This window comes from Ursus maritimus, unplaced genomic scaffold (assembly GCF_017311325.1).
Source record: "Ursus maritimus isolate PB19 unplaced genomic scaffold, ASM1731132v1 scaffold_3, whole genome shotgun sequence".
Taxonomy (NCBI): Eukaryota; Metazoa; Chordata; class Mammalia; order Carnivora; family Ursidae; genus Ursus; species Ursus maritimus.
In genome coordinates, this window is record NW_024425563.1 from 93,803,773 (window position 1) to 93,869,527 (window position 65,755).

Consider the following 65,755-nt stretch of genomic DNA (forward strand, 5'->3'; position numbering starts at 1 on the left):
TCCAAGTTTATGGCCCAGCTCAAGGGTACCCCTATCTCAGAGAATGGAGTGCTAGCCAGGCTGGGGGGCGACACTGGGTGAGACGCAGACCATGGGCCCAGCTGAACTTGCAGAAAGCAGTCCAGCCTGGAATGTGGTTTTATTACCTTGGAAGTCACCAGAATCTAGCCTCGGGGAGGGATGCCTTAGCGGAGACGTCTGCCTTCCTGTTGGATGCAGGATTGGCCAAGACAGCCCTATTCATGTGGACTTATCCTAACTCAGAACTGCCGATGTTTTGCATTTTGTAAACCTCTGCTAAATCCGGTACTTCTTCGTACTCCTGGTAATTCATTTTCTCCTAATGACCAACCATTCACCAAAGAAGAATCCCAGAGGCTCTCAGCTCTATTCCGGGAACTAAGCCAAACCACCAATGATGTCCAGTTAAAAACAGAGTCTTGAATTGTCCTCTTGTTTTTGCACAGGTAGCCAGAGGGGCATGTCCCCCACCCTGTGCTGAGGCAAGAAGGGGGAAGTTCAGTGGGTTAATGATGCTTCTGTGTAGGGCCACTGAGGAAAGAGGCCCTGTCCCCCATAGTGGAGCTATCCAGGGCATGGAAAGGATGGACAGCAGACTGGGCCTCTTGTGTGCAGGCGCCTGGAGCTTTCCTTCCTGGTTCTCACACCCCGTTTGAGATGTGGCCACAAAAATGGGCACGAGGCTCTGCCTTCCCCAGGAAGCCCAGAAGGGGAGGGCAGAGAAGCAGACAAGTGAAAGGCAGTAGGACACAGACAAGGACGGGAGTCCCTTCCCAGGGTGGGCTAGAGGTGGGGCTGCCACCAGAGGCCCTCCTGAGAGAGGTGACTGCCACAGTTGGCCACGACAAGGGATGGGTCGGAGCCCCAGGCGGACAACAGCGTGAGTGAGGCCACCTCCATAGGGTGGGTGCTGTGGGGTGAGGGGCGGAAGGAAGGTTGCCAAAACCAGGGTCAACATCAGCTGGCTCACTTCTGTGGTCCTGACTCATCCGTGCCTGTAAAGCCACACTCTGATGTAATGTGGTTGAAGTCTTAGGAACTCAGGATAGGTTTATAGCCAAAATCATTTTTTTTATTACTGACTCGGAAAAAATATATAGTTTTTTTTTTTTTTTTTTTAATTGGGCGAGTTACATCTGAGGAGCTAGGGAGAGAGCAGCCCTATCAGGCTGACACTGGTACAGAATCTCAACACCGGCCTCCCTGTGTTTCAATAAATCTAAGGTAACGTTGATTAGAAGACATGGCTTTGGGTACCGTTAAGAGAAAGGGCTGCCAATTAATTTTAAGATACCACTGATTACGAGAAGGCTGCTGTTTGGCATGTTGAAATGTTTGAGACTGATACAGCAGGCAGGCCCTTCCTTCGCTCGAGCCTCGTGGGTGTGCAGACAGATGCAGACACAGCGCCTTGCGTGTGCGCACAGACCGCTCCCACAAACCGGGCTGGTGAGCCCACCACCACCGAGCAGGTGTGCGCGGGGGCGGGGCAAGGCACAGGGAAGTCAGTGACTTTGCTTAAGGGCGACATCATTAGCAGGAAGCAATGCCGGAGCCGGGTGTCCTGGGCCAGGGGCAGACGCTCTCGTGCCTGGTCTCAGACTCGCAGGCACATTTACTCCATCACTGACAGGGTTCACGCTCACCAAAGTACCAGGGTCCCCCGTGTCCACCTTCAGTCTCTGGGAGGCCCTCCGCCTCACTAAGCTTGGCCCCATGGACATGAGTGCCCAGGAGCCCTAGGGCTCCTGGGCCCCTGATGTCTTCAGGCCCAAGGCAGGGCCCTCAAGCTGTGGCCAGCCCAGGACCAGGCAGAGCAAACTCATGCTTAGTGTTTGGAGCCCCGGGGTCTGGCCCTGGGCAAGACCCAGGTTTCTGGAAATTGGAATCACAGGAGCAGCACTGACTTCAGGGTCTGAAGGAGAACCTCTCGTGGGACTGAACATCACCTAAAACAGGGTGAGGGGAACGCCATGACTGACGCTTTCCAAGGCTCCAGCGCAACCTTTCCGGTCCCTGCACCTGCGTGGCGGTGGTCCTCTCACACTGCCCAGACAGCTCGGGGCTCTGTTGGACGGCGAGTCCCCCACCACCACGGGGTCCTGCCCAGGGCACCCTCGTGCTCAGATTCTGTTACACCCAGTCTTTAGACTGGTCTGTTTTCAAAAGTTGCGCTTTAGGCAAATATTGGATGCAATTTCACAAACAGTGATTTTCCTGATTACTAAGCAGTTAATTTATTTTGGGTCCTGCATCCTTTTAAAAGTCTGTCAAACTCTTTCCCCAGGAAGAATAAAACAAAACACACACGTAATTTTCTCGAATTCAATGATTAAACCTTATCTTTGGGCGATGGACAGAGCCACTGGGGATAACTTCCCTGGTTCAGATTCAAGAAGAGCTCGAATCCAGTTTGTAAGGGAACTGATATTCACAATTCTAAGGGAGCTTTCCCTGAACTCTGGACCCATGATTATCCCGGTGATATTGCTACAGTGCAAGAGAAGCAGTGAACCAGCATCTTAATGATACCGAAGAGATGAGTTTCTAGTGCCAAGGGTTAGAGATTCTTTCTGCATCTCAGAAGGGAAAAGGTTTTCCTAAATGTATCAGCAAGAGGTCAGGTTTTCCGAGTTCCAGTACTGTTTCAGCCCCCAGCTTGGGCGTCCAGGGCCAGGCTCCCAGGACTCGGGAGCAACACTGAATGAATATCAGGGGAGCAGCAGCTGTGGCGACCTGGGGCTCCAGGAAAGGGGCCCAGGGGCTTGCAGTTCAAGAAAGGGTTCCCATCCAGACGGCTGCCTTGCTGAGTCCAGCAAAAGGGGGACAAGGAACACTGAGGGGGTTTCTAGTCACCACAGCGGGGGGAGGGGGGCGGTCTCCTCAAAGTCACGACAGACAGAGGGAAGGAGCCCGCAAGGCCTAAACAGCAGGTTCCCAGAGCTCACAGAGCTGGGGTTGGGTTCCAGGGATCATGGGGTGCCCCCGGCCCTGGTAAGGGCCAGCGCAGGTCAGGATTCAGTCACAGCATCCAGAGTGGGGGAGCTCACACGTGGCCAGCGGCCACGGATGCCGTCACGGAGGGAGCCTGGCCCCACAGGCATGAAGCAAGATGAAGGGCATGCTGGGGGCCGGCTGGGGTTGGCGTGGCAGCTGTGGGGGCCTGGGGATGAGCCGTGGGCCAGACAGAGGCAGGGCTGAGGGCCACAGCCTGTCCATCAGCCCCCCGACCCACACAGCTGTGTGCGCAAGGGCTTCACTGCTCTAGGCCTCCCTTATTGTCTGCAAGAGGGGATGGCCACCGCCATGCCCTGCATTACTGTGAAGACGCGGATCCCACTCCCAGGAACAGCATGCAGGGCAGAGCTCTGCTTAAAGACTGGGGACAGCGCGGCATCCGTGAGACACTTCTCTCGGGCATCCCCCATTCCCGACCTTCTGTCCCACACCCCTCCTCGGACACCGTGATCCCCTCTGAGGAAACAGGAGAGTCAAGGCAGAGAGGAACCTGTCCGTCACCACCATCTGCACATGCAATCATTCCGTTCTTTTAACAAACATTTATTAAGTGCCTACAGTGTGCCAGGCCCCGTGCCAGGCCCCGGGGGACAGAGTCAGGTCACACACAGCCCTCCCCTCAAGGAGCTCACAGTCTGGGGTGGGTCAGGGCAGACGCGGGAGCAGGGCAGGAGGGACTCACTGGGCTGAGTGTGGCAGGGGTGTAAACAGCTGGCTGTGGGGGGACAGGGCAGCGAGGGAGCTTCACAGGGCATCGAACCGGCAGGATGGAATCGCCAAAGATCTGCCCCTGCTTCCACCGGGCAGCGAACGGCTGCGCTCCAGGGGCCCAGAGAGGGAGCCCGGACACAGAGCGAATCGCTGAGTCCCCGCGCCCCACCCCAGGGCCGCTCTGCTCCTGAGAGCACCTCCCACCGGTCTTCGAGGTCACCTCCTTTCTCCACACTGTGTAGGGAACCCCAGACCCCCTGGCTTTCGCTTTTCTCCCTTCTCACGCAGGTCGGCCGCCAGCCCCCGCTCAGGCGCCGGGCCCGGCCCCGTGAGGACACCGCCTCTGGAACAGACCACCCGCCGGACACTCAGAGCCGTCGGACCAGCTCAATGAGCTGCTGGATGCTTTTGTTCTGGTTGGACAGGCCGTTCCTGATGTTTTCCAGCAAGCATCTCTTTAACTCAAAAATGGCCTCGCTGTACCCTAAGCTCACCGCGGCCATGGGAGGCACCCCGTGCCACAGGCCAGGGATGTGCCAAACATGCTGCTTCTCGGGGTCACAGAAGGCCAGGTCCGCCAGCGTCCGGATGCCGCCGCCGCCCTGTTTCTCCATTTGCGCCCCAGCTCTGATCGCGTCACCGGGCGGGTCCAGGAGCTGCCTCCTCTCTCTTGGCCTGGGGCCGGGGGCACACGTGTCGTGAAGGTTCTGGTACACAAACTGATAGTTGGGCATGTGCCCTGTTTTTTCCAACCTCAGAAACGCGTGCAGAATGGCCGGGGGTATGTCCCTGGTCTCGGCTAAGCTGACCACGGTGACGTTGCTCAGCCCCACGAGCAACGTGGCCAGAGAGGCCTCCAGCTCGAACCTCTCCCCGGCCGTGGCCAGGGCCCCGCCTATCAGGCCCCCAGAATCTATCACCAGGATGTGGTCGCAGCCCAGGTCCTGGCTGAAGCTCTCGGCCACGGTGACCAGCTGCATGAAGGCCCCTCGAGGCCCACAGCCCCGCCCGGTGGCAAAGCGCAGCCCAAACATGGTGTTGAGGAGCGTGGACTTGCCCGTGCCCGGCACGCCCAGCGCGGACAGGACCACCAGTCTCGACCTCCGCTCCAGGCGCGCGTGCAGCTCCTTGAGGAGCCCCGTGACCCAGCGCAGGGGGGTGCTCAGGGTGCTCCCATCGACCAGCTCCAAGGGGAGCCCCTTCAGCAGCAGCTCCAGGGCCAAGCCTGGGAAGTGGGCAAAGCGCCTCTGGCTGGCCGGCAGCTTCCCTGCCTCCACCAGGCAGCTCTCTGCCTCGTAAAACTGTCCCATCTCCCGCAGGAAGTGCTCCACCCCCAGGGGCTCAGGCCAGAGCAGCTCGCTCAAGTCCACGACCCCACAGTGTTTCGGTCTCAACGTGAGAATGGTCTCCGGAGGCTGCCTCGGCCGTGGCGAGGCCACGCGGGCCAGCCCCCACTCCATCCACCTCAGGAAGTACTGCTTCTCGCCCAGCGAGGGGCCGCTGATGGCCGTGATGAACTCCTGCACCCCCCCGGCGGGCTCGTGGCCGTTCTGCTGCGCCCGCAGTTCCAGCAGCCGGTGCCTCAGCTCGGCCCGGCCCTTGTCCGGAGGGTCCCCGGCCCACTGGGCCTGGCACAGCTCCTTCTCCACCTGGGCCGCCTTCCTCCACGGGTCCCCCTGCAGCCTCAGCTCGTCCCGGCGGTAGGCGTCCGAGTCTTTGATTTTCCTGGTGATGCGCTCCATGCGCTCCTTCGCCCGCTGACACTCCTCGCAGTCCTCGTCCACCCGCAGCCCCAGCTTGCGTGCCGCGTGGGCCATCTCCTCCACGGACAGCCTCCTGCAGGGGGAGCGGGCCACGTGAGCCACAATGGAGCGGACCCTGCGCACGAAGCCCGCGCTGTCCGTGCTGCTGACCTTGACCAGGACGTGCGAGTGGTCCATCTTCAGCACCGGGATGAGCCTGTTCAGGAACCGCAGGTTGGCGTTCCGCTTCCCGCGGTAGGGGCTCAGGATGAAGTAGTACTTCGTGGCCGACCCCTTCATGGAGTACAGCAGCTTGTACTCCTTCTTGCTGATGTTGTCCGTCAGGATGAACACGGCTGACGACACTTCAGTCAGCAGCTTGAACTGCAGCCAGTGAGACCCGATGTCGCCCCGTAGGTTCAGAAAGGCCACGGGCTCCGGGAAAATGTCCAGGTCCTCCCTGCCACTGGGAAGAAACCAGGACACTTCCACCAGCCCGTCTGCGATCTCCCGAGGGTTGGTGCCCACATTCAGATCCCGGTGCCAGAAGCAGTCCCGCGGCCTGTGGCCTGGGCTGAGCACGGCGTTGAGGAGCTGGGACTTGGAGTTGCTGCTGACCTCCATGCGCACGAAGGCGAAGGCGGGCGCCCGCGACAGGACCGCGCTGTCTTCTCGGAGGCTGCCCACCCCCCGTGGGGGCTGCGCCCACCACGTCCGCACGACGCCCCTCAGGGCCCACAGCAGAAACGTGTGGTAGTGGTTCTCGGAGTCGGGCAGGACGAGGGGGAGTGCAAACTGGCAGAGGGACATTTTGTGCACGATTTCTTGTTGTAGGAAACTGTCCGAGGACAGCAGAAGGGCACAGAGAAGGTCCAAGGGGTTCACGGGTGTGTCGGGCGTCGGCAGCTCAGAGAAGGAATAGATGTCCGCAGAGACGTCGTCGGCCGCGTCCCAGTAGATGATCTCCTCTTCCATCTGGCTCTCCTTCTCCGCGGGCCTGGCATCCGGGGGCACGTCCAGCACCATGGTGGTGTTCCTGGCTTCGGCGTTGAGGGCCTGCAGCTTCCTGAGGAAATTCCACGGCAAGTCCTTGGGAGCCTGAGGGGCCCAGTTCTTCATGCTGTCGCTGCTGATCTGCAGGGAGTCCTGGAGGCTGAGCTTCTGGGCCTGGTAGGTCTCCAGCCCCAAAAGCGACAGCATTTCCTGCAGCCTGCTCCTCTCCACTGCGGGGAGAAAAGAAGACGTCAGTGCTCACCCTGCCTGTCAGGGGCCCCAGTTAGAGGTGGGGAGGGAGACGGCCTCCTTCAGAAAGCGGGGTGTGCCCCCCGCCTGCCTGCAACCAACAGGGGCCAACGCAGCAGACACGTGAGACGTTAGAACGGAGAGAGAAGAGGACACCCAGGGGCCACGTTTAAGGATTGCGAGATGCCGTGAAAAGGTCTACACGTCAGTTTCTCTTGAAATCCGCGAGACACAGCTATGCTGGGCCCACTGTAACCCTGTAGAGTCCACAGCCGTGCACCCGCACTGGGGATGCCCACCCCTCCACGTGACCCCGTCCGTGGCCTGTCCCCACATCCTGGGCCCAGCAGCAGGTGCCCTCATGCCATCACCAGGTATGTCCCACAGGGGACACAATCCCCGAGGTCAGTCGGATTTTCTAGGTAACGTTCTTTTCAACAAGTTGGGAGAATTTTTAAAAGGAACAGGACGTTACTACTGAATACAGTCACACAACCATTTTGCAAATCTGAAGCCAATCACGTGGTTTTCAGTGTCACCGTGGCGACATACTTGGTAAAGATGATCAGAGGTCTGTACTTGTTCAGACCTTCCAGCATCGCCCAACGCAATATGAATTTTTACGAGCGCTAGGTTTCGCCCGCTAACCCTGTTTTCGGCCGTGGCGTCTCACCAACTGTCATACTGCATACAATTAGCATGCTTTCAGTGTGAGCTACATGAACAAAATTTTAAAATGCAAATCCCACTGAGTTCCAGGATATTCTCCATCATGAAGCTGCATACGCGTTCACATAAACCAGAGAGCAGTCAGAGGAGGGCCCCCCCAGCAGGGCTCGGCCCTGGGGCACAGGCGTCTCCTCCCCCGAGGGCCCTGCAGGCAGCGGACACGCAGGGCACAGGGTGGGGCTTCGGAACTTGCTGCAGAAACAAAAGAGCTACAGGGGGGCACGCAGGGCCGGCTCCTCGGGTTTCCGGGTGTTGCCTGAATGAACAGGGACGTGGATTCTCTTACCTAGACGTGAACAACTGGTTTTGTCCTTTAAACAGCAGACAGTGAGAGGCGCTGGGGAAGAGCCCGACCAAGAAACCTCACCTGCACTCCCGCCTGGTGTGTGGCCCGTGGCGGGAGCGACAGGGGGAACAGCGGAGGGCTTCCCAATCCCACCTGAGCTTTCAGAACCACTTTGGGAACGGGTCGCAAATAAGAGTCCTGCGCTTGCCCCTGCGCAGATGCTAGTCTCCATCTCCTCCCGGAGGGGGGGGGTCAGTGGGGGTGCGCAGGGCCAGGGGCAAGAGGGACCTCTCACACACTCGGGTCCTCCTGCGACGGGATAGGGAGCGGAGAAAATGCGTACCTGCTGGGAAGTCACTGTCCTGAGCCTCATTTGTACCATCTAAAAAAAGCAAAGGAAAATGACGTGTCAATCAAATCAGCGCCTTAGATAGACGCAAGTTAATTAGGCTAAACTCGGAACCTCCTTCTTCTCGCTAAGACAGTAACTTCTACCTGCTCACAATATAACATCCCAGCCACGCCCCACTGTAGGCGCCCAACCCCTGGCTGGTCCCAACCCTGCCGTCTCCACCTCCACGACAAAACTCACAGTCATCTGCGTCCATGTCTCTCCATTCCAAATCTGGAAGAAAGCACACACATGATGACTTTCATCAGCAAGTTAGGACCTTTCTACCCAAAGTCTCGTGTTTACTTTTGGTGCTAGGATTGGCTTCAGTTCTTCCCACGTAAATTTCTGTTGTCCAGCCCCAAACATGACACAGAGTAGTGACAGCCGCATACAAGATAGTAATTTGCTCTAGAGTATATTCCTGTAAGAATTTACTGAAGTTTCTGAGAATAAAATATAAGCTCATGAAACTTATATAGATTAATCTTTGATTTTAGAAACTATTTAAAACATAAGTCATTGTAAATTCCTTGGCTCCATTTCAAGATTACCTCCGACAAACATCATTCTTATTTTTTTTTTAAAGATGACTTGTTTATTTATTTGAGGGACAGAGAGAGAGAGAGAGAGAGCATGGGGAGGGGCAGAGGGAGAGGGACAAGCAAGGCTCCGTGCTGAGCGTGGAGCCTGATGCGGGGCTCGATCCCAGCACCCTGAGATCATGACCTGAGCTGAAACCAAGAGTTGGATGCTCAACTGACTGAGCCACCCAGGTGCTCTGTTGTGTACTTTTTTATTGTTCTGACTTCAGATCCAAGTAAAACTATCCGATCGCTAATCCAATCCAAAATTAAAATTACATTTTTTAAAGCTTATGAATCGGAAAAAGATTCTGATATTTTCAGATTAACTCCTCTCATGCTTTCCATAAAGTCAGGTAGATAAATGTGACGTTTCAAACAGTCTTCTCTGATGCTGTCTCTGGAGACAGACATGAAGAGCAGGGAAGAGAAACAGGAAATCATGAGAGTATGAAAGACAGATGATTCACACACATCAAACCGCAACGTTGAGCAATCAAAAGATTATTTTATCCAAAGTGGAGAAAAGACATCAGAAGGATTTTTCCAAGGAATTCAAAATGCCCTCTGAGAAAATACAGCAGTTAAAGGAGGGGACAAGACACAGAAAAAAGCCCATAACGGGTGGAGGTGAGTTTGAGAAGCAGCTGTGAGCAGGGATCAAGGAGTAAACCTCAGACCCACCCTCGCTTTATTAGGGATGGGACACAGCTCTGATTGGACTGGACAGATTACAGATGATGGCAAGGAGGCACAACGTGGCCAGAGGGTCAGCCTCTCGAACTGCGGGAACCACCCAGGGGCAGGAGAGCCTGGTGGTCCACAGGCGGAGACGGCTGGGAGCCCAGGTCAGCACCGGTCGGGAAGACTTTCAGGCGGGGACACGGCAGAAGCGTCCTTGCCAGCACCTGCTCTCGGTCTCTCTCTCTGTGACAGTGGCCGTGCGGTGGGGGTGAGTGGTGGTGGGCCTGTGGTTTGTATTTGCACGTCTCTAGTGACCACCTTTGCAAGTGCTCACCACCCATTCATACACTTGCTTTGGAGAAATGTCCATTCAAGACCTTTGCCCATTTGTAAATTCTGTTGGTTTGGTTGTGGAGTTTTTGGAGCTCTCCAGATATTCTGGATATTAATCCCTCGCCAGACACATGGTTTGCAAGTACTGTCTCCCATTGTGTGGGTGCCCTTATGCCCCGTGGAGAGTGTCCTCTGAGGCACAAAATGTTTAACTTTTCACATGGTCCCATTTGTCTCGTTTTGTTCTTGTCCACTTTGTCCACCGTGTCTCCTCTAGGAAATCGCTGCCACATCCAAATGTGTGAAGCTTTGGTTCGATGTTTTCTTCCAAGTGTTCTACTGTTTTAAGTTTTACATTTAGGATTACACTGATCCATTTTGAGTTAACTTTTGATTACAGCGTTGGGTAAGGGTCTGACTTCACTGTTTCGCATGTGAACGTTCAGCTTTCCCAACACTATGTGTTGAAAAGACTGTCCTGTATCCAGTAAATGTTCTTGGCACCCTTGTCAAAAACCACTTGACCATACATGAGGGTTTATTTCTGGGCTATTTCACTGGTCTAGACGTGTGTCTTGATGCCAGTACCACACTGTTTTGACTGTTGTAGCTCTGTAGTAGGTTTTGACATCAGGAACAGTGAGTCCTCCAGTTCTGTTCTTCTTTTTCAAGACTGTCTTGGCTATTCACTGGCCCTTAAGATTCCATATGAAAGATGGGTTTTTCCTTTTCTGCAAAATGTCACTGGCTTTTTGATAGGGACTGTCACCAATCTGCACATCCCTTTGGGTGATATTGACATTTTAACGATACTAAGTCTTCCCATCCATGAACATGGGATGTGTTTCCATTTATTTATGTCTTCTTTATTTTCTGCAGCAATGTTTTATAGTTTTCTTGTACAATTCTTTCACCTCCTTGATTAATTCCTAATTCCTAAGTACTTTATTCTTTTTGATGCTCCTGCACATGGAACAACTTTTGTGATTTCCCCTTCAGTGTGCTCACTACTTGTGAACAGAAATGTAACTGATTTTTGTGTGTTAGCTTTGCATCCTCCTGCTTGGCTGAATTTATTTTAGTTCTAACAGTTTTTTGTGAAATCTTTAGGATTTTCTACACATAAGATGACATCAACTGCAAACAGAGATCATTTTACGTCTTCCTTTCCAGTTTAGATGCCTTTTATGTCTTCCTCTCCCCCAGCTGCTCTGCCTGGGACTTCTAGTACGAGGCTGGAAGGGAGCGGGGACGTGGGCCTCCCCCTCTTGCTTCTTATCTTAGAGGAGAAGCTCAGTCTCACACCACTGAGTACGACATTGACTGTGGATTGTCCGTGTATGGCTTTTATCATGTGGAGCTGGTTTCCATCTACTACTTTGTAGAGCATTTTTATCAAAAAATGGTAGGGAATTTCATCAAATGCTTTTTCTGCATCAGTTGAAGCATCATTTTCCCCTTCATTTTGTTGACACCACTGAAGATTTTTGCATCAATGATCCTAAAGGATACTGGTCTATAGCTTCCTTTTCTTTGTCTGACTGGTTATCAGGGTTGTGCTGGCCTCAAGAATGAGTTAGGAAGTTATCCCTCCCTTCAATTGTTTGAAAAAATTTGAAAAGTAGTTCTTGAAATATTTGTTGAATTCACCAGTGAAGCCTTCAGGACCAGGGTTCTTCCTTGTCGGGAGACTTTATTACAAATTCAGTCTCCTTACTAGTTACAGGTTTATTCAGATTGCTCGTTTCTTTGTGATTCAGTCTTGGTAGGCTTTGTGTTCCTAGGAATTTGTCCTTTTCATCCAGGCTAAGCAATTTTTTGGCATCACAGTACTCTGTTATAATCCCTTTTATTTCTGCAGAATCAACAGTAATGTCCCATGCCCATGTCTGATTTCAGTGATTTGAGTCTTCTCTCCTTTTTTCTCAATGTAGCTAAAAGTTTGTCAGTGGTGTTGATCTTGTCCAAGAACCCACTTCTCGTTGCACTGATGTTCTGTACCGCTTTTCTACTCTGTCTCATTGATTTCTGCTCCCATCTTTATCATTTCCTTCTGTTTGCTACCTGTGGGTTTCATTTGTTCTTCTTCTAATTCCTTTCGTTGTTAAAATTGTGTTGTTGTTTTCATTTGTCTCTAAGTATTTTCTAACTTCCTTGAGATTTCTTCTTTGATATACTAGTTAGTAGTGTGTGTTCAGTGTCCAAAATTTTTTTTAAAGATTTTATTTATTTGACAGAGAGAGAGAGAGAGCCAGTGAGAGAGGGAACACAAGCAGGGGGAGTGGGAGAGGAAGAAGCAGGCTCCGAGCGGAGGAGCCTGATGTGGGGCTCAATCCCAGAACGCTGGGATCACGCCCTGAGATGAAGGCAGACGCTTAATGACTGAGCCACCCAGGCGCCCCTAGTGTCCACAATTTTAAAAAATTTTCAGTTTTCTTTTACTGATTTATAATTATATCCCATTGTGTTCAGACACTTTGTACGATATTGATCTTGTAAAATCCATGTAGACTTCATTTGTGGACGTGCATATATCTATGCTGGAAAATGTCCTGTGTACACTTGAGAAGAAAGTGTGTGCCTGGGTGAAGTGTTGTGCGTCTCTGTTAGAAGAGGACGGTTCACTGTGTTGTTTAAATCCTCTACTTCCTTTCTTGTCTTCTGTCTGGTTGTTCTATCCATCATTGGGAGTGGGGTACAGTTGTCTATTTCTCCCTTCAATTCTATCAGTTTTGGTTTCAAATATTTTGATGGTCTGTCATCGGATGTGTGAGTGTTTAATTGTATCTTCTCACTGTACTGAGACCTCTACTAATATATAATGTCCTTGTCTGTCTCTCATACCCTTTTTTATGTGGACCCTATTCTGTCGGATATTAGTACAGTCACTCCTACTATCCACTGGTTACTGTCTGCGTAGAGGATCTTTCTCCATCCTTACATTCTCAGCTTGTTCGTATCTTTGGATCTCAAGTGAGTCTCCTGTAGACAACATATACTTAGGTCCTGTTTTTATCCATTCTGCCAATCTCTGTCTTTTCACTGGAGACTTTAATCCCTTTACATTTAAAGTAATCACTGATAAGGAGGCACGCACTTCTGTCATTGTGCTATTTGTTTTCTGTATGCCCTATTTACATACAAAATTCTATCCCCACCTCTTTGGGTGTTGATATCACATCTTCATACGCTGAGTGCCCCAGCACATAAACTAATAATTCTTTCAAATGCATTAGTCTCAGAAGTTACAGAAAACAAGATTTGAAGTTACAAACCAAACTTACAGTGATACTAGATTTACATTTTTTGTTTTTTCTTTAAATGTATTAGTCTCTTCCACCCTAAGATACCACCTTACGCCAGTTAGAATGGCAAAAATTGACAAGGCAAGAAACAACAATTGTTGGAGAGGATGTGGAGAAAGGGGATCCCTCCTAGATTGTTGGTGGGAATGCAAGCTGGTACAGGCACTCTGGAAGACAGTGTGGAGGTCCCTTAAAAAGTTAAAAATTGAGCTACCCTATGACCCAGCCATTGCACTACGGGGTATTTACCCCAAAGATACAGACATAGTGAAGAGAAGGGCCATATGCACCCCAATGTTCATAGCAGCATTGTCCACAATAGCTAAATCGTGGAAGGAGCCAAGATGCCCTTCAACAGATGACTGGATTAAGAAGTTGTGGTCCATATATATAATGGAATATTACTCAGCTATCAAAAAGAATGATTTCTCAACATTTGCTGCAACATGGACAGCACTGGAGGAGATAATGCTAAGTGAAATAAGTCAAGCAGAGAAAGACAATTATACGGTTTCTCTCATCTATGGAACATAAGAACTAGGAAGATCGGTAGGAGAAGAAAGGGATAAAGAAAGGGGGGGTAATCAGAAGGGGAAATGAAGCATGAGAGACTATGGACTCTGAGAAACAAACTGAGGGCTTCAAAGGGGAGGGGGATGGGGGAATGGGATAGGCTGGTGATGGGTAGTAAGGAGGGCACGTATTGCATGGTGCACTGGGTGTTATACGCAACTAATGAATCATCGAACTTTACATCAAAAACCAGGGATGTACTGTATGGTGACTAACATAATATAATTTAAAAAATTATTATAATAAAAAAACAAACCCCCCCCCCAAAAATAAATGTATTAGTCTCTTAAATCACAAAGAAATCAGAAAGCACAGTTATGAACCATTGTTAAAATTGTTAAATTAGCTATTATAACTGCCCAGGTATTACCTTTACTGAGATCTTTACTTCTCGATACGGCTTCAAGTCCCTGTCTAGGGCCCCTTCTTTCCACCCGCAGGACTCCCTGGAGCATCTCCTGCAGGGTGCTGTGATCAACAACTCCCTCAGCTTTTGTTCCCAGGGAATGTTTGTTTCTCCCTCACTTTGGAAGGACAGATTTGCTGGATATAGGATTCTTAGCTCACAATTTCTTCTTTCTTTTAGCACTTTAAATATATCTGGCCACTGTCTTCTGGCCTCTGAAGTTTCTGATGAGAAATCAAGAGATGATCTCAGAGGACCCTGCGTATGGATGATCTGCTTCTCTGCAGCTGCTTTCAAGACTCAGTCTTTTGGAAGTTTAATTCCAACATGTCTCCATGGGTCTCTTCAAATTCATCTTACTTGGAGTCTGTTGTGCTTCTTGGACTTTATAATTCATGTCTCTTTAAGAAGTTCTCAGCCACTATTTTTTCAAATCTTCTCTTGCCCCTTTCTCTCTCCTCTTTCTGGGACCCCCACAACGAAGACCTACTGATGGCATCCCACAGGCGTCCTAGGCTCTGTTCGCTTTTCTTCAATCTTTCCTCTTTCTGGTCCTCAGCCTCCATACAGTCCATTGTCCTGTCTTTAAGTTCACTGATTCTATCTTCCACCTCCCCAGTCTGCCTTTGAACCCCATGAGTGAAGTTTTCATTCTGGTTACTGTGCTTTTCCTTTGGTCTCTTAGGCTTCCTAGCTCTTCGCTGATATTACTGTTTTGTCCGCACATCACGTTCTTGACTTTCTCCACATCTTCCTTTAGCTCTTTGAGCATCTTTCGGACCATTGTCTTAAATTCTTCATCTAATACATCTGCTACTTTGTCTTTTCAGAGACAGCTTTTGTTCAATAATTTTTTTTTCCTCGAACGGGTCATACTTCCCTATTCCTGTGTATACCCTGTGATTTTCTTTGCTGCACACTGGACATTTGAATCTAATAATGTGGTAACTCTGGAAATCAGATTCCTCCCACTTTTCCCAGGGTTTGCTGCTTTTTGTTATTGTTTTTGTTTGTTGGACTGTTGCAGGCTATCTCTGCACCCAGGATCAAACTGAGGTGTACAATTTAGGTCCTCTGAGGTTTTTTTCTGAGATTTCCTTTGGGAACGCACAACCACTTTCTAATTTTCCCACATGTGCAGTTGTTTTTGAATGTCCTAGTCTTTAATGTCTGCCTCCCAAAAGGGGAAAGAGCAAAAAGTTAATGGGAGGAAGGATGCTGGACTTGAAATCCCCTGCAAGTCACTTCAGATGGAGGGGAAGGGGCTAGAAACAATGAGGAAAGGGTGACAACAGCAGCAGCCACCCGTCTCTGTCTGCACCTCTGTGATCAGAAGTCTGTGGCTTCAGTCTCGGCAGAGCAGAGACCCCAGTACTCGGACAGGTTCTTTCTGCCCACTCTGGCTGGTTCCCACCAGCTGTGTGCATGGCTGTCTGCTGCTTGTCTGGGGTTAGGAGACAGGGAGCTGCTACTGTGCTCAAAGATGCAATTGACCAAATTAGCTGGAAATTTATTCTCCAAGTCTTCCCCTGGAAGTTGCAAACCTCCAACTGACTCCAGAGGTACAGGACAGTGCATGGAAAGATATGGCCAGTGCAACGGTCCGGGTTGGAAGGCAGATTCCTGGTGCTTCCCGCTCTGCCATCTTCCAAGAATCCTCTTAAATGGTTTTCTAAAATTTCTTTTAAAGAATGAGCTATGAAGTAATTAGCGTCCTCAGACCTGAGATAAGGTAAATAAACTCCGTAGGAGGATTGCATATAGCACATCTATTCTATGCTTTTAGAAGGCGGGGGCACGGTTATCCCGGGCAGAGGCAGGTGGGGAGGGGTCTACGGGGGGATGACGTGTTCGTCTTCTTCATCTGGATGCTGCTCAAAATAGGTCCATTCCTGCTTGTGAAAATGTATCAAGCTACATACTCGTAAAATGGGCACTTTTTCACATGTATATCGAGCCTCAATACACCTTTTTTCTTTTTATCCTGTATGTTGAAGAGTTTGCTTTAAGTCTTATTAATGAAACACACTGAAGAGGAAGTCACATACCTCAAGAAGAAAATTTTTAAAAATAATTATGGGAGGCTTCTTCACTGGAGAGATAATAAAGATGGAACTCTGGGGAAGTACCGGAGTGTCTCTGAGCCTCAGTTTCCCCAGATGGAACAAAGGACCACTGATAACCAATCCCCTGGCTCACAGCAGGCAGCCAGGGAGGTCATTCCCTCCCCTGAGCCCACCCCAACTGTCTCCCCAGTCTCTCTAGAGCAACACTCTCGTTCCAACAGAGCTGCCTGTGGAAGGAAATGTTCTCTATTTGCATGTGGCTCCTCAGCACCTGAAATACGGCTAGAGTGACTCAGCAATGTGATTTTTAATAGCGTTTAAATTTGCATTGTGCGCCTAGCAGCTCCTGTACCGAACAGTACCATTCTGGATCCTGAGAAACTGAAGGGCTTTGGCCAACTACTGCTGGATCCCAATTTTGCTGTGAGGCTTGACCTGGCCATGACTTCCCCCCCGGTGCCTATGTTCTAGAATGTAAGTTCCACGAGGACAAGGGATCGGGGCCATTTCGCTCACTACTGTTTACTATATTCACAGTGCCTACTATGATGCCTGCATGTTAAGTGTTCAGTAAATATTCGTTTAAATGAATAAAACAAAATTTGGTGAATCCAAGCTACTTTGCCTATTTTTACGGGTTATCTTTGCAGAACACTATCAAATCCAATAGGACATATTTATTTTGAGACGTGCCCAATTAATGAGAGATCCAAAATGAGCTTCTAAGAGAAAAGATGCCTGGAGTGTGGCCACCACACCTTAAAGCTGAAGTCATGAGGGGCAGCCACAGACCCAGCCCCCAGATCCACAGAGAGAGACTGAGCCCACGCGAACCACGGCCAGGGAGACCACAAACCCCAGTCTGCCCAGGACAGCTCCAGTTTAGAGCTATTGTCCCAACCAAACACTCAGGAGCACCCAGGTCAGAAACTAGACAGTCACCCTAAGCTGGACTAGGGGTGGCAGTTATGACATCCTCGGATTGGGACGATATGTTCCTGGTAAACTGTGGGATAATCACCAATGTGAAACTGAATCCTCTTCGGAATAGATGAAGGAAGTTTAAAACACCCTGCGATGGAATCTTTTCATAAAAGTAGAAACAACGGCTTTAAGCCTCTGTATGTTTGAGGCCTGCACTCCCCTGTCCCGGGTGTTCTGGAAGCCAGAACCCGCCACATGAGCTTGGGTGCGTGGTTGCAAGCCCCACATTTACCTGCAATGGCCACCGCTGTTCGTCTCTCAGATGCTTTTATTTCTGGGGCCACGTCTCCCAAATCTGAACGTCTGAAACAATCGCAAGAGAAAATTCTAATTAAAGTAACGAAGCGATACCACACTTTGAATCTACCTATCGCATTGGCTGCATATCAGAATCTCTTGGGGAGCCTTTAAAATCTACAACTCCTGGCCACGCCCCAGACCACCAAAATCCGACCTGGGGGTTGGGCCTGGGTATCACTGCTCTTAAGAGTGCCCTCGATGATTCCCATGTGCAGCCACCATGGACAAGCGCCAGTCCAGAAAAACCAGCGTCCTCCACCACTGCACGCCAGAGCACAAACCGCCATTCAAAAAGACATAAAAATATACATACCCTTTGACCAGTAATTCCACTTCTACCCTAAGGAAATAATTAAGATTTAGTTACAAAGATGTTGATGCCAGCTTTACATATAATAGCGAAAAACTGGATGCCTTTTAAAATCAAAGTTCAATCACAGAGACGTACGGTACAGTCTTATTCTGTAGTCATTAGGAAATGTTGTATAGATCTCATTTTGCGGACAAAGAGATGGTGGATGATGCTATGGAATGATGTTAATGACATGTACACTAGTGGGAGGAAATACGTGAATATTTACGGTGGGAATATATAAAGATGATGATGTGTTAATGAAATCGTGTGTATTTATATATTTATCTATAGGTGTACAAGGAGACCTAGAAGGGTGCTCATCAAAAGTGAATAGTGTGGGCAGGGAGGGGTGACCCAGAATTCTTTTCAGATTTGGGAAATGTAGTCCATTTAAGAATTAACTATTTGAGGGGCGCCTGGGTGGCACAGCGGTTAAGCGTCTGCCTTCGGCTCAGGGCGTGATCCCGGCGTTACGGGATCGAGCCCCACATCAGGCTCCTCCGCTATGAGCCTGCTTCTTCCTCTCCCACTCCCCCTGCTTGTGTTCCCTCTCTCGCTGGCTGTTTCTATCTCTGTCGAATAAATTAAAAAAATCTTTAAAAAAAAAAAAAGAATTAATTATTTGAGGTTTATTATAGGAATGAGTAAATGTGTTGATTTTGTCAGGATCCAGAGTTCCACTGTTGAAGAAGGGACATACAAATATGGAAAGAAGGTGGGGGCGCCTGGGGGCTCAGTCAGTGAAGCGTCTGCCTTTGGCTCAGGTCATGATCTCGGGGTCCTGGGATCGAGTCCCACAACGGGCTCCCTGCTCAGTGGGGAGTCTGCTTCTCCTTCTGCCGTCTGCCTCTCCCCCTGCTCATGCTCTCTCTCTCTCAAATAAATAAAATCTTTTAAAAAACAACGAACAAATATGGCAAGAAGGAGGTTAGAGAAAGAACTCCCATAGATATGCTGGATCTGGAGGTGTAGCGTGAACACACGATTTTTACACACACGCTCGTGTGCTCCTGCATATGCGCATTTGATTCTCACGCATCCTTTCCCAGCTCCATCCACTGCATGGGCCAAAAACCGAAGATACTACGTAGTGGCGACGAGCACACCGAGCGCCCTGTGCCACCACTCCACACTGAAAGACACCAGGTCTCCTTGGAGAAATGGCAGAGGCCAGGGCCGGGGCAGGGAGAGAACAAGAGGAGTCCGAGCATCTTATTTCAGAAAATAAGGAAGTGCCTGAAAAATGCTAGGGCCTGCCTTGGAACTGGCAAGTCCAGGGCCATCTGAGCCCAGGTGTGATAAATACAGCAATTAATGAAAAACCACTGAAGGGCAGGACTGAATGAGTCCATACAGGTAATGAATAAGCGAACTGGGGGCGGGGGCAGAGGGCTCTTGCTTACAACCACCGGATGTGTAGGAGCGCTGCGGTGGGATGGCGTCGTTCTGCAACCATCTCAACCTCAGTGAAGATTGGTTCAGGCCAGAAACACCACCAAATGCCAGCTCTGAGGAGACTGTGTGGATAGGGGGCAAGGTATTTGCCCAGTTTCAACACGGCTCCTCGCGGACTGCTTCTTAGGTGCCAGGGAGGAGAGCCCTAGCGATTATAACATAGGCCCTTGGGGGCTCCGATCAGGGGCGGTGACACAGATGGCCACTGTGTGCCCCAGCTGCCCTACCCTGAGAGAGGGCACAGCCGTCACCTGGCCCTGGTCTGACGATGGGGACAAATTCAACGTGGAAAGTTACGTGAGATCCCCAAGGACGAATGTCACCAAGGACCAGACAAGGATGGGAGAAATGCTGCAGACCCTGAGCCCACACTGGATCCCTAACTGGAAGGGGACCCTTGGGGTCCAGGGACAGAACTGAGATGCGGGTGTTGTGGGCATTGACGATAGTGCAGTGCTCTGCAGGAGAACATGGAAGAGCGTGGGGCTGGCGACATGTGCTACGTACTCTCTAACGGTCAAGAAAACATGACGCGTGAGTGTCTGTGTGTGTGTCTGTGTGTGCGCGTGCGTACAACAGCGACAGAGAGGGGATGAGAAATGAGAATCTGAGTGAAAATATTGGAAAAAGCAGACTCTGGATAAGGAGGCTTTTATTTTTATAATTTAGCTCTAGGTACAAATTATTTTAATAAAAAATGTAAAAATGTAATAGTGGTCACTTCTCGCTGGGTAGCAGGGACATGTGTTTATTTTGTCCTATTTGAGTTTCTTTAAGCAGAAGTACATATTGATTGACTAAGACTGAAAGAGCAATAAAAATGAGGCAGTGAGCAGGGTCTGGATGGGAGTAAGACACGCGGGTGCCCCGAGGAGACCAGATTCTCCATGGCCTCTTCCAACGCTGCACTGACCCTGAACTCTGTGCAAGGACCCACACAGACACAGCGATCCAGCTCCCCTTAATTCTCCCACAAAGCACATCAAATCCACCCTCCCAGAGGAAACTCCGGAACCCCCTGGTGGCTCTTCCGGCATGTTCTTTGGGTGTCTCGTCCTCTGCCCGCTGCAGTCACTGTGTTCGTGGCTTTCAGCCCCTGTCCAGTGCAGAACGCTAAAGCAACACTCGGACCCTGACGCTGATGAAAAAGGAGAAATTTTCATTGCTTTTGTAGTAAGAAAAAATACCCCTTAAAAATAGACAACAATACAATAGGTTAAAACTAATCCCCAGAGTAGAAGCAGCCCTGAGATCCCACCTGAGATGGGGGGGGGGGGGGGGGGGGAGCAGAGGACAGGTGTCTCCAGCCCCATGTCACCAGGCCTTCTCCCACAGCACACGGGCTCCCCGGACACGGGCTGAACCTCAACCCGTTCCTTCCCACACAGGAAAGCACATAAGTGATATTATCACAGGGATGACCGGAGCTTGTGCTGGTTTATAGACGTGTACGTAGAATTCTGCCTGCCATCCTCGTCAACAAAGTCCACACGTGATCGCGTCCCTGTGCTGGGAGCCGCAGGCAGGGCCCAGCCTGGCAGGAGACCACAGAAGCTCGGTTTGGTCCTGTGCCACCTGCAAAGCTCGTGTGGCCGAAACTGTGCCCAGACCCCGATGCTGAAACCCTAACCCCCAATATCACTGTATTTGGAGACGGGGCCTGTGACATTTGGTCTTCGTCTCCCTTTCTGGCACACAGCTCCTAAAGGTAAGTTTTGGAAAGCACCTAAGGATGGGGGGGCAGGTTACCTGGGGAACCAACCGTGTGATTGGAATTTTCAGTCTCACCGCCCCCCCCAACATCCGGGGAGGGGAGAGGGGCTGGACGTTGAACCAATCACCAATGGCCAGTGAGTTCACCAAGGATGCTTGTGTCGTGAAGCCTCCATAAAACCCCAAGAGGACAGGGTCGGCGAACTCGAGATCTGGGGAGAAGGGCAGGCTCTGAGAGGGCTCGGAAGCTCCCTGACCCTTCCTACAGCCCTCGCCCTGTGCACAGCTCCCATCTGGCCATTCCTGAGTTACATCCTGTTATAATAGATGGGCCATCTAGTGAGGACTGTGAGTCACGCCAGCAAATTCAAAGAACCCAAGGAGGGGTCACAGGAACCTCTGATTTACAGCCGGTCGGCCCCACGTACAGATGATGATCTGGACTCTTGCCACCGGAACCCTAGGCTGGAACTGCTCCCGGGACCCCCAGTCTGTAGCCCGTCAGCCACAAGCATGGCAGCATCCGAGGTGGGGGTGGGAGCTGGCAGGAGGGGGGGTTTCCACAGGACTGAACCTTGACCCTGAGGGATCTGATGCTGTGTCCAGGTAGACAGGGTCAGACACCCTGCTGGTGTCTCCTAATTCTTGGTGTAGAAGGAACCCCCACACACATACAACATTAGAACAGAGGCAAGAATACCATCTCAGGGGGTGATCCCAGTTAAATGAGGTCCCAAGGCTGGAGTCCCTGCTCTGACGTCCTACAAGACGAGATGGTGGCGAGCGGGCCGTCTCTGCAGCTGCACAGAAATGGCCACGTGAGCACACAGCAAGGAGCCGGGGACAGAGGCCTCAGGAGAACCCAACGCTGACCCCACGGCCATCGGGGCGTCCAGCCTCCGGGACAGTGAGAAACAAGCACCCGTTGCTGAAGGCTCCCAGCCCGTGGGCCTCGTGATGGCGCCCTGAGCAGACGAGCGTTAAGACCCCAGACCATCCTGCAAGGTGGACCAGGGCATGAAGATCTGCCCAACACCCCCCAGCGAGCAAACACAGCCAGACCCAAACGTGAGTCTTCCGGTCCCCTTCGGGCTCATTACTTTGAAGACTCACAGATTTTAGGTAACTGCACAATTATAGCTAGTCATTACAAAAGTCAGAAAAATCGGACCATCTGCCAACTCCCAACCCAGCCCTGTCATGAGCAACAGCCCTGCTAATAAGCGCGCTGTGGCCGAGAGAGCAGGAACCGAGTGCGCTCACCCGGGGCCCCACGTGCAGCCCGGGGGGCTTTCCGCAAAGCAGGCTTGGAAAACTACTAAGATCCTTAGTATCTTCTTCTAGTCGCCAAAATAAGACAAATATAACATACAGCAAAGTACCAAGAAAATGCCTTTGCCCTTTTGAAAATGACTCCACATACTAACCAATCTTCTCTTCCTTTCATCCAGTCACTCTCCTCCTGGCCACTGGCCCTAGAGGACTAGCTTCCAGCTTCTGTGAGGCTGTTTCACCCCCCCCACCCAGGGTGAAGTGAACCCCACTCAGGGGTCAGTCTTCTCGTGAGGCCCACACAGGGTGTGGAGCCAAACACAGAGCCCAGCTCAGGTCCTGCTGGGGGCCGGGGGCACAGAGACCCAGGGTGGGCGTGGGCCCCTGGCCTCCGTGCTGACCAGAACTGGGCGGGGGGTGGGGGTGGGGGGAGTCTCCCCGCACAGACAAGTGGTGACCTGCCCGCAGCCCTGAGGACCCAGTGCATCTAGTGGTTCTTCCTCCCTAAGTCAGTAAGCAGACATTCTGGTTTGCACCCTTCGAAGGCTCCCTTCGAGTCTGCAGGAGAAATGAGGGCCCTGACAACTCAGCAGCCTCACTGGCTGTCTCTGCTGGGTGACGCGGCCTGGCATACTGTCCTCGTCCCTCCTTTGTCTCTCTTTTTCCAACTGCCCAGCAGCTCAACCTGCAGAACTTTTCTACTTACACCTGGAGAGTCTGATTCCAGGGACCAGGGTGTTCAATGCTCGTTGACCCCCCTTCTGACAACAGAGACACTTGCCCACCTCAGAGCCGTCCCCTCCTTGGACAGTGTCCTTCAGTGCCCAGAACGAACTGTCTGAACCTCGTAGGCGGGGCTAATGCCCAGTGACAAACCCAGCTCCTTCACCAGGTGGTGCCAAGGAAACCAGAAGACAGAGAAAACCATCCCAAACAGGAGGAGGCTAGACAAATAGAGGTACTTTCACTTCCCGGCATGCACGCGGCAACATATTATTAATTGCTTTGGATAATAAAAAGGCTGACTCGATATTTGCTGTCTGATGCCGACAGCTTTTAAGTCCTACCACGTCCCCTCCTGCCCCACGCCTAGGCCAGCTGACAAGAAAGCCTGGGGACTCCCTCCCTCGGCACTGGCTGGACCCCTCATCCCATTACCGCCCCTGAAACAAAATAAAACCTGAAGCCAACTGCTCTGCCCAGGAAGCCTCACTAAAGTAGTACTAAACCTCGTTAGGCCAACTTGGTGTCCTGTGCATTGAAACATGTCCCCCGAAAAGATATGTTCAAGTCCTAACCCCAGTATAGCGAACGTGGCCTTCTTTACAAAAGGGTCTTCGGGGATGCAATTAAATGAAGATCAGGTCACACCGGGTAGGGTGGGTCCCGACCGGACAGCTGGGATCGTGGGAAGAGGAAAGTGAGGACAGATACGCAGGGAGAAAGACACAGGGCAGTCGCGTTGCCGTGTCTCCGCTCCTGTGATGGCCTGGGGCCGGCCAGCAGCCACCAGAAGCCAGCAGAAAGGCAGGGGCACACTGGCCTCAGAGCCTCCGGGAGGCACCCACTGGCCCACACCTCCGCTTCCGATTCCTGGCACCCAGAACCGCGGGAGAAGAGTCTTCAGGCCGTCCAGCCGGTGACGCTGTGTTACCGCATCTCTAGCCACTAACACGGCCTGCGTGCGGCTCTGGACAGCGGGACTCGCCCCTGCCTCTGTCCGCGTCTCTTCCCTGCTTCTTGTAGGGACACCGGTCCTTGGATGAGGGCCCACCGAACCCAGCTTGACCTCATTTTAACTAATCACATCTGCAAAGAGCCTACTTCCAAAAACGGTCACATTCACAGGTACCAGGGGCTAGGACTTCAACACACGTTTGGGAGGGGACGCGATTCAACCTGTCGCGATATCCAAGCCCAAACCAGAGGCCCTTCGACCTCAGCAGGGTGATCACACACATTGAAGTCCACATCTCGCTGTGCAGTGGAGGCCTTGGCTGAGAAAACATCCGGCGACAAGGCTCCCTCCCGGGGCATGGGGGTGGGTGTGGGGTCCACGAGGAGGTCGGATGTTACAGCACAGGTAGGACGCAAGGACTCTGCAGCCTGGCAGCGTCACCCCCAAACATGCTGGAGCATGCAGGGAGCAGGACGGGGAGGCCCCCTGCTGCCCTCCTGCTTTTCTACACCTGGAACCCCCCCCCCCCACGCCGAGGGCAGGGGAGCCTGCACACTGAGAAAGGGGAAGGGGCGCTAAAACACAGCCTGGTCCTCCGGGAGCTTACACTAGCGCTGGTCACACCCGCGCTGATCTCTGAGCCAAGGGGGCCGGCCCCGCCCCGCACCCCTCCCCAGGTTGCTGTGAGGGTCTGGAGAGAAGCACAGGAGTGAAGCAGGTTCACAGAAGGCAGTGAAAGTTCTCGAGGATTTACTCACATATCTATTCCCTGCCAGGAACTTCCCTAGGAGTTGGGGATAGCTCAGTGCAGGACACAACTATTCAAGTTTTAAATAGAGGCTGGGCTGGGGAGCAGGGGAACAGACTGCTGGGGGGGGGGGGCTCCTGGAGAAGGGGCACAAGAGCGCAGGCGCCGCAGGGGCCAGGGCATCACCCTGGGAAAGACTGAGCTTTCCAGGCCACAGACTAGACTCGCTTCTACTCTGGAGAGTGCTCTGAGTGCAGGTGACATGCCCGTCTGGTGCTGCGAACAGCAGAGAGGTAACGAAGGTCAGAGGCCTTGACACGGGGTGGGGCTGAACGACCCCAGCAGGTGTGTGAGAAAACAGATGATGGGAAGACAGGGATGCCTGGACCCCGCGCGGCTGGCGCTGCTGGCCTGGGAGCGGTCGTAAAGAAACTATTTGTGGGTCTCCAGCTTCCCAAACTCTCTCATTGTGGGGGGCAGTTTTCCAGCTCTATTTGCAAATAAAATAATCAAAACCCAGCTGCCACCCTGTAGACAAGCAGAAGGTTAGAAACGTCAGGGAAAGCTCTTACCGACGCATCTAGGTTGAAAAACAGGTAAGATGATTCTATGGAGAAATATTTGTATGATAACAATCAGGAAAATTCTGAAAAAGAAGAGTAACGAGAGAGGACAAAGCCTGCAGAGAGGAAAACACAGGACCGGCAGCCAGAAATTAAGGCTGCAGGCCTGGCTCGTGAGATACAGCTCAGTCACAGAGAAACACGGTTCCCCAATCAGCCGGGAACCTCGTCTCCAACCCTGGGAGTTCAGAGTGTCTGGGGTCATTAAGGCATAAGAATCTGGAAAAATAGGGGCGCCTGGGGGGCTCAGTCAGTTAAACGTCTACCTTCAGCTTAGGTCATAATCTCAGGGTCCTGGGATCGAGTCCTTCATGAGGCTCCCTGCTCAGCTTCTCCCTCTCCCTGTGCTGCTCCCCCCTGCTTGTGCACACACGCTCTCTCTCTCTCTCTCTCAAATGAATAAATAAAATCTTTAAAAAAAAAAAGAGAGAGAGAGAGAACCTAGAAAATAAAGGCAGATCCTGGCCACTCCCTTCTCCAAAATGCATATCAACTGGATTTAAGGTGTGAACCGGAAAATGAAACAAAAAATGCACTGAAAGGAAATATAAAGCCTTAAAACTCAGAGTTAAGAAGGCTTCATAACGTCACAAGGCAAAGGCCGGACTGAGGAAAAGTATTTGTAACACAAATGACAGGGGCTCATTTTCTCCACATACAAGGAACTACAAATCCCTGAGAAAAAGCCAAGGAAGGGCCTCTGCAAAACGCATTTGGGGCTTAAAACAAACGAGGGCACACAGAGCCCTGCAGTGCCCGGGCTGCGACAGGCCTGCACCTTTTACGCCTTTTGAAACCTGTACCGTGTGCCTATTACTTGTTTTTAAAAATAAGGCGACCAGCAATTTCATAAAACGTCACAATGCAGAGAGCCTAACAGAAGCAGCCCGTGTGAAGGAGGCAGGTGGGCCTGGGAACACACAGCCCCAAGTGGGGGCCCTTCTTCCAGCGAGAGCTGTGTCCGCGCTGCATCCATCTAGAGGCTTCTCTGCAAAACCCTACGCCGAGCCTCAGACGCTCTGCGAATACAGCTTTTTTTTTTTTTAAGATTTTATTTATTTACTTGACAGAGAGACAGCCAGCGAGAGAGGGAACACAGGCAGGGGGAGTGCGAGAGGAAGAAGCAGGCTCCCAGCGGAGGAGCCCGATGTGGGGCTCGATCCCAGAATGCCAGGATCAGCCCTGAGCTGAAGGCAGACACTTAAGGACTGCGCCACCCAGGGGCCCCGCGAATACAGCTTCTTCTCCAACAAACCGTGTGAGCACGTCCCTAGGTCAGCTTCACCCAGAGCACGCCACGGAGACACGACCTGCGCTCTGTGGTCAGGACGAAATATAGAACCAAGATTTTTGTTTGTGCCTCAGTGACTAAATTTAACACAAGTGCAGTCATCATTAACGCGGTGAGTTTGCATCCAGTTTGAACCTAAACTGCATCGCTGAGCCTCGGTTCCCCCGTCTGTCCCATGCGGAAGGTCGCAGAACTTGACCCAGGCAGAGAGGTACCTGGAGGAGGGCCTGACAACACTCTTCTCAGAAGCAGACAGAATGTGGCTTTCAGAGAACATTCCCTGACCTGGCGGTTCTGGGGAAGAAGCCCTTCCCCGAGCTGGACGGAGGCTGGTGGCATGGCCGACTGTCTCCTACGGCGCTGGCCGGCCCGTGGGCCACACGTAAGGGAGGTTTGCTGAGCTGCTCTGCAGAGCCAGGGACGCCTTGCCCCCAACCCCCGTCCCAGCACTCCTGTTTTCTGCAGAGGGGACACACTGGGTAGCTGGCGTGGCTCGCAGGGCCATCACAGATCCATGAGGAGTAGGGGGGGAGGGGGTGGTGGCAAAGTCTGTGTCCTGCTGGCAAGACCACGTCTCTTCTTCAGAAGCCACGGCAGCTACTGAGCAGGCCAAGGGCTCCCGCTGGACTTGTCCTGGAGCAGACACACACCTTGTCTGGGTCCCCCAGTGTCTCCACCCCACCTTGCTCCTCCCCTCCCTCCCCTGGGCCTCCACCCAGTGTGAAGAGCCCATTGGGACCAGGCCAGGCTCTGGCAGGAAAGCTGAACCCTTCGGAGGGCAGGCCTCACTAGGTTTCTTCTGGAAACAAAAACCTGAGGGGATGTGGGTGCTGAGAACCTGATGTTAACAATGGGATCAAAGACCCTGGGACAGACAAGAGGTCAGGTAGGAAGTCTCGGGGAGCAAAGATTCCTAGTTCTTAGCTCAATTAATTCCATCAGACAGGCAAGACTTTTCAAGTCTAATGTCAGGGCTGGGAGGTGCAGAGAGCCCTTAAAGTCTGGCAGGGGGAGGGGAAGGCAGTTCGACCACTCGTGAGGACGCTTCAGTAGGATCAACTAAAAAAGACAGGCCCCCTGGCCCCAACGTCCAGTTCTTGCACGGGTCCAGAGGGAAAGGCGATGTGCAGCATTATCTCACGGAGAAAACTGGGAACCTCTGACTATATAACGGGACCGTGCTGCACGATATTCTATGAATGTCAAAAGTTAGGTAGATCTGATCCTTGTTCTGACATGGGGGGAACGGCAAACCGTACCACCGGGTGAACAAAGCAAGCTGCAGAGCTGTTATGAGAGCATTTAAGTAAAACCAGAACAAATACATTGTCCAGATAGCAAACCTTACTATGTCTATTTTACCACAATAAAAAAAAATTAGAGGGGACAGAGCAAAGAACAAACAGAACATGTAAATGCAAAGGAAAATGTCAGGATGTTTGCCTAGCTAAGACAGGGTGGGGGGGGGATACCCCAGCTGTATCTTGAAGGCTATCTCTCTGATAAGAATAACAACCTAATTAAAAATACACCAAAATTGTAAAAGTGGTAACTATGGAAATTCAGATTACATTTGAATTTTAATAGTTTTTTTTTTTTTTAATTATTTACCATTGACAATCTGAAAAACAGGGACCCCTGGGTGGCTCAGTCAGTTAAGCATCTGCCTTCGGCTCAGGTCATGATCCCAGGGTCCTGGGATGGAGGCCCGAATCCAGCTCCCTGCTCAGTGGGGAGTCTGCTTCTCCCTCTGCCTCTGCCTGCTGCTCCCCCCGCTCGTGCTCTCTCTCTCTCTCAAATAAATAATTAAATAAATCTTTAAGAAAAATCTGAAAAATATATTTATTTAGCCCAGGTAATTCAGGCTTGCTACCTGCATTCCAGGAGGGTGTGGACGGGTGGCCGTAAGGCTGTTGAAGTAGAGCCCCTTCCAGATGGGCTGGAGGACCTGGTCCCAGCAACATACACACTGACCCCTGACACCGCGCACCATTTCAAGGGATTGCAGGAACCCCAGAAGCCCACCAGTGAGTCATGGCTCCCGGGGTTAAGAACCTCTGACTTAGACAACGTTTCAAGCCATAGAAAACAGAAGCCGTGTGGCAGAGAACACGTGCTGGGATTAGCACAGATGGGCCACAGAATCCGAGAAGCACTGACATGAAGGCACAGAGTACAGGGAACAAGCCACGAGGCCCGCAGGACGGAAGCAGGGATGGAAGCAGGTCCCCAAGCTCCGTCTCTCCTGCCCCCTCCACGCTGCTGTCAGGAGGACTCCCCCTCCATGAGCGGCGGGCAGGGAGCCCACACACGAGGCCAGGTCACACAGTCTGGCGCAGCATCTTCATCTCTACGTAGGCCCAAACCCACTGGGCTGTGGGTCACCTCCAGCGTATCTTTTCCTTTGAGGCCTTGCTCCTGGCCAGGCCCTTATGCCTAATGCCCAGCACATCGGTAAGGGCCTCCTCTGTCCTTCCCAGCTCCCCTGCAGTGATTCACAGAGGGAAGAACACCAGAGTGCACGGCTCCTCCAAGCACAGCCGGGCAGAAATCACAGATCCCTTCGCAACCCTGCCCCGAAGCTCTGCCTGGCTCCCACAGCACTGAGCATCTGCGGGTCAGCTGACTGACACAGGCCAGAAAGTCCCAGGAAGTCGGGTCTTCCTGGCTGGACTCTGCCCTACCAGTGAAACCTGCAGTGTAGACACGTGTGGACTATCCCCAAATGCATACATGCCACAGTCATACGTCATAGTGCACAGTTCTCCCTGTAAAATGAAGTAAAGGACACTAGAAGTTCTGTGACCTCAGCTTTCCAGGGAGTACAGAGCGTTACAGAGGAGTACCACCTGCAGACTCATGGGGTCATTCATAACAAGACAAGATCAAATCTACACTAATGCCACCTACTACAGGGACACTGTGTAGGGCCTGCTGGCCCCAGAGCAGGCCACCGTTAAGCCCACCTCTGACCCCGCTCTACAGAGTAGTGTGTCTGGACACCAAAGGCACCATCACATCGGACAGGTCTCACGGCAGCCCCACACAGTCCCAGACATCTCGCTGCTGCCAGGCCACCGCACCTCCCCTTTTCCTGACAAGAGGGGCAGGAATGGGGTGGGACCTTGAACTCCCGGTTCACTCAGTTTGGCCTTCGGAGGGATGGGCAGGTGTTTATTCTATTTATGAGCTCAAAGTACTGGGTACTTTATGACCAGAGCTCCCCAAAGCTGGGAAGCCAGCAGGTAGATGGGAATGCCCATGACTCGGCCAGCGTCATGAAGGCCGTGGGCAGAGCCAGCTCACTCCATGGCACTGCAGGGCCTCCCCCGTGAGAGGCCTGGTACTCGTGCTCTCTACCCCAGGGGAACGGCTACCCCAGCCACCACATCTAAGACCCTCTGAATGTGCACGGTGGTCAAACTAAGAATTTTACCAACTAAAGCAATGACCTTGAGACTAATCCTCCTCTGTGAAGGTACTGGACTGTCATTTCCAGTTTGCACGACTAGTTAAATTATGGAAGCAAAAACTAATGATAATTAATGGCAGAGGTTTTATTTTGCAAGTAAGGATTTTTTTCAAAAATGACAAACTCGGCGTGTGTCACCATGTTTCCCTAAAAGAACATTTTAACACCGAGGCAGTGGAAGGCGGTGATGTCAGAACCGGGCTGCCACCCTAGCAGGGCCCGCGACCGGGCCGGCCGGAGTCCCGAGACCCGCAGCCCCGGCCCAGCGGGTGCGCGGCCTCCCCCTGCCCTCGCACGCGACCTTCGGGGACCCTCGGGCTGCGCCCCGCGGGGGAGAGCCCAGCATCCTCTCCCACGCGAGCAAGTGTAAAACAGCTGCGCAGGGCAGGGCGGGGGCGCCGGCCGGGCACCGGGCGTTCGCGGCCCAGCGGCTCCCAGGCCCCGGGCGGCGCCCGCCCTCCCCCACCCGACCCCCCGCCCCCGCCCCCGCCCCTCCCGGCCGCCTCGGCCCGCGCCCCCAGCGCCCCCCTGCCCGGCCGCGCCCGCCCAAGGTCGGCGGCAGGGCCGCGGAGCCCGGCGGGCGGGGATCCGGGCGGGGGCCGGGGGCGGGGGTCCGGGGACCCGCGGCCAGCGCCCGCACCTGCACCCCAGGGGCCCCTCCACCCCGCGGCCCGCAGACCCCTCTCCGGCGCGGCCTGAGCGCCGCACTCACCCGGGCGACGCCATCAGCGCGGCGAGGTCTCGGCGCTGCCGCCGCCTCCGCTTCCTCCGCGCCGAGCGCCTCCGTCGGGGAGGGGCCTCGCGCCGGCCACTGCCGCCCGCCCGGACCGCTCCAGGCGGCGGGGGCGCGGGGAGGGGGCCGCGCTCGGGGAGGGGACCCGGGGCGGCGGAGAGGGAACGGGGGTCGTTCGGGGAGGGGGCCCGAGGAGAGGCCCGAGACGGCAGCGGGGGGCGCTCGGGGAGGGGGCCCGGGGCGGCGGGGAAGGGGCGGGGGGCGCCCGGGGAGCGAGCCTGGGGCAGCGGGGGGCGTGGGGAGGGTCCCGGTATCGCCCCCGAGCTGCCGAAGGGAAGGGATGCGGGGGGGTGGGGGGCAGGCAGTGCAAGGTTGGTACCGGGAGCGGGAGCGGCCGCGGCGGCCTGCAGCCCCAACCCGCCCACCGGTCCACCTGCTCAGGTGCCCGCAGGCCAGGACTCCGGAAGAGGTGCCTGCGGGGCAAAACCAGCCGAAAACCTGCCCCGGGGTCACGAAGCAGCTGCGGGACCGGGTGAAGTTGACACCTTCCTACCACAGGAGTTTATTTCCGTAAGAAAAGCCTTTTCTTTAGCCCAGGACAGCAAGGTTGTCACCCCAATAGTCACTACTATTAAGCAAGTGGTAACTTTGCTATTACTTGCTGTGCTGTCTTGCACGAGTTGCTGGCCTCTCTGAGCCGGCTACCTCTTGTAGAATGTGTATAAAATTACACTGGTCAGCCCTAAGGGCTGTGGAGCGCTTTGATCATCCCCTACATTGTGTTATTCCGCAATAACAATGAGTCTGGGGTTCCTACAGGGGATTTCATGGGCACCACGTATGAGTGCTTGAGCCTCGGTTCCTGATCCAGCACAACGAGTTTCCAAAAATAAATGAGCTCTTGTAAGTGAAAACGCTTAACAAAAAGCTTTGGAAAATGTAAACCACTGTTGATCACATTTCTGTGTTACACTAGACATTACTGATAATTATTCTGTTTTTACTGCTAATAAGAGTAAGAGCAAAGCCAAGACAGGAGCCAGAAGACCAGGGTTGAAATCTGGGCTCCACCCATCAGCAACTCTGAGATCCTGCAAGAGAGAACCTTCTCAGGGCTGTCCTTTCCTCACTGGAAAAATGGGGTAAAAATAGGTCCCTTCCTCTCTCTGAGGGTTGAAGGAGTTAGCATTTGTAAAGTGAGTGATACATTGGCTGGTGCATGGTCTCTTTTCCTTCCTGAGAATCCATCCAATGTTTTGAGCATCTTTGTTCCCTTGGGTAAAATGGAAGGCCAAGAAATTGTTGCCTTAAGTTCAGAAGGTAATTAATGCTCTGTAAAGTTAGCTAAGTAAAGCCACAGGGGCTGTGAGACCCAAACTGGGAATAAATCCAAGAGGACCAGAGTTAGGAAGAGTTTGGGGAAGGGGAAACTGCTAAATGGCCTGATTCAAGATAGTAATGATTGCTACTGGAGTGAGGGAAGGCAGATAATTTTTTTAAATCAACTTAGTTGATTTTAAAATGTGCTTTAAAATAATAACTAAATATAAGTTCACTGAAATATTCTTCCTCAACATGAATTTTAGTGGGTATGTGCCAATTCACTGCCTGGTGGATGATCATGTTTTAACCAACCCCTACTGTTGCACATAAACATTGCTGCCAGTATTCATTATTATAAGAAATATGGCAATAAATATCTCCATCCATGATTATTTCATCCAGTATTCATCCATGATTATTGCCTTAAGCCAAGTGTCTAGAAGTTGAATTTCTAGGTCAGATGATATTAGCATTAGTAAGTCTTTTCAGAGACATATATAATATACAGACACACACACACATACACAAACACACATATATATACACTTATATATGCTTACATACATGTATACACACACATTCGTATGTATACATACATATATACACTCACATATAGATTACTCTCCCAGCACACTCACCAACACTGATGATAGTCCCAGTTTCCCAAAACTTGCTCTATAAATTTAACAATTCCTTTTATTGCCAATTTGGTAGGTTAAAAACCAGTATTTTGGCAAAATGGCAGACCAGGAAGTTCCAAGCTCTCATTTCCCCACAGAAAAGTGAAGAAAACAACCTGAAAGTGTCTGAACTAATTTTGTAGGGGCTCTGAACACCAAAGATTTACAGCAACCAAGTAAACATTCAAGCAAGAAAAAGACATATTTAAAATTGCAGGAAAGTTTTCTGGCGTTTTTACTTGCATGGCCCAACCCCTTCCGCAGGGTAGCAGTGGTCTTGGCCTTTAGCAGATAAGATCCTGTTTCCCAATCCCCACATACTTACTGCCTTGGACAGGCCTTATTTGCATACGACCTTAGAATCAATGGTAAAGGGAGTCCATCAGATTGAAAGGACATAACGCTAGACCAGAACTCACAGCAGGATGAAGGTGTAAAGATCTATCATAAAGATAAATACATGGGGAAATACAAAAACCAAATTTTTAATCTTGATAGTAACTCTACTTTTTATTTTCAATAGGACTTAAAAGACAAATGCATACAAGTAATTATGTTATAAATATATAACTGGGGGGCACCTGGGTGGCTCAGTTGGTTAAGCATCTGCCTTAGGCTCAGGTCATGATCCCAGGGTCCTGGGATCGAGTCCCCTGTCAGGCTCCTTGCTCAGCGGGGAGCCTGCTTCTCCCTCTCCCTCTGCCTGCTTCTCCCCCTGCTTGTACTCTGTCTCTCTCTCTCTCTGACAAATAAAATCTTAAAAAAAAAAATGTTACTGGGCACAGGGTATAAAAACGTAATTTGTGATATTAATAACTTGAAGAGGAAATGACTGTAAAGTGTAGAGTTTTGTATGCAGTTGAGGTGTTCAAATCATTAAAATTAGACTGTTGTAACTATAGGATGTTATATGTCATCCCCATGGTATCTACAAAGAAAATCTCTATAGAATATATAGAAGAGTATATATTTGAAGGGAATCAAAACGTGTCATTACAAAAAATCAGCTGACTAGAAATAAAGCAGTAACAGAAGAGAAAGCTATAAGGCAAAATAATAACAATAATAATAATTTTTTTAAAAGGCAAAATGGCAGTAGTACATTCTTCCTTATCAGTGATTATTTCAAATGTGAATGGATTAAATTGTCCAATCAAAAGGCAGAGATTGGCAGAATGGGTTTTTTAAAATAATCCAAATATATACTGTGTACAAGAGACTCACCTTAAGTCTAAACATGGAAACAGACTGGAAGTAAAAGGATGGTAAAAGATGTTCTATGCAAACGGTAACCAAGAGAGCTGGGTAAGCTACTTAGATGAAATAGACTTTAGTTTAAAACTGTTGTAAGAGATAAAGAAAGGCATTATATATTTTTAAAAAGAGTCAATTCACCAAGACATAGCAATTGTAAACATATATGCACCAAATAAAGAGCCCCAAAATATATGAAGCAAATATTCACAGAATCGAAGGGAAAACTAGTTCTGTAATAATACTTGGATACTTCAGTAGTCATTTTCTACAGTAGGTAGGAAAACCAGGCAGAAGATCAAGAAGGAGACAGAGAACCTCAACCGTACTACGAATCCGTTGTGTCCAACAGACGCATACAGAACACTCAATAGCAGCATAACACACATTCTCTTCAAGCGCACGTGGAACATCCTCCAGAAGAGACCACATGTCAGGCCACAAAACAAGTCTTAATAAATTAAAAAAGTATTTCAATCATTCAAAATATCTTTTCTTATCACAATAGAATGAAGCTAGACATCAAAAATATAAAACAGGAAAATTCAGAAATATGTCAGAATTAAGCAACATGCCATAAACAATGGACAAATTAATGAATAAATCACAAGGGAAAGTAGGAAATGCCTCAACAAAAATAAAAACATAGCAAAACATGATATAGCAAAAACAGTGCTAAGAGAGAACTGCATACAGGTAAATATGGGTTATAAAAGAAGAAAAATCTCAAATCAATAACCTAACTCTATGCCTCAAGGGGGAAAAAAATGAAGAGCACACCATCCCAAAGCTAGCAAAAGAAAGGAAATAATAAAGACTTGAAAAGAGAAAAATAGAATAAAGAATAGAAAAATCAATGAAATAAAAAGCTGAATCTTTGAAAAGATCAATATTAAGAAACTTTTAGCTAAACTCACCAAAAAGGAGAGAAGACATAAATCACTAAAACCAGATACGGAAGTAGGGACATTACTACTGATTTCACAGAAATAAAAAGAATTATAAGCGAATACTACAAATGATTGCACACCAACAAATTGCATCACCTAAACGAAAAAACTGATTTCCTGGAAACACAATCAACTGAATAATGAAGAAATAGAAAATCTGAACAGATCTATAACTAGACATTGAAGTAGTAATCAAAAAACCTCCCAACAAGGAAAAGCATGGACCAGATGGCTTCAATGGTGAATTCTACAAACCATTTAAATAGTAACATCAATCCTCTAACTCTTTGAAAAAATTAAAGAGCATGAGATCAACATTACACTTGATACTAAAGCCAAAGACCCTACAAGAAAGCTAGAGACCATTTCCATTATGAATATTGATAGAAAAGTCCTCAACAAAATAACTAGCAAACAGAATCCAGACAAAGGATTATATACAATGACAAAGTGGGATTTATTCCTGGAATGCAAGGATGGTGCCACATATGAAAATGGATCAGTGTAATATATTACATTAATATAATGAAGGCAGAAAAACTACATGATTATCTCAATGTATGCAGAAAAAGCATTTGATAAAATTCAACAACCTTCATGACAAAAACACTCAAACCAGGAGTGGATGGAAACCTCTTCAACACAATAAAGGCTGCATACAAAACCCTAGAGTTAACACCATAGTCAATGGTGAAAGCCTGCAAGTTTTTCCCTAAAATTAGAAACAAGAAAAGAATGCTCACTTTTGCCACTTCTGTTCAACACAGTACTGGAAGTCCTAGTCAGATCAATTAGGCAAGGAAAAGAAACAAAGGGCATCCAAATTGGAAAAGAAAAAGTAAAATTATCTCTGTAGATGACATGATCATATATGCACAAAGTCCCAAAAATTCCACATCCAAAAAAAATCAACAATAAAAAACCTATAATACCTAACAGATGAATTCAGCAAAGTTGCAAGTAGAAAAATCAACATGCAAAAATCAGTTGTGATGATGGCAGCAGGCCATGCACCTGCACACGCCTGCAGCAGGCCTGTCCCTTTAAAGACCTCAGCAGTAAGTCCATCCATAGGCCCATCAGCCAGCACCCTCCGAATCTCTGACCACTCTTTGGAGAGGTCTTTCCCTACTTGAAACCAGCCAGTAAGAACTAGGAGGGGTGAGTCCTTCAAATGTACACCCACCGTCACCAGGCTAGAAAGATCATGAATAATGACACCACAAAGAAACCTAATAAAGGTAAAGAAACAGAAATCCATGAACTACTTGACAAAGAACTCAAAATAATTTTCTTAAAGAAGTTAAATGAAAGAACAAAAATAATTATCCCTGATGAACATAGGTGATAAATCCTCAACAAAATTCTAGCAAGCTGGATTAAACGCACATTGAAAGTACACCACGACTAGGTAAGATTTATCCCTGGGGTGCAAGGATGGTTCAAATTATGCAAATCAATCAATGTGAGACACCACATTAGCAGAATGAAGGATCAAAATCACATGATAATTGAAACAGATTCAGAAAAGCAGTTTACAAAACTCAACCCCCTTTCATGATAAAAACGCTCAATAAAATAGGTACAGTAGGAATTTAGCTTAACACAGTAGAGGCTGTTTACAAAAGTCCATAGCTAACCTTATACTCAGAGATGAAGAGCTAAAAGCTTACCCTCTAAAGTATGTAACAAGGCAAGAATGCCCACTCTTGCTTCTCCTATTCCACACAGTACTATAAGGCCTAGACAGGATAATTAAGTAAGAATAAATAAATAAATAAATAAATAAATAAATAAATAAATAAATAACATCCAAATCAGAAAGAAAGAAGTAAAATTACCTCTGTTTACAGAAGACATGATCTTCTACATAGAAAGACTAAAGATTACATACACACACATACACACACACTTGTTAGAATAAATGAATTCAGTAAAGTTGCAGGATACAAAAATCCACGTACAAAAATCAGTTGCATTTCTATACACAAACAATATATCCAAAAAGGAAATTAAGAAAACAGTCTTATTTACGATAGCATCAAAACCAACAAAATACTGGGACACCTGGGTGGCTCAGTCCATTGAGGATTTTCTTCCTCTGTCCCTCTCCCCTGCACGTGTGCTCTCTCTCCCACAATAAATAAATAAAACTTTTTAAAAAATTACTCAAAATTGGTCAAAGACCTAAACATTAAAATGATAAAATTCTTGGAAAAACATAGGGGAAAAGCTTCATGACATTGTATTTGGCAATGATTCTTTTGGATATGATACCAAAAGCACAGCAACAAAAGGAAAAACTTGATCAATTGGACTTCACCAAAATTTAAAAAAAATTCTTCATCAAAGGACATTAACAAAAGAGTGAAAAGACAACCCACAGAATGGGGAAGATATTTGCAAATCATATACCTGATAAAAGGATTAATATCCAAAATACATAAGGAACCCCTATAACTCAACCACAAAAAAATCCAAACAACCCAACTTAAAAATGGGCAAAGGGCTTGAACAGACATTTCTCCAAGGAAGATAAACTTATGGCAAATGAAAATATGCTCAACATCATTAGTCATTAAAGAAATGCAAATAAAAAACCACAGTGAGATACCACTTCCCACATACTAAAATGGAAATCAACAAACAACAGAAAATATCAAGTGTTGATGATGATGTGGAGAAATTGGGACCCTAGTACATTGTTGGTGGGAATGTAAGATGGTTCTACCACTGTGGAAAACAGTTTGGCAGTTGCTAAAAACGCTAAACATAGAAATACCATATGATCCAGCAATTCTGCTTTTTGGTATATATCCCAAAGAAGTGAAAGCAGGAACTCAAACAGATACTTACTTGTACACCAAGGTTCACAGTAGTAGGTATTCACAATGGTGAAAAGGTGAAAACAATCCAAATGCCCATCAACAACTGAATGGATAAACAAAATATGGTATAAACATAAAATGGAACATTATTCATTCATAAGAATTCTGACACACACTACAACAGAGATATGCCTAGAAAACACGCTTTGTGAAATAAGCCAGACACAAAAGGATATTCTGGGCTCCACTTGCATGAGGAACCTGGAGTAGGCAAACTAACAAACGGATACAGAAAGTGAATTAGGGGTTGCCAGGGGCTGGAGATGGGGGAATGGGGAGTTGCTTCTTAGTAGTTACAGAATCTCTGGAACGATAAAGTTTTAGAAATAGTGATGTCATGGTTGGACATCATGGGAATGTAATGAATGCCACGGAATTGTACACTTAGAATGATTACAATGGTAAGTTTTATGTTGTATACATTTTGCCAAGACAAAAAAAAAATGTTTGAAGAGAATCTATTTAGAAATCTCAGAAATTTTAGGGGCGCCTGGGTGGCACAGCGGTTAAGTGTCTGCCTTCGGCTCAGGGCGTGATCCCGGCGTTATGGGATCGAGCCCCACATCAGGCTCCTCTGCTAGGAGCCTGCTTCTTCCTCTCCCACTCCCCCTGCTTGTGTTCCCTCTCTCGCTGGCTGTCTCTATCTCTGTCCAATAAATAAATAAAATCTTTAAAAAAAAAAAAAGAAATCTCAGAAATTTTAAAAATATATTGTTGAAATAAAAGGTCTGAAAGAGTGAATTTTAATTCAGAAAATGCAGGCTATATACCTAATTGGACCGTAATCCTAAAAACAACTTAAAACTTTGGATAATTATTTTAAAATTAGAATTATCAATCGGTAAGAAAGCTGGGGATCCTCTGGTCAGGTCATAGAAGCAAAGAGGTGAGCCTAGAGAGTGACGACCGCTTCCTTCTCTTGGGGGCCTTTGCCAGACCAGAGGACCTGCCTGTGGGATTTCACAGCTACAGGTGTCTGAGGAACAGAAAACAACCTTTAGGACCAATCCAAGGCAGGGGCTCTAAAAGAGCAGCCTCCTTCCCTCGGGTTGGGACTCCAGAGGGTCATACCCACGGTTTTGACAGTGAAATAGAAATAACTGGCCTCCACCCCAGAGAAGAGTTGACTGTCTCCAGTCTGGTTCAGGAGAGGATTACCCCTGAGAATATGGAAACCACAAGTGGCTCCTTCAAGTTTGCACAGCCTGAATTCACACCACCTGGGTAATCTGAAAACTGAGAACAACTTTAGAGTGATCCTGGGTTGGGAGTGCTTCCAGAGCCTGGCAGACACACACAAATTTCCTCTGGAAAAATCCACATTTATCCTGGGCATCAGGATAAATGTGGATTCAGGATAAATGGGCTTCAGAATTTATGAAGTAAAATTCCAAGAAAAATAAAATCCCAAAGAAAAATTCCAAATATACTTCCAGAGTCAAAAATAACACAAACGGAAACAAGGCACCATGAATGAGAAAAAAAAAAAAAAATCAACTGGAACAGACCTTTAAGAATTTCAGATAAATGGACTTATCAGACATAGACTTTACAATAATTATATTTAATACTTTAAAACAGATAAAAAATAGCCATGAAATATATACAAAAGAGGATGAGTTTGAAAAACAATCAAAATTTAAATAAAACAGAATTGAAAATACAAGCATGATGGATGGGTTTAATAGCAAATTAGACACACTGAAATTAGTGAAATGGAAAATAGAATGAAAAGATTATCAGTAACGGAGCAAAAAGTCAAAGAGAAGGAAAATATGAAGGGTTAAGAAACACAACAGATAAAGTCAGAAGGTCTAACATATATATAATTATGGACCCAGCTGGGAAAGGAGGAAAAACGGAGAAGCAATATCTGAAAAGATAGTTACTAAGAATTTTCCAAAACTGGTGAAAGATACCACCTTACAGCTTCAAAGGGCTAAGCAAATTAGTTATGTAACACCTGTTTACATAAGAGTGAAATGAATAAAACTAAGAGGATGTACTTTAGGTAAGAGGAAATTGGCAGATGGAAGATGTGGGCTGCGTGAAGTAATAAAGAGCATAGAAAATAGTAATTTAAACAAACATTGGCTTTAGAAACAATAATAGTGTATTGTGGGTTACATTTTTTAAAAATTTTAAAGCAAGAGTTGTAAGAAAAGTAATGGTCTCGCAAAGATACCCATATCCTAATCCCCATCGCCTATGAATACATCATGTCACATGGCAAAACAGCACAAGTCCATCATCTTCCAGTTCTGTAGGTTAGAAGGTGTCGGCAAGGCTGTTTCTTGCCATAGGCCCCTGGGGAAAATTCTGTTCCCTTACTTTTCCCAGTTTCTAGAGGTGGCCTATTGATCTCATCTCACGGCCCCCTCCTCATTCTTCAAATCCAGCAAACTTGCCTCTCCTCATCTTTTCTTCTGCCTCCTGTCTACCTTCACGGACCCCCTAATGACATTACCCCTTCCCCTAATCCAGATAATGGTTTCATATTCAAGTCAGCCGATTACCAACCTTAATTCCATCTGCAACCTTAATTTTCCTTTGCCATCATCCAGTACTTGAGAAACATACACACAAAAAAACCCCATAAGCATAAAGAATACATGAAAAAAAAGAACTTGACCTAACACACATATATAGAATATTACACTCAATATCTATAGACTATACATTCTTTCAAGTGCTCACACAACACTCATCCCCCTCCCCCCTTCCCTTCTGGTAACCATCAGGTTGTTCTCTATATAAAAGTCTATTTCTTGATTTCTCTCTCTCTTATTTTTTTCCCTTTATTTCTTAAATTCCACATATGAGTGAAATCATATGGTATTTGTCTTTCTCTGACTTATTTCAAAAAAGGTTTAGTATCCAGAATATACAAAGAACTTATACAACTCAACACCCAAAAAACAAATAATCCAATTTTTAAAATGGGCCAAAGACACGAACAGACATTTCTTCAAAGAAAATAGATGGCCAACAGACACATGAAATGACGCTCATCATCACTTATCATCAGAGATGTACAGGTTTATTTCTGAGCTGTTCTATTCCATTGGTCTAGATGTCTATCATATACCAACACCACACCATTTTGACTATTGTAGCTTTGTAGTAGGTTTTGAAATCAGAAACTATGAGTCCAGGTTTGATCTTTTTTTCAAGATTGCCTCAGCTATTCACTGTCCCTTGATATTCCACATAAATTTTAGAATGGAATGAAAAAAAAGTCACTGGGATTTTGATAGGAATGGCACTGAATATGTAGATCACTTTGGGTAATACATCTTAATGATATTGTCTTCCAGTCCATGAACATGGGATAGGTTTCCATTTTTCATTCATGTATGTCTTCTTTTCTTTCAGCAATGTTCTGAAGTTTTCGTTGTATGTCTTTCATCTCCTGGGTTAGGTTAATTCTTAAATATTTCATTCTTTGTTATGCTATTATAAATAGAATTGCTTTTATTTAATTAATCAATCAATTAATTAATTAATTATAGAAAGAGAGTGTGCGAGTGGTGGGGAGGGAGAGGGAGAGAGAGAATCCCAACCAGGCTCCATGCCCAGCACAGAGCCCAACACGGGACTCCATCTCATGACCCCTGGGATCACAACCTGAGCCCAAATCAAGAGTTGGATGCTTAACCAACTGAACCACCCAGGTGCCCCAAGAATTGCTTTCATAATTTCCTTTTCAGTTTGCTCATTGTTAGAGTATGGAATTGCAACTGGTTTCTGTATTTACTTTGTATCCTGCTACTTTGCTGAATTCATTTATTAAATAGTTTTGTAGCATCTTTAAGATCTTCCTATAAGATCGTATCATCTGCAGAGATTTTACTTCTTCCTTTCCACTTTGGATGCCTTTTATTTCTTTTTCTTGCCTAACTGCTCTAGCTAGAACTTCTATTACTATATTGTATAGAAGTAGTGAAAGTGGGCATCCTTGCCTTATTCCTATCTTAGAGGAAAAGTTTTCGGTCTTTCGCCATGGAGTGTTAAGTTTGCTGTGTTTTTCATGTATGGCTTTCATTACACAGCATTTATTACATTATTACATAGTTTCCTACTATTCCTAGTTTGTTGTGTTTATCATAAAAGGATGTTGAATTTGACAAATGCTTTCTCTGTATCAAATGAGATAATCATGTGTGTTCTCCCTTCATTTTATTGATGTGTTGCATCACATTGATTGATTTTCATAATTTGAACCATCTGTGCAAACCAGGGATAAATCCCGCTTGGTTGTGATTGTAAAATCCTCCTAAAATGCTGAATTGTTTACTAGTATTTTGTTGAGGATTTCTGCATCAATGGTCATCAGGAACATTGGTCTGTAGTTTTTGTCTGGCTTTGTCTGGCCAACAGAGTAAGCCAGCCTCATAGAATGAGTTACAAAGTGTACTCTTCAATTTCTTGGAAATGTTTGAAAAAGTATTCTTCTTTAAATGTTTGGTAGAATTCACCAGTGAAACCATCGGGACCAGCACTTTTCTTTGTTGGGAGATTTTTTTTTTATTACTGACTCAATCTTCTTACTAATAATAGGTCTATTCAGATTGTCTATTTCTTCATGATTTAGTCTTGGTAGGTTTTGTACTTCTAGACATCTGTCCATTTCATCTACATTATCCAATTTTTTAGCATACAATGTTCATGTACTCTCTTATAATCAGTTTTTATTTCTGTAGAATCAATACTAATGTCCCCACTTTCATTTCTGATTTTAGTAATTTGAGACTTCCTTTTCTCTTAGTCCATCTAGCTAAAGGCTTGTCAATTTTGTTGATCATTTCAAAGAACCGACTTTTGGTTTCATTGATTTTCTCTGCCATTTCTCTACACTCTATTTCATTGATCTCTGCTCTAATCTTTATTGTTTCTTTCCTTTTGCTAGCTGTGGCTTTAGCGTATTCTTCTTTCTCTAGTTCCTCAAGTTGTAAAGTTTTGTTGTTGTTTTGAGATCTTTCTTGTTTCTCATGTAGACATTTATAGCTATAAATTTCCCCCTTAGCACCACTTTGAATGCATCCTGTGAGTTTTGTATGTTGTTTTTGTTTTCTAAGTATTTTCAAATTTCCCTTGTGATTTCTTCTTCAATTGGTTGTTTAAAAGTGTAGGGGGGTTGTTTTTGTTTTTAAGATTTTATTTATTTATTTGAGAGAGAGAACAAACAGGGGGAGTGGCAGGCAGAGGGAGAAGCAGGCTCCCCACTGAGCAAGGAGCCCAATGTGGGACTTGATCTCAGGACCCTGAGATCTTGACCCGAGCTAAAGGCAGGCGCTCAACAGACTAAACCATCCAGGTGTCCCTAAAAGTGTTTTTAGTGCCCAAAATTTTGTGTATTTTAGTTTGTTGTTGGCTTCTAACTTTACCCATTGTGGTCAGAGAAGACACTTTGGATTACAACTAACTTTTAAAATCAATTGAGTTAATTCGTGGCCCTCCATATGGTCTATCCAGGGAAATCTCACATGTACACTTGAGAAGAATGTATATGCTGTGTGGTTAGGTGGAGTGCTCTGTATGTGTCTGTTAGAACTAGTTGGTTTATTGTCTTACTTAAGTCCTTATTTCTTTATCTTCTGCCTGGTTGTTCTATTAGTTTGAGTGGGGTACTGAAGTCTCCAACCATTATGATAAAACTATTTCTCCCTTCAATTTTGTCACTTTTTGTTTCGTATATTTTGATAATCTATCATTAGGTGCATAAATGTTTATAATTACTATATCTTCTTGCTGTTAAAATGTTAGTTAACATGTAATGTCTTTTTCTCTTGTAAGCTTTTTTGATTTAAAGTCTATTTTTTCTGAAATTATAGTCTTTTGTGCTCTCTTTTTGTTACTTATTTGCATGGAATATCTTTCTCTCTTTTCACTTTCAAGTGGTCTGTATCTTTAGATCTCAAGTGAGTCTCTTGTAGACAGACATATAGTTTGATCTGCAAATCTCTGTTTTTTAATTGGAGAATTTAATCCTTTTACATTTAAAGTAATTACTGATTTGGAGGCACTTACTACTGCCATTGTGCTATTTGTTTTCTATATGCTCTATTGCTTTTTTTGTTCCCTCTTTTTCTGCATCCCTATCTTCTTTTGTGTTTGATTTTTTGTAGCAAAATGTTTAAGTTCCTTCTTACTTTCCTTGTATGTATATTCTATAGCTATTTTCTTGTGGCTGCCATGGGGATTAGCACTTAATATCCTAAAGTTGTAACATTCTAAATTGAATTTACAGCAGCTTAACTTCAATAATATACAAAACAGCTGTTCCTTTATATTGTCCCCAACCCTTCTGGTTGTTGACATTACCAAATCACATCTTTATACATTCTGTGCTCCAAAACATAAATTACTATTTTAAATGCGTCTCTTAAATTATGTAGAAAATACGATTTGGAGTTACAAATCAAAGTTACAGTAATAATTATATTAGTAATTAGGTTTTTTCTCATTTAAATGCATTAGTACCATAAATCCGATAGAAAAGAAAAAAGTGCAGTTACAAGCTATTATAATAACCCTAGCATTTATAATTGTCCATGTATTTATTTTTACTGAGATCTTTATTTCTCCTCATGGCTTCAGGTTAATGTCTAGTGTCCTTTCACTTTGCAGGACTCCCTTAAGCATTTCTTGCAGGGCAGGTCTAGTGGTCACAAACTCCCTCAATTTTTGTTTCTCTAGTAATGTCTTGATTTCTCCCTCGCTTTTGAAGGACAGTTTTGCTGGACATAGGATTCTTGATTGATTTTTTTTTCCTTTGAGCACTTAGAATATACCTGCCCATTGTCTTCTAGCTTCCAAAGTTTCTGACTAAAAAAAAAAAAATCTCTGGATGATCCCTGATCACTTGTTTGTGACAACCGTCTTCTCTTGCTGCTTTCAAGGTTAGCCCTTTCTCTTGGGCTTTTGAAAGTCTGACTATAATGTGTCTTGGAGTGGGTCTTTTTGAGTTCATCTTAGTTGGAGCTTGTTGAGCTTCTTGGATGTTTATATTCATGTCTTTCTTCAAATCTGGGAAGCTTTCAGCCATCATTTCATTAAATATTCTCTCTTCCTCCCCCTCCGCCATTCTTCTTTTTCTTCTTCAAGACTCCCACAGTGCGTATATTGGTGCTCTTGGTGGTTTCACATAGACATCTAATTGTGTTTGCTATTTTTCATCTTTATCTATTCCTGAACCTCAATAATTTCCATTGTCTTTTCTTAAAGTACTGATTTATGTTCTGCCAGCTCAAATCTGCCTTTGACTCCTTGTGATTTTTTTTTAATCTCAGTTATTGTACATTTCAGCTCCAGAATTTCATTTTGATTTCTTTTTAGATTTTCCATCTCTTAATTGATACTTGCATTTTGTTCTCACATTGTTTCCTTGACTTTCTCCACATCTTCCTTCAGTTCTTTTAGCATCTTTAAGAACATTATTGTGAGGTTTTTGCCTAATATATCTTCCAATAAGTCTTTTTCAGGAACAGGTTCTGTTGTGTTTTTTTCTTCCTTTGAATGAGTAATACTTTCCTGTCTCCTTGCCTGGTGGTATTTTGTTGCACACTGGACATTTGAATCTAATAATGTGATAACTCTGAAAATCAGATTCTTTCCCTTCCCCAGGGTTTGCTGGGTTTTGTTATTTTTGTTTATTTTTTATTGTTATATTCATTCTGTGCCCAGGATAAGCCCAAGGTATAGATTTAACATCTCCTTCTTCCCTTGGGCATGCACAATCGCTTTCTAATTTTCCCTGTATATGCAGGTGTTTTTGAATACCTTAGTCTTTAATGCCTGGTTCCCCACCTCTCTCTCCTCTCTCTCTCTCTCTCTCTCACACACACACACAGCAAAAAATGAAGGATGAAGGGGGGGGCATTGGCTCTTTAAATATCCTATAAGACACTTGAGCCAGATGGGGAAGGTGCAATAAAATGGCTCCCTGCCTCTTTGCACCTCTGTGTTCAGAAGCAGCAATCAGTGATCAGATGAAAGATCCCTGATATTTTGAGAGCAGAATCCTTCTTGCTTGCTTGGCTACCACAAGTTGTGTGCAAGTTGGTCCAGGAACACAGCTGCCTGCCAAGTGGCTGGGGGTTGGCAATGTGTAGCTATTACCATTCTAGAACCGAAATCAAGTACTTTCCTATCCAAACCTTCCCCTGAAAGTTGCAAGCCTTCAAAAGACTCCAGAGTTCCAAAACAGTTACATCAGATGATTCTGCCAGTACAATTGTCCAGACAGAGAAACAGATTGCTGGTGCTTTTGACTCCACCATCTTCCTAGAATCCTCCTTAGTCTTTTGTTGTTGTTGGTGGTGGTGGTCTTTTCAAGAAACAATTTCAAAAACTTGTTTTTCTATTCTATATTTTGTTCATCTCTGATCTTTACCATTTCTTTCTTTCTGCTAGCTTTGGGTTTAATTTCTCCACTTCTGAAGGACAGTTTTGGTGGATATAGGATTCTTGGCAGAGTTTTTTTTTTCCCCCTTTCACCACTTTGAATATGATAGCCCACTGACTTCTGGCCTCCAAAGTTTCAGGTGAGGAATCTGGTGATAGTCTTATTGAACATCCTTTTAATGTAATGAGTCACATCTCTCTTGCTGCTTTCAAGATTCTCTCTTTTTTTGTTTTTAACAATTTAAGTGCCTCCATGTGGGTCTCTCTGAATTCATCTTACTTTGAGCTTATTAAGGTTCTTGGATATTTATATTCAAGTCTTTCTTCAAATTTGGGAAGTCTTCAGGCATTATTTCTTCAAATAATCTCTCTGCCCCTCTCTCTCTTCTTCTGGGACTTCCACAATGTACATTAATCCTCTAGAAGGTGTCCCACAGTTTCCTTTGGTTTTGTTCTTTTTCTTCAATCTTTATTCTTTCCTTTTCTCAGACTTAATCATTTCAATGATCTTTTCTAGGTCACTGATTCTTCTGCATGCTCATATGTGCCTTTGAATCTCTCTAGTGAATTCTTCACTTAAGTTCTTCTACTTCTCAGCTCCAGAATTTCTTTGTGATGTGTTGATATTTCCACTTTGCTCATATATCATTTTCTTGACTTTCTCCACATCCTTTAGTTTTTCGAGCATCTTTAACACAGTTTTTCAAAGTCATTCTCTAGTAGATTTGCCATCTGGCCTTTGTCACTGGACATTGTCTGTTGTCTTGTTCTTTGAAATTGGCATACTTCCCTGTTTCCTTATGTGTCTTGTGATTTTTTTTCCTGAAAACTTGGATGTTTGAATCTGATAATATATTAAGCCTGGAAATCAGATTCTCCCCTTTCCCTAGGATTTTCTTTTGGGTTTTGGGGGTTTTGTTTTTGTCTTTGTCTTTGTTTAATTGTTGTAGAGTATCTCTGTGCCAGAAATCAGTCTGAGGTGTAAACGTAGTGCCTTCTCAGTTCTTTCTGAGGGTTAGCTTTTCCCTAGGCATGCACAATGACTTCCTAAATTCCCCTGTATGTGTGGTCACTTTGGAATCACCTAGTCCTTAAACGTCTGGCTCCAAAAATGAAAAAAAGAGATAAAGGTGTGGGGTGGGGAGGTGCCAGCTCTTTAAATCTCCTGGAAGCCACTTCAGCTGTAGGGCAAAGTACTTGAAACAATGGGAGAGGTGCAGCAATGGCTGCCTGCTCCTGTATCTGCACTTCTATGATCAGGAGCAGGAAGAGAAAACAGATTCCTAATCTTTGGAGGACAGGGTCCATATTGTCCACCCTGGCTCAACTAGATTTTTAGCTGCTCCTGGAACAAATGCATAACCGATTGCCATTGAGCTGAAGATGGGGGATGGGTAACCACTGGTGAAACTGACCAAAATTAACTGCACTCTCCCATTCAAGTCTTCTTCAGGAAGTTGCAAATCTTTTTTTTAATATTATTTAATTAATTTATTTATCTGACAGAGAGAGAGAGAGCACAAGCAAGGGGAGCAGCATGCAGAGGGAGAGAGAGAAACAGACTCCCCACTGAGCAGGGAGCCTGATGAGGGGCTTGATCCCAGAACCCTGGGATCACGACCTGAGCCGAAGGCAGATGCTTAATGTACTGAGCCACCCAGGTGCCTCAAGGAAGTTGCAAATCTTTGAAGAAACTATGGAGTTTCAACATAATTAAATCAAGCAGATTCTGCCAGGACAATTGTCTAAGCAGGAAGACAGATTTCTGTGTTTTCTACTCTGTCATCTTCCCCATATCCCATAACTTTTTATATATTGCTGAATTCTACTTATTAATGTTTCATTGAGGATTTTTGCATCTGAATTCATGAGCTATATTAATTTGTAGTTTTCCTTTTTTGGATGGTCTTTGTATGGTTTGGGTATAACACTGACCTCATAAAATGAGTTGGGAAATTTCTCCTTTTCTGTTTTCTGGAAGATAATGTTTAGAATTTGTTCTGTAAATGTTTGGTGGAATTCTCCACTGAAAACATGATTCTTTTTTGGATTTCTTTTTTAAGATTTTATTTATTTATTTATTTATTTATTTATTTATTTATTTAACAGAGAGAGAGACAGCCAGCGAGAGAGGGAACACAAGCAGGGGGAGTGGGAGAGGAAGAAGCAGAGTCCCGGTGGAGAAGCCCAATATGGGGCTCGATCTCAGGACTCTGGGATCACGCCCTGAGCCAAAGGCAGACGCTTAACAACTAAACCACCCAGGTGCCCCGCTTTTTTGGATGTTTTAAAATTAAAATTTCAATTTCTCTATTTATAGAACTATACAAATTATCTTTCATATTGGATGATTTCTGAGAAATTAGTCCATTAAGTTGTCAACCTTATATATGTATAGTTATATTTCCTTATTATACTTTTGATGTCTACAAGATCTGTAGTGATATCACATTTCATTCCTGCCTGGAAATTTGTGTCATCCTTTTTTCTTTGTCTTATCAAAGGTTTGTCAATATTATTGATTTTTTCAAAGAACTATCTTTTATTTTCTCCACTGTTTTTATCTTTTCAATTTCATTGATTGATTTTCTTGTCTCCTTCCTTCTGCACCTCCAGGTTTATCTTGCTCTTCTTTTTATAGGATCTTAAATTGAAAAGTTAGATTATTTCCCTGAGACCTACTCTCTTTCTAATGTAAGAATTTGGTGCTATAAGATTTCCTGCTAGCACTACATTCACTACATATTCACTACATATTTTGGTATGTTTTGCTTTCATTTTCATTCAGTCCAATATGCGCTTTTTTATTATCCTTTGAGACTTCTTTAACTCATAAATTATTTAGCAAATTGTTGTTTATTTTCCAACTGTTCCAAGATTTTCCTGTTATCTGTTACTGATTTCTAGTTGATTCCATTGTGGTGAGAACACACACAGTATGATTTCAATTATTTTAAATATGTTGAATTTTGTTTTGTGGCCCTATTGTGGTAAATGGTCTATCTTGGTAAACTGTCCGTGAGAACTTGAAACGAACGCCTATTCTGCTATTGAGGTATTGTGTGTGTTGGACCCTGTTGATTGATAGTACCATTGAGTTATTATATGTCCTTGCTGATTTTCTGGGTACTTTAATCAGTTGATGAAAGAGGGGTGTTGATGTCTCCAATATAATCATGGATTTGTCTATTTCTCCTCTCAGGTCTATATTTGCTTTACATGTTTTACAGCTCTGTTGTTTAGTGCATATGAATTTAGGATTGCTATGTCTTGATAGCCTGACCCTTTTTATCATTATGAAATGCTCCTCTCTGTCCCTGTAATTTTCTTTGCTCTGGAATCTACCTCAGAATACTACTGCTTTCTTTTGATTATTGTCTGCATTGCACATCTTTTTCCATCTTTTTATTTTCAGCCTACCTATACCATTAGTTTTGAACTGAGTTTTCTTTGTGGGGACTATATATTTTTGTCCACTCTGTCCCTCTCTCATAATCAGCATATTCTGACATTTACATTTAATGTAATTATTGATATACTAGGACTTCAGTGGGGATTTTGTTTCATTTTTTTTTTCTGTTTCTTTCCTCTGTTCTTCATCTGCCTTTTTTTTTTTCTGCCTTCCTTGTACCTTTTGTTAGAATTCCATTTTGTTCTATAAATAGTGCTTTTGAAATTTTCTCTTTGACTAGACATTTAGTGATTGCTCTCTGGGTTTTATATTACACATGCTTTTCATAGCACTCTGGTGTTGACATTTTACCAGTTCAAGTGAAATGTAAAAACATTACAATCCTTTAAGTTCCTTTATCCCCTGTCATTTATAATAAAGTTGTCCTAAAGATTCCCCCTGTATGCTTTGAGACCCATATCAGACAACGTTACAATTTTTGCCTCAACCATCCAACTTAATTTAGAAAATTCGACAAGAGAAAAAAAAATCCCATCGTGTTAACTTACATATTTACTCTTTCTACTGTTTTATAATCCCTTCCTTATGTTTCAAGATTCCTTCTTTTATCATCTCCTTTCAAACTGAAGAAGTGCCTTTAGCCTTCTTTCTTTTCTTTTCTTTTCTTTTCTTTTCTTTTCTTTTCTTTCTTTCTCTTTCTTTCTTTCTTTCTTTCTTTCTTTCTTTCTTTCTTTCTTTCTTTCTTTTTTGAATGGGTAGATCTGCTGGTGACAAAATCCTCTTAGTTTTCCTTCATCAGAGAATGCCTTGATTTCCACTTTATTCCAGAAGAATATTTTCACTGGATAGAGAATTCTGAGTTACAGTTCTTTGTTTTCACACTTGAAAATACCATACCACTTTCTTTTCTGGCCTTCTTGGATTTTGGTAAAAATTCTGTTACAATTTGGATTGTTTTCCATATATTATTTTTTTTTCAAGATACTTTGTCTTTGGTTTTCAGAATTTTGACTATGAAGCATCTTGGCATGGTCTTTTTTGAGGTATATCCTATTTGGACACCATAGACTGGGGAGCTTACAAACAACAGAGATTTCTTTCTCACAGTTCCAGGTTGTTGGCCTCCTCTGACATCACACAAGCACAAGAAGGAAGACCCCACCTTATTATAGCCAACTGAAGATGAAAATCCACCACCCTGGCTGCAAGAATGTGATGGTTAATTTTATATGTCAACTTGACTGGGACACAAAATGCCCACGCAGCTGGTTAAAGATTATTTCTGAGTGCATCTGTAAGGGTGTTTCCAGAAGAGATTTGCCTTTGAATTGATGGACTGAATGAAACAGATGATCCTCCCCAATGTGGATGGTAATATCCAATCTGTTGAGGGCCTGAACAGAACAAAAAAGTGGAGGAAAGTTAAATTGGCTCTCTGCCTAAATGCTTGAGCTAAGACATCAATCTTAGTGCTCCTGGTTTTCAGGCCTTCAGACACAGACTGGAATCCACACCACCAGTTCTCCAGTGCTCAGCCTTCAAACCACACCACCAGCTCTCCTGGGTCTCCAGTTTGTACAGAGCCAATCATTGGATTTCTCAGCCTCCATATTCCCATAAGCCAGTATCTTATAATAAATATATCTCCCTTTTCCCACCCCCCACCCTAGTTTCTCTAAAGAACACCAATACAGAGGGTGAGGAATGCCTTGTAACTGCTCCCCATGTGGCCTTCACTGTGAGACAGAAAAGGTATCATCACTGTGGGGGGCATGACAATCCCATCTCCTCTGGGCCTCCTCTGACATCACCCCAGCAAGGAAGGAGGATTGCCTCTTTACAACATGGCTATCATCAAAGTCTAGGCTCCCCACTTAACCTTTGCTAATGCGGATGGAGCCCCATTTTGTTCCATGGTGTTTGGCTATAGCAAAGCAGTTATTGCCTATAAGTTTTCTGTGTTGCTAAGTTGCCCCTTTCCTGGTCCTTGGGTGAAAGAGAACAGGAATCTGTTGGGGCTTCCCCCCTCCCCAAACTCCCACTGGTATTTCCAGGTTGTTGGCTTCTCCAGGATGTATTAAGTAAAAAGAGAACTCGCTGTCATGTCATTTTCAGATCCCAAGATCCCTTCCCAAGTCTGCCATCTTCTCTCCACACTTCAGAGTTTCCTCATGGTTTGATAAAGTCCAATTTATTGATTTTTTTCTTGTATAGCTCATGCCTAAGTTATAGTTAAAATATCGTTGTTATACCCAAGGTCACAAAGATTTTCTGTGTTTTTTTTTCTAGAAGTTTTATAGTTCTAACTTAATTTAACAATTAGGTCTATGTTCCATTTTTATGTGAGGTAAAGTTGAGATTATTTTTTATGCATCTATCTAATTGTTCCAGAGCCATTCTCCATCAAATTGTTCTGGCGTCCATCTTAGTCCATTTGAGTTGCTGTAACAGAATACCATAGATTGGGGAGCTTATAAACAACAGAGATTTCTCAAAGTTCCAGAGGCTGGGAAGTCCCAGATCAAGGCACGAGCAGATTTAGTATCTGTAGGGTCCACTTCCTAATTTATAGATGACTGGTTTTTTTTGCTGTATCCTCACATGACAGAAGGGACAAAGGAACTCCCTAGGGTCTCTTTTTTATAAGGACACTGATCCCACTCAGGAGGGCTCTGCACTCATGACCTAATTAATTGAAAAGTGCCCCACCTCCTAATACCATATGACCTTAGAGATTAGGATTTAACATACGACATTTAGGTGGACACATTCAGTCTATGGCAGCACCTTTCTGAAAATCAACATGTGGGTTTATTTCTGTACTCTCTATTCTTTTTTCATTTTCATATTTCATCTTCTATTCTTTCATTATTTCAAGATAACTTGGCTATCTTTATGTCAACACATCTTCTTCATTGCATAGCTTTATAATATATCTTGCGATCATATGGCTTGAGTCCTCCCACTTTTTTTCCGCAAAGTTGGTCTTCCCATTCTGAGTCCTTGGTGTATCCATATAAACTTCAGAATCAACCTGCAAATTTCTACCAAAAAAGCCTGCTGGGATTTTTTTTAAAGATTTTATTTACTTATTTGAGAGAGAGAAAGAGCACGAGCAGGGGGATGGGGAGAGGAAGAAGCAGACTCCCCGCTGAGCAGGGAGCCTGATGTGGGCTCGATCCCAGGACCCTGAGATCATGACCTGAGCTGAAGTCAGACACTTAACTGACTGAGCCACCCAGGCACCCCAGCTGAGATTTTGATTTTCATTACATTGAATATTCTGACTAATTCAGGAAGAACTGATATCTTAACAACATTGAGTCTTCCAACCCATGAACACAGCCTATCTTGTCATTACTTTGACCTTTAATTTCTCTGAGCAATGTTTGGTAGCTTTCAGTGTAAAGGTCTTCCATATCTTTTCTCAAGTTTATTCAGAAGCATTTAATATTTTTCATAGTACTGTATATGGCATTAAAATGTTTTTTCAATTTCTGATTGTTGCTAGCACATAGACATACAATTAATGTCTATAGATGATTTTGCATCTGTAACAGCTAAAGTGTTAATAGTTCTAGAAGCTTTTTGTAATCTCCCTCAGATCTTCTGTACAGACAAGCATGTGGTCTGTGAATAAAAACATTTTTATTTCTTTCCACTGTCTGCATTTTATTTATTTTCCTTGCTTTATAGAAATGGCTATAACATCCAGTACACCATTGGATAGTAGTAAGGTTGTAGGATGATCTTGGGGACTACTGGACTGAGGGCCTTAGTTTTTCACTAGCTGTTGCTGAAAGGCCTCTCTCAGTTCCTTGGCACAGGGGCCTGTCCATAGGGCAGCTCACAATATGGTAGCTAGCTTCCATCAAAGCAAGGGAGTAAGGCGGCAAGGAAGCAAGAGAAGGAGACAACAAGAGAGGCTGCCTAAGATGGAAGCCAGTCTTTTTCTTACCCTAATCTCAGAAATGACATCCCATCACCTTTTCTATTCACGAAACATCACTAAATCCAGCCCACACTCAAGGAGAAGAGATTACACAAGGGCCTGAATACCAGGAGGTGGGAATTGTTGGGGGCTATCTTAGAGGCTCGCTACAACAAGCTCTCAATGGCCAAATCAGGGACAATTTGAGCAACATAGTAAATAATGACACTAACAGATTGAAATCAATAGAATAAAAATCCATGAGTCCATGCTGATATAAATAAAACAACTGAAAAAGTAAATTTAAAAACTGGGGAGAAAAGGGGTGCCTGGCTGGCTCAGTCAGTGGAGCATATGACTCTTGATCTCAGGGTCATGAGTTTGAGCCCCACACTGGGTATAAAGATTACTTAAAAAAATAAAACAAAAAATTATAAACAAATAATAAAAATGGGGGAGAAAAGACAGCTCTTCCTTACAGCAGAATTCCATTTAATAAATGTAGAAAGAGGGGCACCCAGGTGGCTCAGTTCGTAGAGCATCTGCCTTCAGCTCAGGTCATGACCCTGGAGTCCTGGCATCTAGCCCCGCATCAGGGTCCCTGCTCAGCGGGGAGTCTGCTTCTCTCTCTGCCCCTCACCCGGCTCACGCTCTCTTGCACATGCTCTCTCTTTCTCTCTCTCAAATAAATAAATAAAATCTAAAAATAAAAAATAAAAAAATAAAAATAAATGTAGAAAGAGAACTAGAAATAAAAACACAGGTAAACACCACAGTAATAATTGCTGTAGGTAAGACTGTAACCTAAAATTAGTGGATGAAAGTGTGGTAAATAAACTTCCACATAGTCTCAGCATTTCTCCCCACAAGCTATTTGTTAATTTAAAAAGAAAAAAAATTAACTTTACAATTACAATATCAACCTAACAAACTGATCAGACTTAATTAGTAATAAAACTTATCAATGTCATGTACCCTCTGATACGATCACTGAGGACACAGCATCAGTTCTGTAACAGTCTTGCCAAAAATGTATAACCTGAATCTCATCAATCAGAAAATCCAAACTGAAGGACATTCTACAAAATAACTTTCCCATGCTTTTCAAAAATGACAAGGTCATCAAAGACAAAAAAAAGACTAGAATTTCTGCAGAAGGCTAAGAGATAGGATAAACAAATGCAACATGGTATTTGTTTATCCTATCAGACAATAATTGGACAATTGATGAAATCTGAATGAAGTCTGTAAATTAGCTAATAGTTTTGCACAGATGTTAATTTTCTGGATTAGCTAATTGTATTAGTTACATAATATGCTAACATTAGGATAAGCAGGGTGAGTGAACAAGAACTATGTATTGTTGTTGTTGTCATATTTTTTTTTTAAAGATTTTATTTATTTATTCAATAGAGAGAGACAGCCAGCGAGAGAGGGAACACAAGCAGGGGGAGTGGGAGAGGAAGAAGCAGGCTCATAGTGGAAGAGCCTGATGTGGGGCTCAATCCCGTAACGCCGGGATCATGCCCTGAGCCGAAGGCAGACGCTTAACCGCTGTGCCACCCAGGCACCCCTGTTGTTGTCATATTTTAAACAGCTTTACAGAGATACAATTTGCCACCCATATACATATAATTTACATACATTTTAGCAATCACTCTCTATTCCCCCCTCCCAGCCCTAGGCAACCACTAATCCACTTTCTGTCTCTACAGAGCTGCCTATTCTGGACAATTGATGTAAGTGGCATCATACAGTATGCAGTCTCGTGAATGGTCTCTCATTTACCGTATTTCCAAGCTTCATCCATTGTTATGTCGCAAAAGATGGAAGTCCTAAACCCCAGGCCCTGTGAATGTGACTTATTTGAAAATTGGATGTCTACAGATGTCAAGGTATGATGAGGTCATTAGGGTGGGCTCCAAACTCACGGACTCCTTATAAAAAGGAGAAATTTGGACACATAGACACATGTAGGGGTAAGACAATGTCAAGACACAGGGAGAACACCATCTGCAGGCCAAGAACGCCTGAGGCTACCAGAAGCTGGTAGAGAGGCACAGTCCTCACAGCCCTAAGAAGGAACCAACCCTGCCAATACCTTGATTTTAGACTTCTAGCCTCCAAAACTGTGAGACAATAAGTTCTGTTCAGCTGCCCGGTTTGTGGTGCATTGTCACAGCAACCCCAGCATCTAGCATATCCACGTTGTGGCACACATCAGTACTTCATTTTTTATTGCCGAAAGTATTCCATTGAGTGGATATATCACATTTTATCCCTTCAACATGTGGGCTGTTTCGACCTTTTGGCTAGCATGAATACTGCTACTATACACATTTTTGTACAAGTTTCTGTGTGGGCATTAATTCTTTATTTCCTTTCATTCCTCCTGGGTATACACCTAAGAATGGAATTGCTAGGTCATATAATTCTATGCTTAAGGAACTTAAGCAACTGCCAGACTGTTTTCCAAAGCAGTAGCACCGGCTTACATTTCCACCAGGATTGTATGAGGGCTCCAACTTCTCCATATCCTTTCCAACATTTGTTACTGTCTGTCCTGATTAGAGCCACCCTTGCGGGTGTGAAGCACTATCTCACTGTGGCTGCAACTCTGCATTTCTCTCATGACTAAGGACACTGAGCTTTTTTGCTGCTTATTGGCCATTTCCTTATCTTCTTTGAGGAAGTGTGTATTCAAATCTTTTGCCCAGTTTTTAATTAGTTTGCCTTTTTTATTGCGTTGTAAGAGTTCTTATATATTCTGAATACCAGACCCTTATCAAATATATACTTTGCAAATATTTCCTCTTATTCTGTGGGTTGTCTTTTTGTTTTCTCATGGTGCTATTTGCAACCCCAAAGTTTTAAATTTTTATGAAGTCCAATTTATCAATTTTTAAATCTTTTACTGTATTTGCAACACTTCCATACATCGAAAATTATACGGAAGACTGAGAACAAAATAAACAATCAAAATAAAAAGATGATGTACAAAATAGGCAGTGATCAAAATAAAAAAACTATAAAAATTTATGTAAAAAGTCTAAAATAATATGCGCTAAATTACCAACAGGACGTAGAAATGGATTTTCATTTGCTATTCAACACAATTGTTTCTTTTTTCCAATTATACAACTGATGCAAATCCTCTACGGAAATTTCGGAATTAATTGCAATCATTAGCAAACTCACCATCCAGATAGCCATTGTTTTCATGGAGGTTTCTAGTCTTACACAAATATATAACTATTTATAAACACTTGGGATCATTTATTTTATAGGAGGAGAGCCACATAACAACTTATGGACTAAGAAATCTATATGCAGGGGCGCCTGGGTGGCACAGCGGTTAAGCACCTGCCTTCGGCTCAGGGCGTGATCCCGGCATTATGGGATTGAGCCCCACATCAGGCTCCTCCACTATGAGCCTGCTTCTTCCTCTCCCACTCCCCCTGCTTGTGTTCCCTCTCTCGCTGGCTGTCTCTATCTCTGTCGAATAAATAAATAAAATCTTTAAAAAAAAAAAAAAGAAATCTATATGCAGAGACAGCAGGGAGAGATGCTCAAGCAAGGCTGCCCAGGCGGGTGAGGCCTCAGCTGGCTTTGGAAGGTGAGTGATGGCTCTGCCTCAGGGGAGGGAGGGACTTCTCCCGGCAGAAGGTGGCCCAGAGTAAGGAAGGTAATAGGGGCAGTGACGGAAACTCGGAAACTCTCGACTGTAAGCCAGACTGACCATGCTCGATTTTGAAGAACCTTAGATGACGGCGTACTCCTCCCCGCAGGCCGCGGGGCGTCCCTGCAGAGTGCCCGGCAAGGGTGCATCTTGATTAATTTACATGTTATTAAAGAGACAGCTCAGTAACGAAAGAACTGAGTGGGCCAGGGCTACGGCTGGGGGGCCGGGGCAATGTCTGCAACACACTTTGTATTCTGAGGACGCACACACGGGTGACCCCATGTCCTGCTGGACCAGGGTGTCGCAAATGTCCTAGGGTCAGTACACTGCACGTCCTTTCACTCAAAACTAAGTTTATGGTGTATGACTGGCTCAGTCGTAGAGCGTGAGACTCTTGATCTTGGGGTGGTGAGTTCGAGCCCACCTTGGGTGTGGGGATGACTTAAAACAGGAAAATCTTAGAAACACATACAAACTGCCTAAGTGTGGAGGGAAAAGCATTCTCCCCTACCCGCGCACACACTAGAACCCGCACAATTCTCCCCTCCACTGCGGGAGGCCCTGACACTCTGTCTCTCTCTCATTCCTCAGATGTGGGCTGCATCCCACACAACCCGGTGGGCTCCTGGCGTGGACCCGGGTGCCCGCACGTCTCGCGGCGGGAAGGAGGACGAAGTCTGGCACAGCTGGGGTTCAGGCCGCGGCTCCGAGCCCTGGCGGGGCAGCCATGTCCCCCGAGGCCCATGGCCGAAGGTGTGCGCGCATCTCCGCCAGCAAAGAACACGCGCGGGCGGCGGTACTTACAGAACCACGGCCCTCGGGACTGCCCCATAGCCTGGGAGCGAGCCCAGCGGGCGAACACAGGCCACGGCCACCCCGCGCCCTCGCAGATCCGAGGCTCAGGCCTGCTGCGGGCGGGAGACAGCGGACTGTGAGGCGCTCCCCCTCGCCAGCTGCGCCCGGCTCGCCGGCGCAGGTCCCACAGCGCCCCGCGGTGCGCACGCGCAGACCGCCGATCCCCGGAGAACGCAGCGACTAACAACCTCGAGGATGCCCGGCGGAACTGCCGCTGCGCTGCCTTAAAAGGGCACGACAAGCAGGGGCGTCACGTGGGACTTTCGTCGCGCGGGGCGCGGCCTGAGGGCGGGGTCCGATGAACGGAGGGGCGGGGCCAGATGGGGCGGTGCGGGGGCGGAGTCATATGGGAGGCGGGGCGAGGCCTGAGGGAGGGGTCCGATGGGGCGGGGCGGATCCTGGTGTGGGCGGGGTCAGCTGTGCGGTGGGGCGGGGTCTGATGGGCGGATGGGCGGGGCTAAGGGGAGGGGTGGGTCATGCTGGGCGGGGTCGGATGGGCAATGGGGCGGGGCCTCTAGCCCGCGGTCCTGGTTGACACCCTGCGGAGCCTGAGTTTCTGACCGGGTTCCCCGGACCGCGACACGGCGGGAGTCCCTGAGCAAGGAGCGCTTACCCTTGTCGGGGTGTCTGCAGGGCTGGCAGAGGAATCGAGATTGAAGCTGGGACGTAAGGAGAAGTGGGAATTCTGCAGGTGGAGAAAGGGACACGGATGCTCTCGGCCACAGGGAGCCCGCGTGGCTCGGCGTGGGGCGGGGAGAGGACGGCGGGGGCTTAGCGGGTGGCTGTGGCCGGGATGGGCGTGGTTTGGCGGGACTGACCTTCGGGGCAGTGGTGGGATCGCTGTCTTATCCCACAGGTAACCGGGAGTCCTCGTGGATGAACTACAATCCGGAACGCGTACAACAGGAGAATTTCTAACTCCGCCACCTCACCGTTGGTTGTCTAGCATATCTGCTACCAGTCTTTCCTCTACTTTAAAAAAAACAATAATTGTACTGTATTTTGTATCCCACTTTTTCTCACAGCATTAAACGTGGCCATTCTCCATGTTGTGAAATAGTATTCATAACTAATTTTTATGTTAACATGGCATAAGTACCTGACCAGTGACTTATCTGACCATTACCTGTAGTAACTAAGGCCAGCTCGGGGGTCTTCCTTTACTGATTCCTTTCAGGGGAGTTCTCACTCGTTTTAGGACTTGGGTTCCCAGGGGCGCCTGGGTGGCTCAGTCGTTAAGCGGCTGCCTTAGGCTCAGGGCGTGATCTCGGCCTTCTGGGAACCACGGGCTCCTCCCCTGGGAGCCTGCTTCTTCCTCTCCCACTCCCCCTGCTTGTGTTCTCTCTCTCACTGCCTGTCTCTCTCTCTCTCTCTCTCTCTCTCTCTGTGTCAAATAAATAAATAAAAACTTAAAAAAAAAAAAAAAGGACTTGAGTTCCCTGTATCTGTGGCTTCCACATTATTCTCACGGTCTATACTGGTTCCTCCCAGTTCCCTGTTTACAGATCTCATCCTCCTCCATGTTCCAAACTGTAGGACACTGCTTATCTCCCCCACCCTGTTCCCAGCCCTCCGACTGAACTTCTGTTTCCACACTTAGGCAACGACCTTGCCATCCACCCAGTTGCCCACCCGGATCCCGTCCCTCTCTTTCACCACATGCCCTTCCTCAAGTCCTGTCCATTCCACCTCTGTCACGTCCTCCAAGTCCTGCTCCTGCTTCGGTGTCCCATCCCACAGTCACTAACCTGAGCCAAGTCTTTGGGGGATGTTCACAGTACCCTCCATGCCCCCTCCCACTCCAGCAACATTGCAGCCACAGGTGTCTTTTTGTAACAGATCGCAGTATGTGATTCACCGGCTTCCAAGTCCTAGGATGACAGATGACCCCTTTCAGAGAATAATGGGCCAAAAACATTCCTTTTTGGAGAACTGTGTATAAAAAATTAGTCATATGCTTAGAGACCCTGTAATTCCATCTGTGGCAATCAAACCTAAGCTCACTGCACAACGAGGCTCATTAAGGCATTATTTATTTTATGAGGATTTAGAATATCAATGGCAGTTAACACATATTGAGTGCTTGGTATATGCCAGGTACTTGCTAAACATGTGTCATCTTATTTAACTTTCTATACAAACGTGTGGACAGGGAGGCTGGGAATGGTTAGCACCTTGCCTGAGGTCCCACTGTAAGTGACATGCTCTGTCCCAGGTCCCTGTGACACCCACACCCATGCATTTAGTCACTACAGGTAAGGGGTCCTCGTGATGAAGAGTCCTGCCCTTGGTTTAATGGTGTGCAGTCACTACCTTGAAATTCTTAATAATTGCAAGAGACCCTACATTTTCATTTTGCCAATTAATGTAGCAAGTCCTGGAAGAAACGACACAACTGTAGAAAATACTAACTTCAAAAGCATGTTGCGAAGGCATGTCTGGGACGAGGCAGGAAGCCGGGCTGACTAGTGACAGAGACCCCGCTGCCCTTGCTCATAGAAGTGGAGGGCCACATTACTTTGGGAGCAACTCTGGGTTCCTGCTCTGCTTCTGGGACATTCTCTGGACTGTCCAGCTCTGGCCCCCATGGCCCACTGGACATCCCCTGGGAATGAGGAGACATGGTGGGTTCCAGAAATTCTCAAAAAGCCCAGCAATTATATTTTTTTCTTTCTCCTCCTTGTTATAAATTAAGTCACCTGCTCATTCTTGAGCCGGTGAATAGCAAGGGGTCTAGCTACTCTTACACCTGTTGCTGGGGGTGAATTTGCCTCTCCTGAGGGACCAAACAGAACAGGAGCTCTGCAGGAAGGAGAAAGGGGAGTGGGTGCTAGCAGCAGTGTGAGACCGGAGTCAAGAGTGTGGCCTCCACTAGCTGCCCCCTCACCTCCTGACCCACAGCCCTTGCCAACCAAACTTTGTAAAAACTTTTTCCAAAGAGTTAAATATTTGTAGATAAACATTCACTTCATTGATAAAATCTTACTTCCGTTAAACAAGAATGCACATTTTAAAAATCTGAATACGTGTCAATGTAACATTTCTGAATGTCTTTAATGGGGACAGAGATTTCTGTGGCAGCATCAGGTTAATGTTTATATGGTAATTATTGATAATGAATGACAATTTTTTTCTTTTTTAGGCAATTCATGTCCTTTAGGAAAATTTGGAATATTCCTGAAAATGCAATTTTATTTTATTTTATTTTAAGATTTTATTCATTTACTTGACAGAGAGAGTGAGCGAGCACAAGCAGGGGGAGCGGCGAAGGGAGAAGCAGGCTCCCCACCGAGCAGGGAACCCAATGCCAGACTCAATCCTAGGACCCTGGGATCATGACCTGAGCCAAAGGCAGATACTTCACTGGCTGAGCCACGCAGGTGCCCCTGGAAATGCAATTTTTAAAAAAATCATCTATAGCCCCATAAGGTAGTTGTGGCTAACATTTCAATAGATGCCATTCCAGTCTCTGCCATACATGTGTGTTTCTGATTGTTGTAGTCACGTGGTACACCCAATTTTATATTCTGCTTTTTCCACTCTTTTTTCCTTAATGTCATGACATTTTCTCGTGTTACTCTGTAGTCTTTAGAAACCATAATTTTGGGGGCACCTGGATGGCATAGTCTATTAAGTGTCTAACTCTTGGTTTTGGCTCCATTCAGGATCTCAGGGTTGCGGGACTGAGCCCCTCGTGGGGCTGTGCTGTCACCACAGAGTCTGTTTAAGACTCCCCCTCCCCCTCTGCCCCTACCCCACGTCCGCATGCATGCACTCACGCTCTCTCTCGCTCTCTCTCTCTCAAATAAATAAATAAATCTTTTTTTAAAAAAAAAACTATAATTTCTTATTTTCTAGGTCTTATTTATTTAAGTAATCTCTACCCCCAACACGGGATTCAAACTCATGACCCCAAGATCAGGAGTCGCACACTCCTCCCACTGAGCCAGCCAGGCACCCCTAGAAACTATAATTTTCAATGACTGCATAATACTTGATTTGTCTTTTCAAAAGTTTAGTCAACTGTTTTCTGATCTTTAGAGAACTTGGAAGTCCAAGGAAGTATGCATAATACAATATTGCATCTACTCGAAGGTGAACATTTTTTCACATTTTCACATCTCTGAAGTTGGAAAGCTTCCTAAAATCGCCGTCAGCCAGGCAACAGTTGTGACTCAGTCGTCACCATCTGTATGCATGAGCCGGTCACGGCAGTGACGACTGTGTTAAGGTCATAGTTGGTGCATTGAGTTTAATTGCTTTAAAAATGTCTTCAGAAAGATAACTGTGGTTTAGCACTAAGAAGAAAAGCTTGTGTGGACACAGACACAGAAACAGAACCATAGGGAATACGTTATATGTTAGCAGAGCAAATACTTGTTGTTGGAGGAAGGACTGCAATCCCTATCTCCATGCCACCAAACGCTCCGTGGATCCCAGAAAGGAAGGTACCACCAACCCAGGAGGCTGGGTCCCCTGTACTTGCTGATGTTTGTGCAGACAGATTGTATAATGCAGGGCTTTGCAGAACGGGCATCCATGGCGGAAATCATAGTGAAGGACTCTAAGATAATCTGCACATCACATTGCCCGGGAGGCACAGAGCGTGACTGACAGGACATCCATGACCCAGGGTGAGCTCTGGACTCTAAACGGATAGAACCAATGTGTTTATTTCACATCTTGTTCCTTTTTTTTTTTTTTTTTTGCATGCACGAGTAATACTTGATTTTAAAAATAATATAAACAGCCTATGCCCAAGAGCTTAAAAGTGTTCTTTCAATAAATAATTTTAAGAGCGTCTGGGTCGTTCAGTTGGTTAAGTGTCTGCCTTCGGTTCAGGTCATGATCTCAGAGTCCTGGGATCATGGGCTCCCTGCTCAGCAGGGAATCTGTCCCTCCCCCTCTGTCTCTCCCCCGACTCATTCTCTCCTCTCTGTCTCTCTCTTTCTCAAATAAAGTCTTAAAAAAATAATAATTTTAAAATAAAATTAAAAGTCTCGTGTGTAAAGAAAGCACTCGGTCTTAATTTAATCGCCAGTATGTTTTGTTTCTTAGTCGCACATGAGATAAAATTGTATGTTACGTGGGATGGCATCGTGGACTCAGTGAAACACAGTAAAAGGATTGAGTGTATCGGGTGGTTTGCTTGACTGTTTCCCTCAGGTGATACTCTGCGCTTTCGCCCTTCCCTGTTCGAGGGCTTGTTTTTATCTTTGTTACATGTAACAATAATTACTACACAATTTCACCCTGTATGGTCCTTTACAATTAATCAAGTAGTTTATTTATATATATACTGAGTAGGTAATAAATTCCCATGGCTTCAAAATTCATAAGGTACCAAGGGGTCTCCAGGGAGAGTCGCATCCACGCCTGTCCTCCTGTTCTCCTTGAGGGTGACCTGGGTTAGCGGCTTCCTCCTCCAGTCCTGCAGACCTTCTCCACACTCCCCAGCCCTCCCTTTACAGCACTGATGACAGCATCCTTGATTCTGTACGAGACACACTTATGTACGTCATCCACACCCCAGAATGCACAGCCGCATGACAGTGCTGGCCAGGTGGCAGGCAAGTGTCCTTACAATGCACCAGATAACTATGCGGAGGCCCAAAGAGGCCACGGTGATGTTCCCAGTCATAGAGCTCGGGCTCAGACCTGGATCTTCCAACCGCCTTTGATAAGCACAGAAATGTGATACACAAGTGAACTAGTTTCTTTCAAATCACTCTGTGCTCCCTTGAAATGCCAGTCAGCATTTGAAGCTCCTCGTTGTTGGTTGGAGTGTCTCAGTGGAGACCACTTCTGGCCTTTCGGGGAATGTTCCATTCACCACCTCCCTGAAGAGGGACGTGTGTTCTCGGGGCAGGGAATGGCCAGTGTTGTGGAGAAACCCAGCGGGCCGGGGGCATCAGGGAATCAGCAGGTACGGCCAGCTTCTCCTGCCCCCCGTGGTTCCCACGGCTTCTCCAGGACTTGCCCTAACGGACCTTGCGTCAAGAAGCTCACTCGTTCACGCAGCATTGCAGACGATGCAAGCAAGCCCCTGGGAGCCCGAGTGAGCAGGAAAGAAACTGCCCTGCGGAAGTATCTGGAGCCTCGCTGCACCTCTGAGTGTGTCCTCTGGTCCCCTCACATGACCTTAGTTCCCCAAGTTCATCACTGCCGTGACAACTGTGCTGCTTCCTGAGTGCTGACCACGCATGACCCATCTAGACACACAGGATACTGAGAACTGACCAGTGGAGTCGTGGTGGGTGTTTGAAAACCAGACTCTGGGGTGAGATGTGGCCCTGACGTTCGTGCTTGCTGGCTTCTGTGGTGCAAATACTCACTGTGGCCAATTATATTTGGCGGGGGGAGGCGGCGTAGCATAAGCACAGGATGACCGGAGAGGTGGGGGGTCACTCGCATGGTCAGCACGCCCAGAGACGTGAGGTAGGATCAGGAGTGTCTTTGCGGGTGAGCTCAGCTGCAGGCCGAATTCAGGTAAGGAGGAAGGGAATCAGCCAGCCTCGTGCATGAGGCCCACACCCTGGGGTTTACCCTCCCCTCAGAAGACTGACTCAGATGTCCTCAGTCTCCCCCTCAGAGCCCCGGGACGTGCCGCACACCCCACGGTGGGGAGGGCATCAGGGGAGGTAGAAATGTGACACATGGCAGCCCTGGCCTTAGTCAAGCACTTTCTCTGTGACCTTGGAAAAGTTACTGTCCTTCTTAGCGGGAGGGGGCCCCTGGGACCAGGCAACACAGGTGCTAGAGTGTGGGGGAAGATAGTGGCTTCCAGCAGAGCAGAGAACGAGGCCCCAGAGCTGGGATGTCAAGCAGGACAATTCAGATGCGTGTTGAAGGAAAGACTTGCTCTGGGGGGGCGGGGGCGCTCCCCAGACCCAGGCCAAATGGCAGTTTCCCGGATGCAGCCAACCCAGCTAGTCTTTCCTCCCCAGGCACGTATCCCTCGGCTGCCTGCTCTGGGACCTCAGCCCCAACGGCCCTCTGCTGCCAGAGACAGCCGACAGAGACAAGTGGCTGTCCCGTTTGGGTTGCCCCTGGGACCCCACCCCAAGCTGCGGTCTCCAGATGAACCAGGTTCCCACAGAGTGTGCGCCCTTGGCATGGACCCCCGTCCCTCTCGCCAACGTATCCTCTGACTCTTGGGAGGGAGAAGGTGGTGGAAGCAGGTCCCCCTCCTGGGCAGCCCATCAGCTGCTTCGACCGAACCCGAAACTCTGAGTGCCAAGCCTGCCTGCGAGGCCAGCACAGTCAGTGGTCAACCGAGAATGAACTCAGAAGAATGACAGCCAGACAATTCCAGGGGTGCCTGGCTGGTTCAGTCGGTGAAGCATCTGCCTTCGGCTCAGGTCATGATCTCAGGTTCCTGTGATCGAGCCCGGCTTCTTGCTCCGTGGGGAGCCTGCTTCTCCCTCTGCCTGCTGCTCCCCCTGCTTGTGCGCTCTCTCTCTCTCTGTCAAATAAATAAATAAATAAATAAATAAATAAATAAATAAATAAAATCTTTGGGGAAAAAAGACAATTCTGGATGAAATTCTCAGGTTTCTAGTGTAAGACAAGGCAGTGTTTGCTCAGATGTACAAGGGCGAGGCCAGTCAAGGCAGGAAACACCGCTGTGGTCAGTTTGCAGACAGAGGCTCAGAATTC

General features: G+C 46.5%; 1 protein-coding gene and 3 long non-coding RNA genes across 5 annotated transcripts; 1 reads left to right on the top strand and 3 right to left on the bottom strand.

Moving 5' to 3' along the window:
* Positions 1–3,566: 3,566 nt before the first annotated feature.
* Positions 3,567–30,768, bottom strand: LOC103674689 (up-regulator of cell proliferation). Of its 2 annotated transcripts, none has more exons than XM_040644434.1 (6): positions 30,695–30,768; positions 17,689–17,715; positions 17,308–17,378; positions 8,342–8,374; positions 8,093–8,131; positions 3,567–6,715 (listed from the first exon to the last, which is right to left on the bottom strand). In XM_040644434.1, exons 1-6 carry the CDS (start codon positions 30,706–30,708, stop codon positions 4,119–4,121), a joined length of 2,781 nt encoding a protein of 926 aa, XP_040500368.1. In that variant the 5' UTR covers positions 30,709–30,768; the 3' UTR covers positions 3,567–4,118. The 2 variants fall into 2 exon arrangements, with proteins under 2 accessions (XP_040500368.1, XP_040500369.1); XM_040644435.1 differs by having other exon boundaries at positions 17,689–17,710; positions 30,695–30,767.
* Positions 19,821–21,590, bottom strand: LOC103674577. The gene is made up of 2 exons (XR_571652.2): positions 20,935–21,590; positions 19,821–20,323 (listed from the first exon to the last, which is right to left on the bottom strand). It is a non-coding gene; the product is annotated as an uncharacterized LOC103674577 (long non-coding RNA).
* A 19,394-nt stretch (positions 30,769–50,162) lies between the features above and the next one.
* Positions 50,163–58,291, bottom strand: LOC121105870. The gene is made up of 2 exons (XR_005838648.1): positions 58,046–58,291; positions 50,163–51,022 (listed from the first exon to the last, which is right to left on the bottom strand). It is a non-coding gene; the product is annotated as an uncharacterized LOC121105870 (long non-coding RNA).
* A 323-nt stretch (positions 58,292–58,614) lies between these two features.
* Positions 58,615–59,143, top strand: LOC103674576. The gene is made up of 2 exons (XR_005838414.1): positions 58,615–58,762; positions 58,953–59,143. It is a non-coding gene; the product is annotated as an uncharacterized LOC103674576 (long non-coding RNA).
* Positions 59,144–65,755: the final 6,612 nt, after the last annotated feature.

What these genes read in the sequence shown, in the direction of transcription:
- LOC103674689 (XM_040644434.1), bottom strand. An exon ending in GTGGAATTACTGGTCAAAGG is followed by an intron (nt 17,379 to 17,688) that starts GTATGTATATTT and finishes CGATTGTTTCAG; the next exon opens with ACGTTCAGATTTGGGAGACG. An exon ending in AACAGCGGTGGCCATTGCAG is followed by an intron (nt 8,375 to 17,307) that starts GTAAATGTGGGG and finishes GCTTTCTTCCAG; the next exon opens with ATTTGGAATGGAGAGACATG.